Source organism: Malania oleifera, chromosome 12, assembly GCF_029873635.1.
Source record: "Malania oleifera isolate guangnan ecotype guangnan chromosome 12, ASM2987363v1, whole genome shotgun sequence".
Classification (NCBI taxonomy): domain Eukaryota; kingdom Viridiplantae; phylum Streptophyta; class Magnoliopsida; order Santalales; family Ximeniaceae; genus Malania; species Malania oleifera.
In genome coordinates, this window is record NC_080428.1 from 81,160,695 (window position 1) to 81,232,783 (window position 72,089).

The window sequence follows — 72,089 nt, forward strand, 5'->3', positions numbered from 1 at the left end:
TGACACATCCCAAACATCACCGTTCGTCCTTGAGTACTGAGCGATAGATTGTTTACTTAGATTTGCCAACGGTGTTCTGGTGACCGATTTAACATCAACCATGTTAAACCTGTCCAACACCTGATCCACAAAACCACCCTAAGATAACCATAATCTCCATGTAGTTTTGTTCACCCAACCACCCTGAGATAACACCAATCTCCCTACAGCTATGACCACAAAGTCACCCTAAAATAATCCAAATCTCCCAATAACTTTATACTTGCGAATCTCCAACCCAAAAATGCTCTTGGCAGCACCTAACACCTTCATGTCAACTTTCCTTCTTAACAGGGTCCCCGATTGATTTACCTTAGTCAGAACCTTTCTAGCAATCGACATGTCACTCACATAAAACAATAGAATACTTACCCACTTATAGCCTATCTCCCTCCCCCCCCCCCCCCACCTTAGGGAGTTCCACCAACCCCCATCTCTGATTCTTATACAGTAACTCCATCTCCTCCACCATGACACCTATCCACCTATCATTCTCTTGGTCGTGCACTACCTCCTAAAAGGTAGTAGGATCCTTCCTAGTTGTAATGGTTGCATAATACATCATATCATACCTGAGCGGTAGCCTGATTGTGCACCTGAGCCCATTGTGATCTTGCTGGCCTCTCGAGCTTGAACTCCATGCATTATGACCAATGTCATCTCTGCCTTAAGTCCATAACTCTACCTACATCACAATCTCCTTTCTACTCCAATTTATTATGTGATACTACAAGTCTCCTGAGTTAGAACTCCTTGTACTTCTGTCCTAAGTCTTCAACTCCACCTACACAACATGCTCATTATTGCTACTGCACCTTTCTAACACCTTTTTCTCTTCATTTACCTTAGTACACTGTCCCATGATTTTAACACTTAAAACATGTCTCCAACAATCGCCACCCTATTTTCCATTGGATCACCCAGCTTGAACCCATCTTTCTTATATACCGCAAAGATGCATTGTCTAGACATCACACCAAGTCTCGATACCACTTCACTAGAAACATGCATGGTTGGACCTCCAACCTCTCTCAAACCAGAGAAGTCCACTGCATGACTTGTCCAAGCCTCTCTAGTAACTCTCCCATCTAGTGATACCTCTTATGATCAATTAACCGAGAAATATGTCATACTTGTTGGCTTCACCAAGAAGTCCCTTAGAAACCATGCATACACAATGCCCATGTCACAAAATTCCTTGAACACCAGCGTACTCAGCACCAATATCTGACCTGAGGAACTCTCTCTCGGTCGGGTACTCTACCTCAGCCATAAGTTACACCTGGAAATCATCTCCAACTTGTGTCGCATGAGATCCCCCTAAACCTTTCATGATAACATCACAAAATACCCATGTCCAACTCGTGACGTTGCCCTTATCAATCCCAAAACATCCATAACAATGTAATTACGAAAACCCTCTGTTTTGTGTGTGGTAATGTTACACAAAATGGCATTATCTAACTAGCTAAGAACTCCCAACTACAGCTCCACCTACAATTGTGTTACTCGGCAGTAATAGAGATTCCCTGCTATCATCTGTCCCTTCATCACCATCAATACACCATTATACACCATCATCGTCCCGCCTTTGGACTTGTAACTATACCCGTTACAATCCAAAGCACCCAATGATATCACGTTATTCCATAGATAAGGTACATGTCTTACCCCACACAACGTCCTCCCCACACCATCATACATCTTGATCCTGATATCCCCCATTTCGATAATTTTTCAGACTGCACCATTTCCCATCAGAACATAATCAGGAGTCACCAATCTATAAGAGGTGAACCAAGCTTTGTTAGGCATCATGTGAAAAGAACATCTCGAGTCTAGGATTCAAGAACTCGTGAGGCATTTTGAACCTGATGAAATAGAAAGCATCTCATAATCACTGCTCCCTAAGTCTCCTTCTTCCACTACATTCACAGATTTTGATGAACCCTCTTAAGCTTTTGCCTTTCCCTTCTCCTACTCTGGACATTATGATTTTATGTGCCCTAGTTTCCCGCACTTAAAACAGCAAACGTACTTCCTCCTCTTGGACTTAGTTTTATTACCACTCGATCCACTTCAGGACTTGCCTCTCCCACGATCCTGATTACCCTTCGCCATGAGCCTTTCACTATGAAAACCCTCATCGCATGCCTTCTTTCTTTGATGGAAACGCAGCAATGCACTCATGATATCCTCCAACTCCAAGATTTCTTTCCTCCAAGTCAATCTCGTAACCAGATTCTCATATATAAGTGACGTAGGTAAGGAATTCAGTAGCATCAACGCCTTTTCCTCTTCCTCAAACTTCATATTAACATGCCCCATATTATTAATGATGTGACGCCCCGATTTTTATACAATTTTTTTATTAATAATAAATAAATATTCACTCGTCATCAACAACATCCATAAATCGGCCACATCAACCACCCTATTGCTATTCACATGACCCGACCTGCATTGGTTACCGAGTTAAAAGTTATTTCATTATACAACCTAACAGCGGAAGATAGTATATACATATCAGTCAGAATACAATACCCAGAGTGTAACGACCTGCTTAATAAACTGTTTTTTTTTTTTTTTTTTTATATACTATGATAATCTAACATGCTTTGATACCAAATGGGGGTAAACCCAATCATTAACCTAAGCAGCGAGAAGCAGAAATTGCATAGACATAACCATAAGTAAATATATATATATATATATATAACACCATACAATACCAGACAATACCAGAGTACTAACATGTTTCCCAAAATATACACATATATCTATTCCCAGAATACTTTCAACTATGCTGAGATATACAAAATCCTCCACAATACTCACTTTACTGACAGGGCACTACCGAAACCCCTCTATCTACAAGCCTGGTCTGCTCGCCTACCTAGATCACTTGAAAAATTATTCAACACTAGGATGAGCCAACGCTCAGTAAGACGAAATATACGATTATTAGTGTGTGGCAAATGAGTTATAGTATTATGAAAATCTATTTTCATATAAACATGTATAACTGAATATGTAATTACAGTATAAATCATAAAATTCACCCCCTTTCCATGTTGCTTAACATAACAATATTGTAGGTTACTATACACAATAATTCTATTATACATAAGTATGTTCCCTGTTTCTGAAATCTATACATACGTAATAGTAACTGAAAGCTTTCCCTGTGGATAACTGTGTGTCATGATTTAACCCCTCATGATAGGATTGTGCGGCCCGTAGGCGGGATTTACCCTGGCTGGCCAACCAGGAATAAATCACTATACTTTATCGGTCTGATCTGCCCACCTCAACCCATATCTAATGGGGAGCCTGTCCACATCAAGGGCCTAGGTGATCGACCTACTACCACGTATTATCTAAATAGGTGGTTGCACTCATAACATAAGTATCCATAGTGCTCTGCTGTATGGTCCAACAGGATCTGATACTATATAATATATTTCTACATACAACTATCTAATTTACCATGATTCTAAAATAACTATAATAATCATGATACTGCATAAACTGTATTGTAATTCATACGTCATAATACTGAGAATTGTATAATCATAACATTGAAACTACATAATCATAATACTGAAATTCATATAATCATGGTGCTGAAATTCGTATAATCATGGTAGTAGCATTCGTGAAATCATGGTACTGAAATTCGTAAAATCATGGTAGTAAAATTCATATAATCATGGTACTGAAATTCATAAAATATACCCCGTATTATATTCATATTCTCAAGCCACACTATACTTTAATACATAATTTTCATAATTAAATGAACTGTATAATATTTCGAAATTTCTTAGCATAGCATATTTCTCTTACCTGACTACTAAAAAGCCCCTATGGTTTACTGGCCTAACGCCCGCAGGGCCTCCTTCACAACACCCTGAAAACAACATTTGTCAGAACATAATATCAGTATTTATTCGCCTACATCATTTCCTACAACTGTCATAAGGCCAAAAATGGGCTAAAAGGTCTTACCCTGAATTTGGGATGAATTCCAACTTCGTTTTCCTGATGATCCGCTCCAGCAGACTTGTAGAGAACTCCGCCAGGAGCATCGTGGTAGCCTCAGATCTTCAATCAGGTGAGGAACAGGCCCGAAAAAGAAGAGAGAAGTGAGAGAGGGACGTAGAGAGAGAGAGAGAGAGAGAGAGAGAGAGAGGAGAGAGAGAGCGGCATTGAAACTGGATAAAAATTTGGTTTTTAGCTATTTATAGGGCAAGATTCGCCGACGAGACACGTCACTGATTACGCGTCAAAACTGCGTAATTGGGCATCTTAACCCGGGTTTTACGGTTTATATTTTTAATTAAATGTCCAAAATTGTCCAATATTTTAATAAAGTGCCAAAATCATCATTCTTGAACTTTATTGCATTATTTATGAAGTTTTGATAATTTGTTGTCGCAGGAAAAATCTCAGAAACTAAAACCAACACTTGTTCGTATTTTATACATAACTTTTCTGTCCGAGCTCCAATCGAGACGATTCAAATTTATAAAGAAAGAAGAAAGGATTATCTACAACTTTTGTGTTTTGCATTTTGCGAGAAACCAGCTTTAGAAGAGTCAAATTTGGTGATGAACAGAGAACAAAAAAAAATATAAAAAAAATATAATAATTAGGTTATTGATGTAACCCGGCCATGCATGGCTGGGTCGAGTTGTTCCACGCCGGATCCTAGGGCACCCAATTTCCCCTTAAATCCCCTTCTCTTCCTCTCCCTACGCAGGCAGCCCGTGGGGCTCCCCTATTCTCTCCCTATCTCTTCTATTTCTCCGTTGTGTTTTTTTCTCTCTTCTCTCTCTTTCTCTTTTCTTTCCTTGGCTTCTCTCTCGGTTCCTCCCTTGCTCATCCTCTCTTTCCCTCAACTCTCCCTCTTCCTCTGTCTTTCTTCCCTTCTCAGAATTCCCTCTCTGTTTCTCAGTTTTCCAGCAATCATCACAACAGCAGATTTCCAGCCTTCATCTTACTACAGCCCTCTGCAATCCGAGCATACCAATTCCAGCAACAACCTGAGAGTTCACACAGCACACCAGCAGAGCAGCATCTACTGCTAGACCCGAGAACTCCCAGAACAGAGCAGAGCACAGCAGCAGATCCCGAACACTCCAACCAGCAGCTCTACAACTCCATTCTCCGCCCACTCCAGCTTGCAGCAACTCTCCACAGCTCTTTACCAGAAGCAGGTGCATCTACTGCCAGACCCGAGAACTCCCGAGGCCACCACTCCAGCTTCTTTGCAACTCCTGCAACCACCCGAGCAGTCATCCTCCGCACCAGACACAGCCAGCCTCCCCTGCTCTCTTTCTCTTTTATTTTATCTTTTGTTTTCCTTGCTCTCTTTCTCTATCTTATTCTCTCTCTCAACTTTTTTTTATGATTATTTTATTAGTATTAATTGCTTGAGTATTGGATTAAAATGATTTGAATTGTATTAAAGTTTTTTTTTTTAGACTTTGATTGTTGTTTAGAATTTGCTTTTTTATTAAAGTACGTATTTTTTATTGGGGTATTTATTTAGGTTCTTTATTCTTCTTACAATATTTATTTATCTATTTACTTATTTTCTTTTTCTTTGAATTAAGTCTGTGTTAGAATTATTTATCTATTTAATTAGGTGTTTTTCAAGAAAGTTTAATTTTAGATTGTAGTTGTGATTTGAGCTTTCGATTTTTTTTAAAGATCCGATTTTTATTGCGCGCGTGAGTGTTTAATTGAGTTTCCATTGCGCATCTTTGATTCCATGTTCTAGGTTGCCATATTTCATTAACACGTGTTTCAGTGTTTCCATGAGTAGATTAGAGTTTCCGTTTTTGCTCTCAATTTCAGTGCATGCTAGGTTTAGAGTTTTAATTCGTGTGTTATTTAATTTGTCAAAAGTAAAATTGAAACAACCTTGAAAATCCCGAATCTGAACTGAGTTCAGTACATTTTTAATTTCGATTGTAAGAACGTAAATTTTGAGATTAAAACGCATTCCCTGAGGAGATGATCTAGCCCTTGGGCTTAGTATTACACGATAGAACTCCTATACTTGGGATAGCTTCCGAGCTGCTCATTTTTCGAATGAGTCAGTCACTTCATCGATTAATCCTTTAGTAAATTCATCGATGAAACCCTGTATTCGTTGACGAAATTTAGAGTAACCCAAACCGTCTCTCAGTATTTTCTCGTCGACGAAACCCTGTGTTCGTTGACGAAATCCAGAAGACCTTCATCGACGAAACTCTGTGTTCATCGACGAAGTCTACTGCCTCCTTCTGTTCTTGTTTCCATTTTCCACCTTTTTTATTATTAAAATAATATTATTCTTCGGGTCACTACATAGAGTATCAACATACATATCTATAAATATCACCATAACAGACTCAAAAACAACTCAACTCTAAAGGAATTACACCTCCCCTAGTCCAAAAACTCACTCTGTGTGTCAGGGTCCTAGCTCCCTATGATCACGGAGTTCTATCACTTGGTCTATCCCTATTCCCTAAAAAATTTAGATAATTTAGGTGAGACACATCTCAATAAGAAGGAATAAATTATTTACAGTGTGTGGCCATATGAGTTTAGTTATAATATGCTTTACTTTTCAAAACAACATTTCATCTGAGAAAAATATACTGATAAATATATTCTCATAATCATATAGATATACAGCACAAACTTTCATAAGCTTTAAAATCATCTCTCAACTTCAATCATTCCAACACATTTTTACTTGTGAAATTCCTGAGAACAGGGAAGATTACCCACCCATATCTCCTACCGCTTCAACATCTCCCGACGTTAGTGCATAAACTCGTGCTGGAGCAGTATTCCTCTACTATCCACCTCAAGGTGCCTAATAGCCTGCTCTATATGGTCGAGGAGTTGCCGCTACCGCTGGCGGTGCCTGATAGTTCCTCGTGATATGCCTAGGCTGGTGATACTGATAGCAGACAACCTCCCTCGATCGACACTCTTCTAGGTGCCTCCTCAAACATCTAGGACAAGGAGGGGGCATCTATCTGCCCTGTACTACCCGATCTCCTCCTCTCTGTCATCGTCCCCCTCTACTATCATATCTTCTCCACGGCTCTCGACTGGACCCTGCATGAAAATCAGAAGGCACGTGCCTCTTCCTCTGGCTCTGTGCTGCTGCGCCTCTCTATATGCTACTATCAATGACCGCAGCCCTGTCCACTATCTCTGAGAAAGTCTAAATTTGGAAACCTTCCTCTCGTTGCATATTGCTGCACTATCATAGACTCCTGTGTCAAATATAGAAACTTTGATCTTTGCACTCCTAACTATAGCGGGAAAGTACCGCTCAAATAAAATCTCCCTGAAGCGACTCCACATCATCGCTACAAGGTCAAGCCTCTGCTCCTCCAATAGCCTCACTGACCTCCACCAGCGCTTTGCTTCCCCAGTCAATTTAAATGTGACAAATAATACCCTCTGTTAGTCTGTACATGAGATAACGGTCAGTATGTCCTCTATATCCTAAACCCAGTTCTCTGCTACTAGTGGGTCCGCTCCTCCAGCAAAATATGGGGGTTACATACGTGTGAACTACTCGATCGTGCAACTCTGCTCCCCCAAGCTCCTGGCTATCTCAGCCATCACTTGCCGAGTGATGCTACGCAACACTGCGTCAGGGTCTGCACCACCCATACTGGAAGGTCCTACTCCATCACCTCCCACACTCGTGTTACTGTTCCTCGGATCCATCCTGTAAAGGAAGCAAGTAATCTCAGTGTACAATTACCATCACACAACCCATACACTACAATAATTGATAAATTACCCTTCTACGACCATTTATCTTCACATCCTTAATCCCTATTTAGGATTCAGTCCTACAACTCAGAAACAAGACCCAACAATAGTATCCATGGTTTTCCTGAAATCGTCACCCCAGGAAAAACAAAGAAACAACCCCGATACTCCTGTCTCTAAGTCGCAAGATAGAATCCTAAATTCTCAACTCATCCTCTAACAATCACTAACTCACATTTCAATCTACCCATCACCTATTTTCCTCAAAATCCACTCCTATACTCTAGTATTATATTCTGCTGTTTACTAAAGTCTATAGAACCCAATAACCTAGGCTCTGATACCAAACTGTGACGCCCCGATTTTCGTATAAATTTTTTTTATAAATAATAAATAAATATTCACTCGTCATCAACAACATCCATAAATCGACTACCCTATTACCATTCACATGACTCGACCCGAATTGGGTACCGGGTTAAAAGTTATTTCATTATATAACCTAACAGCGAAAGACAATATATACATATCAGTCAAAATACAATACCCATAGTATCAACATACATACATATATATATATATATATATCACAATAATAGACTCAAAAATAACTCAACCCTAGGGGAATTACACCTCTCCTAGTCCAAAAACTCACCCTGTGTGTTAGGATCCCAGCTCCCTATGATCACGGAGTTCTATCACCTGGCTTATTACCATTCCGTGAAAAATTTAGATAATTTGGATGAGACATATCTCAGTAAGAAGGAATAAATTATTTACAATGTGTGGCCATATGAGTTCAATTATAACATGCTTTACTTTTCAAAACAACATTTCATCTGAAAAAAATACACTGATAAATATATTCTTATAATCATATAGACATACAACACAAGCTTTTATAAGCTTTAAAATCATCTCTCAAATTCAATCATTCCAACACATTTTTACTTGTGAAGTTCTTGAGAATAGGGAAGATTACCCACCCATACAGGTAACTTCCCTCTACCCTAACACGTTATGCAATCAGGTATGACCACATCAGATACCTATCAGGACACTCACCTTATGCAGTAAGCCCTCGGGCGAAGAATTTCACTTCGCCTCAGTTATTTATATTATTAACTCACATGGTTCCAATTCTCAATTTTATCCTTCTTTATTTCTCAGTTTCCATTCTTTTTGTCATTTCTCATTTTAGCCAATTTTATCATTCTTTCACTTTCTGTTTCCATTTTACCATCCAGCTCATGAGTATCCTTGGTACCCAATACCAACATTGCGTCTGTAACTCATGGCTACCCTAAGGATCTTTCTTTTCTGTCATGCTTCCCCCTATGGTCAAGGTTGTGCGACCCAAAGGCTGGATCTAACCACGATTGGAAGGCCTGATTAGATCAAATATCATATCACATATCGCATTTATAGTACGACTGGCCGGCCTATAGCCCTGATCCGGACTTAGGGGGTCTGACAACCTTACAAAATGGCATAGTCGATTATCATGTCACACACTCCAAGAGTCCATGTGGTTGCACTACATCACTAGCAACGGTATTGTGCTCAATATCATAACCATCCATCAGGATTCACTACCACATACCCTCAATCATTATGCGGTATTGACATTTCATCAATCATATTTCAGTATATCTCAATTCAGTTCAATATAAATATTCTCATCATTTTCTAAGCACATTTCATCATCTTATAACAATATATATCGTGTTTTACGTATTTCAACATTTCTCAAAATACTCATATTAGTAATTTACAAAATCTCATTTTTCATGCAAATCATTTCTACTCACATATAAATACCACATTCCATTATTTTCCTCTAATCACAACAATAATTCTCATATCAATATTTTCTCAGAAATTACTTATCGTTATATTTTACATTTTTCAATATAAGTCATATATCATATAGTTTTTATCTAATATTCACAATTTAATATTACTCAAATGCCACACAATTTATCTAATATTTATATCATAATCATTTTTAGGCAAAATACCATATGCTCATTTTCATATATTAATTCAAACAGTGATTCTAAAAATACTGTTATAATTTATTCTCCTTACCTGACTTACTGAGAGTCTCGTTGACACCCAAATTCTACGCCCTTGGCGCTCGAAACTCAAATCTTGAAATTTGCATTTTTCCTAGATTAATTAACTCATTTCCCAAAAATAATACCCATCTAACCTTCCCTAGGCTCCATATACCCCCAATCAACATTTAAACTAATATTTGATACCCCCATTTAATTTTCTAAATTATGCATGCGGGTCCTAAAATTACACCCGTGGCGCTCACTTGGGCCCTAAATTCTGAAAATCCTACTTCAACCTCAGATGCTTATTATTCTAACATTTCTAAATCAACCATAATTAATTAAAAATAAGCCCCTTAATAACCCCCATATCCCAAATTTGGAGTTTTGTTTACGACGACCCCACGAGAAATTCACTCCGCTAGACTTGTAGAGAATCATCCCTAGATTCTCGTGGTGGTATCCGATCGTCGATTGGGCTTATAATTTGTAAGAAATTGGAAAAAAGAAGAAGGAGAAATTAGCTTACCTCAGGAGATACACTTACGTCGCTCCTACCACCAATCCGCTCTGGTAAAAATGACGACAGCGGAGAATGGAGTCCAGCGATATCTTTTGATTTCCGATCGGACGAGAATCAACCAAGAAATTTAAGAGAGCGAGAGAGAAAAACGGAGGAGAGATGTGAGAGATTCAGAGAGGAGGGGGGGCGCCTGGTCTTGCGTAGAAGGCATCCTAAAGCTTTGTTTGAAGCTTCAGGATGATGATGATAATAATAATAATAATATTTAATTAATAATAATATATTTTATTATTAAAAATAAAAATAAAAATATATTTTAATTATTATTTTTTTTCTTTTTTTTTTTATAAACTTAATGAAATTAATTAATTTTTTTAATTTAATTTTTTTATTATTTTTTTTTTTGAATCACCCCAATAATCTTGTATAACCCTTTTTGGGGTTATTACAAATGATCTGATTAAATATGTTGATGTGCTGAGTCAAGTCTGAACCATCTGTCATCCAAATACAATAAAGCTTTTTCTTAAGATACAACTTGTTCATCAATGACTTGGACATGTACCAGCGCTCTAGTTTCAACCAAACCACTACCGGCGAGTCCTCATCCATGATGTGATACAACACGTCATCAGCTAGACATAGCATGATAGTGGACACAACTTTTGCTTCCAACTCCTTCCAACTTGCGTCATTCATGATTTCCGACTTCTTCCCGTATAGGCCCTTCACCATCTTTTGCTACAGCAGCAAAGTCCTTCACCTTCCTCTACCACAACCCAAAGTTTCTTGTTCCATCAAATTTTCCAATCTCAAACCTCACAGATGAAATCCCAACCTTTGAGAACCGATAGCTTTGATACCAATTGTTGTGCAAACACACCAACAATTATCGGGGTCTAATACCAATTGTTGTTCCCAAACAATCAGTACTCAGAAACCAATTGTTGGTGCCGAGCATGCGTAGTGGAAGACCTCACACGAACTCACTAAAAAATCAATGGAACAAGCAAGTAAGCACTCGATGATGAATTATACGAACCTAGCAATCACTCAACAATGAGAATCAATGAAAGCAATAACAAAAAAAAAAAATACAAGAATTTATGTGGTTCAGCAATTTACCTACATCCATGGGAGCAGTGGCCATTTTCACTATCACAATGAAGCTTACAAAGCTGTTGAAGCTTACACTAAGCTTAAATCAATCTAAGGTTACATAATAACGATTATGTACTAATTTAATGCGTATAGAAGACTTTTAATTAATCAAAAACACTTCTATAGCGATTCCCCAAAGGAAATGCCTCCAAAACCTACCAATCTACTAATCCCAGATTCGAAAATCCATCACGTCTGTGAGTGAAACCGTCGACGATTTGAAGCCGAGAAGAAAACCCTTTACAGCACTGCCTGAAACCATTGACAGTTTGCCCTCAAGGTTGCACCTTGCACACCTCTCTCTTTGTTCACGATGCTTTTCTCGGTACATGCGTTCCACTCAAAATATGAGCCATATCCCCAATAGGAGTGAAAGTTGCCCACCCATTGATGCACTCCTGGTAATTCACTAAGGTAAACATTCAAGGGGGAATCGAACTCGTGACCTTGGTACAATAGTTATTAGTACCATATTTTGTTTCTAAAAAAATTACAAAAAATAGAATTCTTCTCAAGTATATAGAATTTCAATTCAAGTATTCCTCCTATTTATTGTTCCCACTTTTATTTTATATTGTTCCATCTACTAGTAAAGTTGAGCTTTATTAATTAGCAAGTGAATTTAGATTCTTAGTGAGAAGGAATCCTTGATTACGGATGATGAGAACATATTTAACCTGTCAATTATCATTAAAATAATGTGATAAAATAATATTTTTTTTAAGAAAAATTCAACAAAAAAATTGTGCCATTTCTAACAAACATTAAACAAACTTTCTATTTGATTGTATCAAATTAAAAAGTTATCAAAGTTGGATTATTGAATTATAAATTGATCTACAATTTTTGTTTTTTTCAATCTGATTGATTGTTTTTCAACATTTATGTGAGTGAATTAAGATTTACAATAAGAAAAAACAGATCCTGATGATTGTTGGTAGGAATATATTTAACCTTTCTAATTATTATTAGGTTGATGTAATTAAAGATTTAGAAAAAAAAAAAAAAAAAAACGTTCAATAAACTTATGCCATTTCTAACAAACATCAAACAAACTTTCGAATCAATTGTATAAAATTTCAAGTTATCAGAGTTGGATTACTAAATTAGAAGTTGATCTACAATTTATCTTTTTTGATTAGATTGATTGCACTTCAAAATTTTTGCAACTTCTTAATTCAAATTTGAGTTCTTGATTCTTAATTCCATGGGTTTCAAGTCTTGATTTTGTGAAAATGGAATCATTATTTAAGGAATAAAGGGATAATGATAATTGAGAGAGTGATGTAGATATAATGTTGCTACTTATTTATCTTTAATATATATAAAATTAAGAATGTAACAAATTCACAATAATTAAAAGTAGTTTGGTGAGATCATATAATTTTTAAATTTAAAATTGCACGTGGAGGAAGCATTCAACTTCTAAGTATTTTTCTTATTTTTTGTAATTTAAATTTAAAAGTCTTAACAAATTAATTGAACATAATAATCAAAGTGATTTTGTTAAACAAATATCAAGAAGGCATTAAGGGACCATTTGATATCATGCAAAAAATTATGAGAATGAAAAACTAAAAATGAAAATTTAAAATTGAAAAGCAACAATATATTTGGTTAATGATTTAAAACTAAATAAAATAAATTAAAAACTTGATCGAACAAATACTCATATTTTTCCTTAAAACAAATAACAATTTAAAAAAATATAGCCAAAATGATAGAAGTACAAAACAATATAAATTAATAATATTATTTTATAATTATTTTACTTAATATTTAATAAATTGTCTCAAAAGAAAAATCGTATTGCGTATCACAATTAAAAAGTAGTAAAGAAAATTTTTTAAATAAATTTTATTATTTTAAATTTTTAAAAAACTTATGATACTTTTATTCTAATTATATTTTAAATTCAAATGATTGTTCTCTTTTAATTTTAATATTCTAATTATATTTTAAATTCAAATGATTGTTCTCTTTTAATTTTAATTCAAATTTATATATGAAATGAATGATTTAATCTACAAAACTTAATTCTAGATATTAAAGTATTCTTCTAATAGGTCGTAGGAAATAATCAAAAATTATAAAGTTTATTTTAAAAAATAATTAAAAATTGAACACAAAAATATGAAACTCACAATGTACACAAAAATGTATTTTTATAATCTACATTTTCACAATAAAAAAGTAAAAGAATAAAATATAATAAAAAAAATATCAAATAGACCCTAAAATTTAATTAAAGTGTAAAATGATATATATATATATATATATATATATATATATATATATTGGCTTAAGTCTCATATTTTTAATTTAGAAATTATAGTTAATTTTAATTTTGCATTATAATTTTTATTGAAACGATACCAGCACTTTTTTTCCTTTCATTTTCCGTTTCGATCATTACTTAATAGTTTTATAGAATAAAATTAGCTATAATCTTTGTTATGAATAAAATGAAGCTCATAAATTTTTTATCACATGAATTATTTTCAAATGATAATTTTTTAAGACAAATAGTATATATATATATATATATATATATATATATATAGAAATTATTTTTTTAATTACTAATTAGGAATAGCCATTTATTGATTATTTCATATTAATTATAATATATCAACTTTTGCATTATAATTTTTATTGAAACGATGTCAGCACTTATTTTTCCTTTCATTTTCCATTTCAATCATTACTTAATAGTTTTATAGAATAAAATTAGCTATAATCTTTGTTATTTATGAAATAAAGCTTATAAATTTTTTATCACATAAATTGATGGAAAAAATTTATGTAATTGATCCACCAAATAGGAATTAAGCCTTGACTTGTTATAAATTTTTTAATCATTCTTTTTTATCCAATCACCCTTAAGAAAATGTCTTTTAATTTATAAGTATTTATCACGTGCAGTATTTTAAAATATGTACATATAGTAATTTAATAAATTATGTTTTTATTTTAAGTTTTAAATAAATCTTTATAACTTCGTATTACCTTCTTAATCATCTATTGTCTGCAGTAACTTTTAAAATGTGAGAAATTTTGAAAAAAATCTTTTAATTCTTTATTAATTATGAACTTAAGTTGTCATTTTATTTAAAACATGCCTATTTTTATTTTTATTTTTTGTCTGATTGAAATTCCTTGGTAAGACTACGTTACATACGAGAGATAATTACTTTTCACCTCATATTTCTTCTACTCTTAATTTTCTTATTTTTAAGCATGTATAAAAAATAAATTCAAACATTGATTTTACTTCTTATTTATACGATTCAAATCTAATTCAGTCATGGATCGTACTCGGACAATTAATTATTGTGTAAAGGGATGATCGATATTAACAATACTTTCCACTCACTCTTAATGACAATAATTTATTTCTTGTACTATTGAGTGTGATAACTTTTAAAGTGTGATAAATTTTGAAAAAATCTTTTAATTCGTTATTATCTACTTAATTTTTTCATTTTCTTGAAAACAAGTTTAAAAATGTGATAAAATATGTGATAAAATATAAACAAATATTCTTAATTTTCCATTATCAATATCCTTAAAATAATAATTTTTAAAAAATGTGATTTGTGTGCTCACAACTAATTTTAAGATAAATAATTATGATGATATTAGTTCTATTTCAAATAAAATAAGATATTACTACTAATGACTATTCTTTCTTTTTTTTCTTTTCTGATTGAAATTCCATAGTAAGCGAGAGATAATTTCTTTCCACCTCATATTTCTTCTGCTCTTAATTCTCTTATGTTTAAGCATGTATAAAAAATGAATTCAAACATTGATTTTACTTCTTATTTACACGATTCAAATCTGATTCAGTTATTAAGAGTGAGTGGAAAGTATCGTTAATATCAATCATCCCTTTACAGAATAATTTATTGTCCAAGTACGATCCATGACTGAATCAGATTTGAATTGCATAAATAAGAAGTAAAATCAATGTTTGAATTCATTTTTATACATGCTTAATCGTAAGAGAATTAAGAGCAGAAGAAATATGAGGTGGAAAGTAATTATCTCTCGTATGTAACCTAGTCTTACCGTGGAATTTCAATTAGAAAAAAAAAAAAAAAAAAGAATATTCATTAGTAGTTATATCTTATTTTATTTGAAAAAGAACTAATATCATCATAATTATTTATCTTAAAATTAGTTGTGAGCACACAAATCACATTTTTTAAAAATTATTATTTTAAGGATATTGATAATGGAAAATTAAGAATATTTGTTTAAATTTTATCGCATTTTTAAACTTATCGTTTTCAAGAAAATGAAAAATTAAGTAGATAATAACGAATTAAAAGGATTTTTTCAAAAATTATCACACTTTAAAAGTTACTACTTTTAGGAGATAATAGATGATTAAGAAGATAATACGAAGTTATAAATATTTGTTTAAAATTTAAAATAAAAACATAATTTATTGAATTACTATATGTACATATTTTTTAATATTGTACGTGATAAATAACTTATAAATTAAAAGAATTTTTTTAAAGATGATTAAATAAAAAAATGATTAAAAAATTTATAACAAGTCAAAGCTTAATTCCTATTTGGTGGATCGGTTATGCAAATTTTTTTCCATCAATTTATGTGATGAAAAAAAAATATATATATATATATATATATATATATATATATATATATACTATTTGCCTTTAAAAAATAATCATTTAAAATAATTTATTATATATTTATGTAATATCATTCTATTTCCATTTAATTTCAGCTCGATGAGTATTCTCTGAGAGTATAAATGTAATGGAGAATTGGAAGAAGTATGAATGCTCAACAAAATGTTTCAGGGGAGTCAGGATTGGGTGGCAGCCGGAGGATGCTCGACGCCGAGAGAGTACTCCATGTGGAGTCTGGCCGAGGACCAGGTCTCTGAGGAGGCACTTTTGCTGTTTCCCGCTGGAACGCCGTCCGCCGGCTATCTCCCCGGTAAGTCACCCATGGAGGTGAAGAAACACTACGATGCAGTGTTTCACAATTGGAGCGAGACAAAAGCGGGTCCAGTCCACCTGCCGAGTCACGCGAACGGGCCGTCGCCTGTCCTGGACTCAGGGTTGGTCCCGCCACCGCCGCCGTCGCCGCCGCTGCCCACTCAGATCCCTTTGGAGGTCAGGTCGCCCGTCCTTGAGTCGGGGTCGTCGGTGCCACCGCCCGCTCAGATTCCGGTGGAGACAAAGCCGAAGCACGGCGATCGTAAGCCCAAGAAAATGACTTCCTGGACCGAAGAAGAACACAGGTATTATTATTATTATTATTATTATTATTATTAGAACGGATTCTTTTCAAATATTTCTGGAAACCTATTAATCTGGGATGGGTGCGAGAATGCATGGGGACGTGCATGGATGCACGCTAATATGAGTTTATATAAGTATTTTGACAAATGTTTACGTTACACATAATATTTTAACATTTTAATGTTATAAAGTATTTTAATCACCAAAGTGATTAAATCATTAAGTAAAGTACTTATATGTTTGATGCTAGAATAATATTAAATTATTATAAGATATCAAGAATCACCCAATGGTTGATTAATTGTTCTTATAATATAAGGATAATGTTTTGGTAATATTATTATTATTATTTTATCTATTTATCCAAAGATAATAGATACTTATAAAGAGTGCATATAAAGTTACCAAAGTAATGTTAAAATTAAAAATTTTATTAGGATCAATTCAAAGCTCTTTACATTAGTGTTTTTCCCAAAGAAAAATATTAATATATTTATGCTTGTAATCTTATAAATGTTTCATTCAAAGCATTAAGTATGGTTAATTTTTGCAGTACCTATACCTGGATCGTTACACTTGCATGCTTCATCTGTTCCAATGTTTAATGGGTTGAATTTTGCTGATTAGAGTGAACAAGTTCAATTTCACCTCGGTGTATTGGATCTTGATTTGGCACTCTTAAGTGATCGGCCTATTGCTATTACTGATTTTAGCAGTGCTGAAGAAAGAACCTATTACAATAATTGAGAAATATCAAACAGGTTAAGTTTGATTTTTATGCGAATGAGTGTTGCAAATAACATTAAGACAGTTATTTCCAAAACTAAAAGTGCTAAAGAGTTTTAAAGTTTGTGGGAGAGCATTTCCAAACAGCAGATAAGTCTCTTACTAGGACATTAATGGGTACGTTAACCACCATAAAGTTTGATGGTTCACGTACTATGCATGAGCATGTTGTTGAAATGACAAATATTGCAGCAAAACTTAAGACTTTGGGAATTGATGTGAATAAAAATTTTCTTATTCAGTTCATTTTAAACTCATTACCAACTGAGTATGGATCATTTCAAATGAACTATAACACTATGAAAGATAAATGGAATGTGCATAAGTTGCACAATATGCTAGTCCAAGAGGAAACGCGACTAAACAATAAACGAATTCACTTTATTCATTATGTGAACAATCAAGGAGCTAAAAAAAAAGCAAAGAAGCATGGAAAGGGGAAGGATCTTTAAAGGATAATGAATCCTCTTCTCATATCTAGGAGAAGGTATCAAGTAAGGACAAATGTCGTTTCTGTGGAAAACCTTGACATTACCAGAAATATTGCTTGAAACGGAAAACTTGGTTCGAAAGGAAGGGTAAGCCTAGTGCTTATGTATGTTTCGAATCAAATTTAGCAGAAGTTCCTTATAATAGTAGGTGGATTGATTCTAAATATACAACTCATGTTTCTAATATGATGCAAGGATTTATTACAATCCGGAACATAAATTCAAATAAGAAGTTTATCTTCATGGGGAACAGAATAAAAGTGTCAGTTGAAGCTATCGGGACTTATCGTTTAATCCTAAACACTTGTTATTGTTTGGATTTATATAAGACTTTTTATGTTCCTAGTATTTTTAGGAATTTAGTTTCATTATCTAAATTGGATGTTTCTGGGTACACTTAAAATTCTAATAAAGGTTTTTTCAGTTTATTTAAGGATACATGTATGGTTGGTTGTGGTATGTTTTGTAATGATTATATAAATTAAAACTTGATAATAATTATGCTAAAACTCTTTTAACCTCGCATCATAGTATTGGCACTAAACGAAGTATAGTGAATGAACGGTCTGCTTACTTGTGGCATAAACGGTTAGGTCATATTTCCAAAGAAAGATTGGAAAGATTAGTAAAGAATGAAATACTTTCAGACATGGATTTCACTAACTTTGACAATTGTGTAGATTGTATTAAAGGAAAGCAAACAAGACACACAAAGAAAGGAGCCACAAGGAGCACTCAGCTTCTAGAAATTATACACACTTGATATCTGTGGACCCTTTGACGTAAATATCTTCAGTAATGATAGATATTTCATCACCTTTATCGATGATTTTTCACGTTACGGATATGTCTACTTGCTACATGATAAATCTCAAGCGGTAAACGCTTTGGAGATTTATGTAAATGAAGATTGAAAGGCAATTAGATAGAAAGGTGAAGATTGTTAGATCTGATAGAGAAGGTGAATATTATGGAAGGTATAACGAAATTGGACAACTACCTGGTCCATTTGCTAAATTCCTTGAAAAACGTGGTATTTGTGCTCAATACACAATGTCAAGTACACTAAAACAGAATGGTGTATCAGAAAGGCATAATAGGACTTTGATGGATATGGTTAGGAGCATGATAAGTAGAAATTCTTTACCCAATTCATTGTGGATGTATGCTTTAAAAACTGCCATGTATGTATTAAATTATGTTCCTAGTAAGGCAGTTCCAAAGACACCATTTGAGCTTTGGACTAGCAGGAAACCAAGTTTGCGACACCTGCATGTTTGGGGTTGTCAGACAGAAATTAAAATTTATAATCCACAAGAAAAGAAGCTAGATGCAAGAACAATTAGTGATAATTTCATTGGTTATCCAAAAAATCGAAAGGGTATATATTTTATTGTCTTAATCATGTCACAAGAATAGTTGAATTGGAAATGCTAGGTTCATTGAGAATGATGAAACTAGTGGGAGTATGGTTCCATTAAATGTGGAAATTAAGGAAATTACAACTCCTGCTATTCAAAGTAAACCTATTATACAAAAACCACAAGAGTTTGCGTTAAGGCGATCTCAAAGAGAAAAGAGATTTGCTATCTCGGATGATTATGTGGTTTATCTTCAAGAGTCTGATTTTGACTTAAGAATTGAAGATGATCTAGTTTTGTTTTCACAAGCTATTAGTTGTGATAATTCTGACAAATGGATGGATGCCATGAAAGAAGAGTTAAAGTCTATAGAACAAAATGAAGTCTGGGATCTTGTAGAATTACCAGAAGGTTACAAGAGAGTTTGATGTAAATGGGTTTTTAAAACCAAATGAGACTCTCGTGGTAACCTTGAACGTTGAAAGGCCAGACTTGTTGCTAAAAGCTTTACTCAGAAAGATGATATTGATTATAAAGAGACCTTTTCACCGGTCTCTACGAAAGATTCTTTCAGAATCATTATGGTTTTAGTAGCTCATTACGATTTAGAATTACATCAAATGGATATGAAAACTGTCTTTCTAAATGGGAATTTAGATAAAGATGTTTATATGGGGAAAGAAAATTTAGTGTGTAAACTTAAGAAATCAATATACGGACTTAAACAAGCTTCCTGACAATGGTATCCTAAGTTTAATAATATCATTGGTTCCTCTGGATTTAAAGAAAACACTGTTGATTGGTGTATATATCTGAAGATTAATGGGAGTAAGTTTATATTCCTGATTCTGTATGTTGATGACATTTTACTTACAACTAATGATCTTGGTCTATTACATAAGACTAAAGAATTTCTCTCTAAAAACTTTGAAATGAAAGATATGGGAGAGGCAAAGTATGTGATCGGAATAGAAATATTTCAAGATTGGTCCCAAGGACTGGTTGGTTTGTCTCAAAAAGGTTATATAAATAAAGTTTTAAAGAAATTTAACATAAACAAATGCTCAGTATCACCCATTCCAATTCAAAAAGGAAACAAGTTCAGTCCATGCAATGTCCTAAAAATGATCTAGAAGGGAGGCAAATGAAGGATGTACCTTATGCATCTTGTGTTGGGCGCTTGATGTACGCTCAAACGTGCACAAGGTCTAACATTAGCTTTGCAGTTGGAATGCTCGAAAGATATCAAAGTAATCCAGGAATGATTCACTAGAAGGCTGCAAAGAAAGTTCTAAGATTCTTATAAGGAACGAAAGATTACAAGCTTATGTATCGAAGGTCCAATCATCTTGAGGTGGTTGGATATTCGGATTCTGATTTTGCTGGGTGAGTGGATACAAGAAAGTCCACATTTGACTATGCATACTTGCTAGCCGAAGGAGCAATTTCATGGAAGAGTGCGAAGCAGTCAATAATTGTTGCATCCATTATGGAAGCTGAATTTGTAGCTTGCTTTGGCTATAGTTCAGGCTAATTGGTTGCGGAATTTTATTTCAAGACTTGGAATAGTCGACAGTATCGCCAAGCTACTGAAAATTTATTGTGATAATTCCGCAATTGTCTTCTTCTCTATGAATGATAAGTATTCCAATGGTGCTAAGCGTATGGAATTGAAATACTTTATGGTTAAAGAAGACGTACAGAAACAAAAAGTGTCAATTGAACATATTAGCATCAATTGTATGATAGCAGATCCTTTAACGAAAAGATTGTCGCCCAAAACATTTATTGGTCATGTTGAAAAGATGAGCATTATTGAATCTTAATGTATGTTGTTTCAATTGATATTTGAACTCGATAATGAAAATGTTTCTATTATTTTTGTTTTCCATTTTGTATACATAATTGTTATGGAATAATGATAACAGGATTAAAGTTGGACCTAATGTATGCCTCTCAGCTAAAAAATCATTATATGTAGTGGAACTTGTATTGTAGTGCATGGAAGGAACTATGTTAATAAAGATGATATAGAACCATCATGACTCCTACAAGTTTTCTACATATTAATGATAACTAATGTATGCGCATTATGATCAACTATGTTAAATAATTTCACTTGAGCCAAGTGGGAGAATCTAAGACATAAATAAATTGCTTCAAATAAAATTATCCAACCAAAACCAAGCCTTAGTCCCACTAAGTGGGGTCGGCTATATGAATCATTTTCCGCCAATTTATGCGATCATGGACCATTTCTTTTGATAGATTCAAAGATATTAAATCCTTACTCACTATCTCCTCCCAAGTTACTTTAAGTCTACCACTACCCCTTCTACTGCCCCCCATAATAACTAAGTCACTCTTCCTCACAGGTGCACTATAAGGCCTACGTTGCAAGTGTCCATACCATCTGAGTCATCCTTCCCTTATCTTATCTTCTATAGGAGCTACACCTAACTTACCACGAAAATGTTCATTCATTAATTTATCTTTCAATGTTATACCACTCATTCATCTAAGCATCCTCATCTCGGCAACTTTTACTTTTTGGATATTATGTTTCTTCGTCGCCCAACATTCTGATCCATATAGCATAACTGGTCTTATAGCTGTCCTATAAAACTTCCCTTTCAATTTTAAGGGTATTCTACGATCACATAAAACACTTAAAGAACTTCTCCATTTTACCCAACTTGCTTTAACTCTATGCATTACATCATCTTCAATTTCTTCTTCAGCTTGCATAATAGATCCAAGGTATCGAAATCTACAAGTGCTATTTATTTCTTCATCATCAAGTTTACTTTGTCTCCAATATTCCTCCTATCATTACTAAAATTACATTTCATATATTCTGTTTTATTTCTACTTATCTTAAAGCCTCTAGATTCCAAAGTTTCTCTCCATAATTCTAACTCAGCCTCTACTCCATCCCTAGTTTCGTCAATTAATACAATATCATCTGCAAGCAACATACACCATGGAACCTCCTTTTGAATACTCTTAGTCAATTGGTCCATCACTAAAGCAAAAGGATAAGGACTCAAAGCAAATCCTTAATGTACACCTATGGTAATTGGAAATTCTCTAGTTTCTCCATCTATAGTCTTTACACTAATCATTACTCCATCATACATATCCTTAATGACATCGGTATACCTACAACATACACCCTTTTTTTCTAAAACCCACCATAGAACTTCCCTAGGTATCCTATCATATGCTTTCTCAGGGTCAATAAATATCATATGCAAGTCCCTCTTCTTTTCCCTAAACTTTTCCATTAATCTTCTTAAAAGATAAATAACTTCTGTGGTAGATCTCCAAGGCATAAAGCCAAATTGATTTTCTGATATCTTCGTTTCTAACCTTAATCTTTGTTCAACTACTCTTTCTCATAATTTCATCGTATGACTCATAAGTTTAATTCCACGATAGTTATTATATATACACACACACTATTTGCCTTTAAAAAAATTTAAAAATAATTTATTATATCTTTATATAATATCATTCTATTTCCATTTAATTTCATCTCGATGAGTATATATATATATGTGTGTGTGTGTGTGTGTGTAGAAATTATTACTTTAATTATAATTAGGAATAGCCATTGATTGATTATTTCATATTAATTAAAATATACCAACTTTAGCATTATAATTTTTGTTGAAACGATACTAACTCTTATTTTTCCTTTCATTTTCTATTTCAACCATTACTTAATAATTTTATAGGATAAGATTAACTATAATCTCTATAATTAATAAAATGAAGCTTAAAAAATTTTTATCACATAAATTATTTTTAAATGATAATTTTTAAGGCAAATAGTATACATACATACATATATATATATATATATAGATTTATTATTTTAAGTACTAATTAGGAATAGCCATTTATTGATTATTTCATATTATTTAAAATATATCAACTTTTGCATTATTATTTTTATTGAAATGATACAACAATTATTTTTCCTTTCATTTTCCGTTTCGATCATTACTTATAAGTTTTATAGAATGAAATTAACTATAATCTCTGTTATTAATAAAATTAAAAAAAAAAAAAATACTAGTTATCTCAATCTCTAATGTAATGTCCAAACTTACATTTTTTGTAGAAAAATTTTATTAATTATAAGCAAATGAGAATTATAATTACTTGTCTTTGTAGAAAAAAATTTATTTTATAAAGTAAAATGAAAATAATATAATATTTAAACAAACTTTTATTTTTCTACATTTTTAATAAAAATATTTAAAAACAAAAAATTGATAAGTTAAAATTGACACTTAAGTAACTCATAATTATACGTGCATGTATGAGCACTTTTATATGCATGTGTATGTTTTTCTTTGTTTATTGGAGTCCTGTTCGGATTTTTATCGTGTGTGTGTGTGTTTTTTTTTTTTTTTTTGGTTATTAGATTCGTGTTTGGGTTTTCATGGCCAATGAGATAGAGCGCTCATTATCCTATTTCACATCTCTTCTCCCTACAAAAGATTAAAACCTAGAGTTTCAACATTAAAAAATAAATAAACTAAAGGCTAAAGTCTAATGTTACATGCTTAGATCTGAAAAAGTACAAAATTCAAACTAGGTGTATGTTAAATTGTCAAAATACAACACAAGTTGTGGCAATTTTGTCCTATACACGTCCTAAATACTTAGACGTACAAACCTTAAGGGTCGCTTGGTATCTACAGAATTTCGATACCTTGCCAGCACTAGCTTCGATCTCCAAATCAAAGTGGCTTATGTTGGAGCTCTCATGTGCACTGTAATCTTCATACGAGCAAAGAATATCATCGATCCCAAAATCAAACCCTTTCGCACCAGAATTGGTTCGATCGAAAGATCCAGAAGCCATGGATGGAGCTCAATGAGGTTTCGATCAAACGAGTGGAAGAGAAGAAAATTAATATTAGGGTTTATAGAGATAGGAAACAGAAAGTTCATATAGAGAGAGAGAGAGAGAGAGAGAGAGCTTGTTGAAGAGGAAATGTTCGGTGAAGGTTTTGTGGGTGTGTATATATAGAGAGAAGAATCAATTGTAAAGACAACATTACAAAGAAGAAGATTGTTGAAGAGAAAGTTTAAGGTTTGTGAGAGTTTTTGATTGTGGGATGAAAAATAAATTTGATTATAGTCATAAATTTTAAGTTGCATTTTCTATCTTTGTAAAAAGAAAAAAATTATGTTGAATGGGATGTGAGAAGAGAGTAAATGAGCAAATTAGGAAGAAAGTTTATTTGAATATAATTATTTTTTTTTCTATGCCTTACTGTCAAGCATCATTTGCAAAAAATCTAGAAACTAAAGGCTATCTGGTAAGTAGTTTTAGAAATATAGTAATGATACAATCAAATTTAAAGTTTGTTGAATTTTTGTTAGAAATGACACAATTTTTTTGTTGAATTTTTTAAAAAAACTTATTTTATCACATTATTTTAAAAATAATTGAGAGGTTAAGTATGTTCCCATCACCCGTAATCAGGGATTCCTACTCAGCGAGAATATAAATTCACTCGTTAATTATAAAATTATTTTTAAAAATTTATAAAAAATATCCTATGTCTTTATCTATTATTAAAATGAAATATTTTATCTTACTTCAATATATTTATATTCTTAATAAAGCTCAAATTTACTAGTAGAACAATATAAAATAAATGTGAACAATAAATAGGAAGAATACTTGAATTGAAATTCTATATACTAAAGAAGTATTCTATTTTGTTAAAATTTTCTAGAAACAAAATATGGTACTAATAAATATTGTACCAAGGTCATGAGTTCGATTCCCCCTTGAGAGTTTACCCTAGTGAATTACCATGGGTGCATTAATGGGTGAGCAGCTTTCACCCCTGTTGGGGATGTGGCTCATATTCTGAGTAGAACGCATGTACAGGGGAAAGCACCGTGAAAGTGAGGGACAAAGAGAGAGGTGTGCAGGGTGCAGCCTTGAGGGCAAACCGTCGACGGTTTTCACTCGCGAACATCACTGATTTTCTAATCCTAGATCAGCAGATTGGGATATTTTGGAGGCATTTCCTCTAAGGGGGTCGCTACAGAAATGTTTTAAAATAATTAGAAGTCTTTTGTATGCATTAGATTAGTATATAATCATTATTATATAACCTTAGATTGATTTAAGTTTGGTGCAAGCTTCAAGGGCTTTGTAAGCTTCATTGTGATAATGAAAATAGTCGTTGCTCCTGTGAATGTAGGAAAATTGTCAAACCACATAAATTTTTGTGTTTTTTTATTATTGATTTCATTGATTCTAATTGTTGAGTAATTGCTAGGTTCTTAAGGTTCATCATCGAGTGCTTGCTTGTTTGTTCAATTGATTGTTTAGTGAGTTCGTGTAAGGTATTCTTATGCACACACTCGACACCAACAATTGGTTTCTGATTACTGATTGTTTAGGAACAATAATTGGTATCAAACCCAGGTGATTGTTGGTGTGTTTGCACAACAATTGGTATCAAAGCTATTGGATCTCAATGGGTATGATTTCATCTACGAGGTTCGAGGTTGGTAAGTTCGATGGAATGGGAAACTTCGGGTTGTGGTAGAGGAGGGTGAAAGACTTATTGGTGTAGCAATGGATGGTGAAGGGTCTATACAAAAAGAATCTGAAAAGCATGGACGATGCAAGTTAGAAGGGGCTGAAATCGAAAGTTGTGTCCACTATCAGGCTATGTCTGGCAGATGACTTGTTGTATCACGTCATGGATGAGGACTCGCTGGCAGCGGTTTGGTTGAAACTGGAGTGCCGGTACATATCCAAATCATTGACGAACAAGTTGTATCTTAATCAAAAGTTTTATTAACTTAAGAAGACAGAGGATTCATACTTAACACATTAACACATTTAATCAGATCATTAGTTATCTGGGGAGAGTTGATATGAAGTTCAAGGAAGAGAACAAAGTGTTGATGCTGCTGAATTCCCTACTTAAGACGCTGACTTGGGAGAAAGAAACCTTGGAGTTTGAGGACATCACGAGCGCATTGCTAGGGTTCCATCAAAGAAAGAAGTTAGTAATGAGGGTTGACATGGTGAAGGGCTCGTGGCAAAGGATAATCAAGATCATAGTAGTGGCAAGTCCTAGAGTGGATCGAGTGGTAATATAACTCAATCCAGGAGGAGGAAGAACGTCGCCGTTTTAAGTGCGGGAAACTAGGGCACATAAAATTGGAATGTCTGAAGTGAGAGAAAGGGAAGGCAAAAGCTCAAGAGAGTTCTTCAAAATCTGCGAATGTAGTGGAAGAAAGGGACTCAGGGAGTAGTGGTTGTGAGATGCTTTTTGTTTTATTGGGTTCAGAACGCCTCACGGATTCTTAGATCCTAGACTCGGGATGTTCTTTTCACATGACACCCAACAAAGTCTGATTCACCTCTTACAAATCGATAAGTCTTGATTTCGTTCTAATGGGAAACGGTATAGTCTGCAAATTTGTCGGAATGAGGGATATCAGGATCAAGATGTATGATGGTGTGCTAAGGACATTGTGTGGGGGTAAGGCATGTACCTGATTTACGAAAGAATGTGATATCATTGGGTGCTTTGGATTGTAACGAGTATAATTACAAGTCTAAAGGCTGGACAATGATGGTGTGTGATGGCTTAATGATAATGATGAAGGGATAGAGGATAGCAGGGAATCTCTATGAACTATAGGAAAACATAGTTGTGGGAGGAGCCACACACAAAATGGAGGGCATTCTTATCTACATTGTTATGGATGTTTGGGGACCGGTGAAGGTAGCATCACGGGTTGGACATGGGTACTTCGTGAGGTTATTACGACAAGTCTGGGGGTATCTCATGCGGCACAAGTTGGAGATGTTTACCAGGTGTAACTTGTGGCTAAGGTGGAGTACCAAACCAGGACAAAGTTCCTCAGGTCAAATATTGGTGCTGATTATACTGGTGTTTAAGGAGTTTTGTGAGCAAGGCATGGTGTATGCAGGGCTTGCAAGGGACTTCTTGGTGAAGTCAGCGAGTATGACATGCTTTCATTGATTCTCATTGTTGCTTTCATTGATTCTCATTGTTGAGTGATTTCTAGGTTTGTATAGTTCATTGTCAAGTGTTTTCTTACTTATTCCATTGATTGTTTAATGAGTTCGTGTGAGGTCTTCCACTACCCACGCTTGGCACTGACAATTGGTTTCTGAGTGTTGATTGTTTAGGAACAACAATTGGTATCAAACAAGGGTGATTGTCGGTGTGTTTGCACAATAATTAGTATTAGATCTATTGGTTCTCAATGGCTAAGATTTCATCTGCGAGGTTTGAGATTGGTAAGTTCAATGGAACGGGAAACTTCAGGTTGTGACAGAGGAGGGTGAAGGACTTGCTGGTGTAGCAAGGAATGGTAAAGGGTCTATACAGGAAGAAACCGTGAAGCATGGACGACGCAAGTTGGAAGGAGCTAGAACCGAAAGTTGTGTCCACTATCAGGCTATGTCTATTCGATGACGTGTTGTATCACGTTATGGATGAGGACTCACCAGCAGCGGTTTGGTTGAAACTGGAGCGTCGATACATGTTCTAGTCATTGATGAACAAGTTGTACCTTAAGCAAAGATTTATTGGTGCAATGTCTAGACGGTGCATTTTTTTGGGGTATCAAAAAGGTTGGTTTCAAGCTCTGGGATCCAATGGCAAACAAAGCAATGATCAGTGGAGACATGGTTTTTTGTTGAGAAAGTCATGGTGCAGCATACTCACATGGATGAAGAGAAACATACGCCAGAAAATTGTAGCAGCAATGAGCATGTGATGCAACTGGACTTAGGGACTCAAGGCAGAGATGACATTGTTCATAGCGTAGACACTTCTAGCTCAGGAGACCAACAGTTTCACAGTAAATTGTAACAGAAATGGGCATGTGATGTAGGTGGAGTTACAGAATCAAGGCAAAGATGACATTGTTCATAAAACAAGAAGTAATAGGTCGAGATACTAGCAAGATCACAATGGGCCTAGATGCACTATTAGGCCACCACTCATGTATGAATTCGATGATCTGGTGTCTTATGCATTTATTACTACCAGCAAGGTTCCTACTATTTTTCAATATGTGGTGCACAATAAACGGAAAAATAGATGGATAAGTGCTATGGTGGAGAAGATGGAGTTATATAAGAAAAAGATGTGGGAGTTGTGGAACTTCCAGAAGAGAAGAGGGAGATAGGATGCAAGTGGATGATTTTTCTGTTGTTTTATGTGAATGACGTGTTAATTGCTGGGAAGACTTTGACAAAGGTTAATTAGTTGGAAACTTTTTTGAGAAAAAATTTTGACATAAAGGTTTTGGGTACGGCCAAGAAGATTCTTGGGTTGGAGACTCGCAAACAAGGGGATTAGGGTTATCTCAGGGTAGCTTTGTGGACAGAACTGCATGAAGATTGTGGTTATCTCAATGTGGTTTTGTGGAGAAGGTGTTTGAGACTAGTACACCGTTGGTGAATCAATTTAATTTATCTACCGCTCAGTATCCAAGGAAGGACAATGATGCTCAGGACATGTCAAAGATCCCCTATGCTAGTGCAATGGGGTGTTTCAGTAGGCAATAGAGTGATCTGTCATTTATGAAATTTGTGGATGCAAATTGTGCAGAGGTCTTAGATAACAGGAGGTCTACAACAAGGTATGTGTTTACTTTTGTGGGAAGGGCTATTTGTTGGAAGTTCAGAATACAATCTCAGGTTGCACTATTTACAACTGAGTCAGGGTTTTTGGCAGTAGCCAAAGCTGTCACGGACAAACATTGTTTAGACTTAGTTTTTGTCTCCAGTTGCTAGAAGGGAGGCGGCACCAACCTATACGGATTTTGTCCCAAGTGGAGCAATGAGTTATGCTTTCAATTTTCTCCTAAGAGGCATATATGTGGAGATTGTTGTAACATGTGGCTCATATATTGAGTGGAATGCATGTACAAAGAGAAAACATGGTAGAAAACAGTGAAGCTAGGCTTGCAGGAGGAGTTCCTAATATGCATGTAGTAATGTAATATCCATCGGTTTCTACAATTAAAATAAAACAAAAGATGTGAAGGAAATGATATTTCTCAGCTTACCTCACTAACCCTGGCAGAACTGCTACAAGTATATAATCCAATGGCTCAAATGAAGAAAGAACCTTTGTTGAATTCGTTAAATTAGAAAAGGATTGTTACGAATTGGCAACAGAATACTAACTCTTAATCTACTAATAGTTTCATTGAGTTACTAGGTAAATAATCATTTGATTAGGTGAGCGACTGTGTATGGGCAAGTCTACTTGTCGATTCACGATAGCAACACACAAAAAGTGCACGCAGAATGTATTACATAAAATTAATGTTTGTGCACCAAAAACTAGAACATCTACTTTTGACATTAAATAAAATTTTATGAACACTACTATCAACAGGGAAAGGCTCATTTCAAAGAGTATAGAATTCATTGCTTCCATACGTGAAATATGGAGGCTATCGAGGCTGATATGCAAATGACAGTCATAGGGCTTGAACCCATACCAGATGCCTGCTTACCTCCTCATTCCAACAAGAAAATCTCCCATTAAGCCCCAAAGAATATAACACATTCCTGTTAATATCCTTAACAACACTGCAACCAAAGAAGAGATGCTCCTATTCTCAATCAAGTTGTGATAAATAAGGCAAGGAGAATTGACTTTACCCCATGAGAAGAGCTTATCCGCTGTTCTTAGTCTATAGCAAACAGCCTAGCATATAAAAGAATGCCTATGTATATGCTGCTTGAACCAGAGAACTGTGAACCTCCTAACTTCCAGTTTTTTTCCCTCTCCTGTGATCTCATTCAGAGAGGAAAGAAAAGATGTCATTTGAAATTAAAAGTACAGCTAACCTTATCACCTGCAGCAGAGTAAGGAAGAAAGGATAAGCTTGATGTTAGGGTGTGAAAATGTAATGGGGAAAATGGGGGAGTGAGATACAACTATAATTGTATTCTTCAGGGATTTGGAATGAATATATGAATATCTGTGTTATCGCTTGTATGGTGATTCTCTTGTAGATGAATAATACAAGTAGTTCTGTGGTGTTCTGTTGCCTTGGATTATGATGTCTCTGATTGTTATAGTCTTATTCGGTGTATAAGAATATATTGCTCATGTGAAATCCTATTGTTTCTTGTTTTCCTTGAGTATTGAGACTCACCTGGTGCTTGTGCTTGCAGGCTTGAACGTGTGAGAGTTGGCTGACTTGTCGAGGGAGAGCTCTCAACGAGTGTCACACGGCCCTTACTTGAGTCCCATTTTGGGGGTCCGTGACAGTTGGTATCAGAGCACAGTGTGTGCGAGCACCATGCGTGGGGTTAGGAGAAATAAGTCAGGAAGAGTGAAGCGCATTGAGGCGCTTGAGACAAAACTTGCAACCCTGGAGACAACGTGTGGTGACCTCCAAGGGTTGGTGGCAACATTGATAAAAGAGAAAGGTGGGTCAACAGAGCTTGAGGCCGCCGAAGAAAACCCTAGAGAAAATCTCTATGAGGTATCAAAAGTCGTAGAGAGACTTGAGGAACTTGAAAAATTCATTCCAAGTGTGAAATCCCTGGAGAAACGGCCAAGAGAGCTTGAGGCCTTCCAGAAGAGTATCGAGCAGTTGGAAGCCTTTGAGAGTAGGCTACAACATATTGAGGGCATATTGCCATCTCTTTCGTCCCAACGGGGAGAGCCAATAGAGCTTGAGGCCTCCTTACGGGAGCTAACGGATAATCTTGATTTCCTTACAGAAGATGTTAAAGTGTCCATTACTGCTTTGAAGGGAGATTTGAAGGAGATGGGCAATGTCCAAAGTGCGGTGGTCCAAGTCCAGAGGGATTTACAAGAGATCACTGCGAAAGTGAATGCAGTGGCACAGTTAGCCCGATGGCCAGTTGCACATCCAAATGAGACTTCTCGATGGAAGGTACCGGAACCTAAAAGTTTTGGGGGTACACGAGATGCAAAGGAGCTAGACAATTTCTTCTTTGATATGGAACACTACTTCACGTGCTCCCGAGTGGATTTAGAAGTGGACCGGGTCAATATGGCAACGGTATACCTAGTTGGGGATGCAAAATTGTGGTGGAGAACTAAATGGAATGATATTCAGCACAATAGATGTGTCATTAACACATGGGAGGGGTTGAAACAGGCGTTGAAGGCCCAATTCTATCCAGAAAATGTAGAGTACATAGCAAAGTGCAAAGTAATGGAATTGCAACAGACGGGCTCGTTAAGGAGTTATGTAAGGGAATACCAAGCCTTGATGTTGGACATTTTAGACATGACTGAATCGGATAAACTGATTCATTTTCTTCGGGGTTTGAAGACATAGCCAAGAAATGAAATACGTCGGCAAGGTGCTGGTGATCTCTCTTCTGCCCTCGCTGCTGCTGAACAGTTGGATGATTTTTCAGATACTTCTGGGAAGCGAAATTTCCCTACATCCGCCAATAATGATTCCCGTCCCAACAAAGTGTATAAGCCCACAAATGGGGGAAGGGATAAGGAGACAAATAGTTCTTGGAAAGATAAAAGAGCGCCCATGAATAGGGAGTGGAGGGGCGGACGAACAGGGGGTGGAGAGCGTCGACCGATCTCTTGTTTTCTTTGCAGTGGACCACATCAAGTGGCGGAGTGCCCCGATCGTAAGGCTTTGAATGCTATGAAGGCCCTTCGAGGGGAAACCGAAACCTCGACAGCAATTCCAGAAGAACAACCAAATATGGTGGGAGCCTTGAGATTTTTGGGGGCATTAGAGCGTCAAGTAATTCACAACAAGTCTCAGGAGAAGGGACTAATGTATGTGGATCTACTTTTGAATGGAAAGAAAATCAGGGTCATGATTGATACAGGGGCCACCCATAATTTCATTGCTGATTCTGAAGCTCAACGGTTAGAATTGCAAGTAGATAAAGATGTGGGCAAGATAAAAGCAGTGAATTCTCCAGCATTAACCACGGTGGGGGTGGTACCTAAAGTGGCATGCCAAATGGGATCATGGTCTGGAACAGTTGATTTCACTGTGGCACCCCTTGACGACTTTGATGTGGTATTGGGGATGGATTTTCTTAAAGTGACACGCTCAATGCCAATCCCAGCTGCGGATTGTCTTGTGATAATAGGAAGTGCACCTTGTGCGGTCCCCGCAGCCTACAACAATTTTGATGAGAGGAAGTTGCTCTCAGCCCTCCAATTCAAAAAGGGAGTAAAAAGGGGAGAATCTTCTTTCGTGGTTCTACCAATAGTCTCAGAAGATGCAGAAGTAGGGAAATATCCACTTGAGATTAAGGAAGTTTTAGAAGAGTTCAAGGAGGTGATCCCGGAACAGCTACCCAGGGTTTTACCACCTCGACGACAGATTGACCACGAAATTGAACTTTTGCCAGGAGTAAAGCCGCCAGCACGTGCCCCTTATCGAATGGCGCCGCCTGAGTTAGCTGAACTTAGAAGGCAACTGAATGATCTTATTGCAGCAGGGTTCATCCGGCCTTCAAAAGCACCTTTTGGGGCCCCAGTGTTATTTCAGAAGAAACAAGATGGTAGTTTGCGCTTGTGTATAGATTATCGGGCTCTTAATAAGGTGACCGTGCGCAACAAGTATCCTATTCCACTGATTGCTGATATTGTTGACCAGTTAAGTACAGCTAGATATTTCACGAAACTGGACTTGAGGTCGGGATATCATCAAGTGCGCATTGTTGAAGGAGATGAACCGAAGACCACTTGTGTCACACGGTATGGAGCATTTGAATTCCTTGTCATGCCTTTTGGGCTAACAAATGCACCCGCTACCTTTTGTTCTCTAATGAATCAGGTTTTTCAAGACTACCTTGATCAGTTGGTGGTTGTTTACCTTGATGACATACTGGTTTTCAGCGCATCCTTAGAAGAACATAAAGATCATCTTCGAAAGGTTTTTCAAAAACTCAAAGAAAATCAGTTATATGTAAAAGGGGAGAAGTGTGTTTTCACTCAAAAGCGTATTAAATTCTTGGGACATATCATTGAGGAGGGCCAGATTCGGATGGATTCAGCTAAAGTAAAAACTATCAAGGAGTGGCGAGCACCTACATCCGTTAGAGAACTGCGATCTTTCTTGGGTCTAGCCAACTACTACCGAAAGTTTATAGAGGGGTACTCTAGAAGAGTTGTATTGTTAACGAATTTATTGAGGAAGGGGGTACCATGGGGGTGGTCAGAAGAGTGCCAATCAGCATTTGTTGAATTAAAGGAAAAGATTGTAGGAGATCCTGTGCTAATCTTTCCTGATGTGACAAAACCGTTTGAAGTGCAAGTAGATGCCTCAGACTTTGCATTAGGGGGAGTTCTCTTGCAGGAAGGGCATCCAGTTGCTTTTGAAAGTAGAAAATTGTCGGGTGCCGAACGAAACTATACAGCACAAGAAAAGGAGCTTCTCGCAGTGGTACATTGTCTTCGGGTGTGGAGGCACTATCTTTTGGGGTCCAAATTTGTGGTAAAAACCGATAATGTAGCAGTTACTCATTTTTTGTCACAACCTGGACTAACGTCAAAACAAGCCCGTTGGCAGGAGAAGCTAGCTGAATTTGATTTTGCTTTTGAATATAAAGTGGGGAAGACGAATGAAGTGGTCGACGCTTTAAGTAGAAAAACTGAATTGGCAGCATTGAAAATCATCAGTCATCTATCAACTAGTAGGGTAGCGCTACCTTTGAAGAATCTTATCAAGGAACATTTAAGTACAGACCAGCAGGCGCAGTCACTAAGCAAACTAATAGACGAAGGGAAGACACGACAATTCTGGGTAGAAGATGGACTGATAATGACTAAAGGCAGGAGAGTCTATGTGCCTAAAGCTGGAAACTTGAGGAAAACCTTACTGAAAGAGTGTCATGATACGTTGTGGGCTGGTCATCCAGGATGGCGAAGAACTCATGCTTTGATTACACAGGGGTACTGTTGGCCAAATATGCAAGATGATGTGATGAGTTATACTAAAACGTGTTTGATCTGTCAACAAGACAAGGTAGAAAGAAAGAAGACCTCAGGTTTATTGGAGCCATTGCTAGTTCCTGCTAGGCCATGGGAGAGTGTCTCTTTGGATTTTATTTCCTCGTTGCCAAAAGTAGAGGAGTTTGACACAATTTTGGTGGTGATTGACCGGTTCTCAAAGTATGCAACTTTCGTACCAGTCTCGAAGCCGTGTTCAGCAGAGAAGACAGCTCAGTTATTCTTCAAGCATGTGGTGAAATATTGGGGTGTTCCAGAAAGCTTAATTAGTGATAGGGATGTTAGATTCACGGGGGGATTTTGGGGTGAACTCTTTCGCTTGATGGGTTCAAACCTTAATCTTTCCACGAGCTATCACCCACAGACAGATGGTCAAACTGAACGTTTTAATGGGATGCTGGAAGAATACTTGCGACATTTTGTTCACTCCAATCAGAAGAATTGGGTTACTTTACTAGACACGGCACAATTCTGTTTTAACTCTATGAAATCTTCTGCAACTAATAAAAGCCCTTTTGAGATTGTGACAGGTCAACAACCGACTCTTCCACACACTCTGGATGGTCCATACAAAGGAAATTGCCCAAAAGCCTACCAATTCAAGAAAAATTGGTTGCAAAACATCGAAGTCACCCGAGCTCAGTTAGAAAAAGCATCCAAGCGCATAAAGAAATGGGCTGACAAAGGGAGACGACCACAACAATTTGAAGCTGGAGATCTGGTTCTTGTAAAGTGCCACCGGAGACATTTCACTTTCTTCGTGGCAAGGATAAAAGGCTGTTACGTCGTTACGAAGGTCCAATCAGAGTAATCGAAAAGGTGGGACATGCATCTTATCGGCTTGAGCAACCCGAGTGGATGAAAAGCCACAGACGTCCAGTTCATCCCGTGTTTCATGTAAGCAATTTAAAGTCATTCCACACAGATGAAGCAGATCCGCACCGACAAAAATTAAGGAGATCAACAATTTCCAGAAGGCATCCTGTCACCAAAGAAGTCCAGGAGATCATTGCAGACAGAGTCGTCAATCTAGAAGGTCAACAACAACAATTTCTGGTTCAGTGGTTAGGACTGGGGGAAGAAGAGAATAATTGGGAAACAGCAGACAACCTTCAGCATGCCATACAGAAGATTGAAGATTTCAGAAATTCGTAGTCAACGACATCTACATCGACATCAGAAGAGTGAGAAGGCCGTCTACAACACATCGACGAGGACGTCGATAAATTGAGTGGGGGAGGATGTTAGGGTGTGACAATGTAATGGGGAAAATGGGGGAGTAAGATACTACTATAATTGTATTCTTCAGGGATTTGGAATGAATATATGAATATCTGTGTTATCGCTTGTATGGTGATTCTCTTGTAGATGAATAATACAAGTAGTTCTTTTCATTGTGGTGTTCTGTTGCCTTGGATTATGATCTCTGATTGTTATAGTCTTATTCGGTGTATAAGAATATATTGCTCATGTGAAATCCTATTGTTTCTTGTTTTCCTTGAGTATTGAGACTCACCTAGTGCTCGTGCTTGCAGGCTTGAACGTGTTAGAGTTGGCTGACTTGTCGAGGGAGAGCTCTCAACGAGTGCCACACGGCCCTTACTTGAGTCCCATTTTGGGGGTCCGTGACACTTACCTTAACAACAGCAACATTGCAAGAAAGCCTCCTTAGCCAAGTCCATGAATTTCCGGAAATGATATCAATACCTTTGCAGAATCAGCAAGACCAATTTCAAAAAATGAGATCCACAGTGATCATATAAAGGCTACGAGGATGCCAATTATTATAAAACAAAATGGACTCTTTGCGATTGCCAAAATGATTTTTAAAGCAGGTACAAGAAATTGGTCTAGATTTCAAAATCCTTCTCCAATTCCAGTACATTTGTTTGGAGGTTTAATGACCCATATGCTCCTGCCCCTCAGGTTATAAGCATGGACTCAGTTAACCCAAAGAACGAACTCAGAAACATGGATATTCCACAGCATGCTCAAGGCTAAAACCTGGCTCTAATCTGCAATGAGCTTTGGACCCAAACCACACTGCAAGGACTTGCATCCTCTTGTATTCCAGTCATTACCCTTCCAAAGAAAATCTTCAAAGAATTGCTTGAGGCCTTTTAATCAATGCCTGCAGAAGAAATAAGTTAAAAATCTTAACACAATATCCTTGTATACTTGGAGTACAGATTGAATAGGAACCAGCTAGCATATAAAAGGCAGGGGAGAGACCAGCTATGGATCTTTGAGCAAATTCTTTCAACAAAGAGACCACAGTCAAATTTACAAGAACTTTTGGATCTGGACTCCTCTTCTTTAACGGGCTGGAAGGAAGGCTTGACTTCGAACTCACAATGATTAGGACCAAAGAATGATACAAGGTTGCAAAGCATAATATCAAGCTTACTCATCCTAGAATCCAGCTTTTCCAAGGCCAATTCAAACATCAAAATTTTTAGTTATTATTTTATTATTCGATATTTATACCTTTGCTCTTTGGCCTGTACAGGCTAGTCTGGTTCAAGCTGATCAGATTTGAATGAACCAAATTGTCAATTTGACTGAACTAGTTTGGTCTAACTCAGTTGATATGGGCATAATAAAAACCTCTTTGTGAAGAGGGTTTCTATAGGCTTCTACAAATGGAGAGAGGAGGGACAGAGGCGCAGCTAGGTTTTGTTTGCATATCTGAGTTGCTGGCGGCCTAAAAGGAATGTTTGTCAGCAATGGTGTGGCTTCTTTGATAAAAGCTTCAAAAATCTGATTGAAATAGGCTTTTGATGAACTGGGAGTGTAGCTGCTTCATTGAGCAGCAATGACATGACAATAATCAGAGCAGAGATTCTGAAAAGTCCTGCAACAACAACATTGGCCCATGAAATCATTGTTGAAATTCCAACGAGGGCAGTATAACCTTGAAGATGATTCGGTAGATGTTGAAGAATTTGGTTGATGGCATAAGGACCTTAAAGCTGATCTGAGATGGTTACAACCTCAGACTTCTTTTTTGGGTTCAAACTTGGTTGGGGTTCGGATGATTAGGGTTGATTGATGATGAAATATGAGCTTCAAGGCCTGTGATGAAAATGTTTGGAATTTTTTTATGAATTTGGGGCAATCTCATAGGTTATCATTTTTAGGATTTTTCCTATTTTTGTAGCATTTTATAGTAGGATTTTGTGCTAATAATGTAGTCAATTACCTAGGGTCTTTATCTAGGCTTTCTATGACTTTAAGATTTTACAATTATGTGCTGTTTTAATTTTGAGGCATCTGATACAATGATACTACGTTTCATCAATTAGGATGTGATATTAATTCCTAGATATTGTTTACTTATTTAGTATTGGAAGAAAGCCTATATAAAGGATTGACGAATAACCATGAGGGAGAGATTGGGATGCTGAGCATTCAGCCCAATTGAGTTCTGTCTTCATTTTTATGTTTATTATCCTATCGTTTCCTCTATTTTCCAGCATCCCTCTCTTGTGCCAATCGGGTCCTGCATCAAATCTCCATAAAACTAATAACATAGGTGCCCTCTTATATGCCTACAATGCTAGGAAGATACAGAAACTAATTAAGAAATCTAAATAAACTAAAATCCTAGTTTCCTAACAATAATAATAATACCCTAGAATCTTGCTTCCCAACTAATTTAATACTATATTTGGAGCAATTGGGGAACTTCAGGTTATGGTCGAGTGTACTGCCATCAAACCAGGAATAAGTTGAACAAAGCGCCCCTCACATGCATGTGTTTGGCGCAAGGGGGAGAGAAGGGTGATTCTCCAGCATAGTATCATTCTCCCTCTGTTCTGATCATGACCTAATTGCCATTTTTAACCTCCTGGCGCCGAGCAGGCATAATTTAGGTAAATACAAGATCGGGTTCCCTTGCAGGTATCCATTTTTAAAATACTCCAGTCCATACCCTATTTCAAATTCTACAAAAAACAATTCTTCTTAGGGTACCACAGCCAACTCCAGCTTGGATAGACTTCCCTGAATTTTGTTAAAAAGTGCATAAGACTCGAGAAGCCAGGCCCTTGAGGAACAAACTAAAAGTTTGACCTCCCCGCATCATCCCATTCAGATACCAAGTAAAGATTCCTGAGCTCGGGTCTTCTAAACATTTTGAAGGAAAGGCAATTCTAGCTTTGGCCACGGAAAAAATAGCCTATCACCGTGCCATAAACGCAAACTCGCGCCTAAAACAACCCAAGCCCCAATGAAGCACTACACCAGAGCAAGAAAACCCATCACCGATCTAATTCAGTGACAAAGATTAGCGCATTAAAACAGCAAAACTACAGAATTGGCAACGCAAGAAGAGCTAACCAGCGAAACCCACTTCGATCTATGAAATGTAATGATAGAAAATAGGACATGAAAAAACGATATACTTACAATATGAATGACAGGAGGGATATGACAATAGCTATGGAATCGCTGGGGCAGCCTCCTTCCACGACACAACGGGCCATTGCATTTGCAGCCTTGGTCCCAATCTACCTAACCAGAGCGTCAATTGATCTTTGTAATCCGTGGTTACGGTCCACAGAAGGATTCTGCCAGTAGAACTGTGTTTGACAAACGAGGGCGATTCGCAAATTTCTAGGGCATGCGGATGCCAACCCGTTTCGAGAAATTTCATTCATCCCCCAAAAGCAAACAATTTTCCTGCAAGGAGTAAATTTGGCTGAAAATTGAATGCACAGCTAAGAGCGAACCCAGTTTCCATGCTTGATAAATTGAGAAAGTGAAACAATGTGGCAATCCATTTGACACGTAAGAATGAAATGCAATGAAGTAGAATTAAATTCGTCGCTCACTACGCTATTTCATTCCAATGGCTTTACATAATACTATAATAGTTTAAAACCAAATCTAATGAAATACTCGTATCTAATCAAATCTGATGTTAAAAAATTGAAACTGAAGACGTAATTAAAGCTGTAATAGATGAAATTCATTAAGAAATTGCGTTGGATTATGCCAAATGTGCGATTGAATAGGTTCCTAAAAACCTCTTTTTTTTTTCTTTTTTTTTTTATGAAACCACCATTAACACCCTTAAATAGAAACCACTAAAATTACAATTAAAACCCCTGCATAAATGCCCTAAAATTATCAGTAACCTCCATAAGCTCAATAATGCGCCCATAAATGTATGGAGGGTTTATCATTATTGTTGGTATTATTACATTTAAATGTAACACAAACCATAGCAATTGATTTATGTCTCAAAGTCTTCTCCAACGCGTCAGCCCTTGTCTCAAGATTTAATCTTAAAAGTGTTTCAAAGAAAATTCCATGATTACGACATTTATATCATTAGATGACTAAATATAAATCATTTAATCATAAGCAATGTGGGATTCCCTTTTTTAAAAAACTGGCAACCTTTTTAAAATTTTGCAAAACCTAAATGGTAATTGTAAATTCATCCTATTTTTATTGGAAAATAATAAAAACACTATAGCTTCAAACAAGAAATTAAAATTTCCTCTCTTCTATCCACATTAATAAATTAACAGAAATAATTTTAAAATTAATTAGGGTTTATTTAGTTGTCGAAAACAATTTTTTTTTTTCATTTTCAAACAAATTATAAAAATGTCATTTTATTTTTAATTTGGGTCCAACTCGACTAGTTTTTTTTTTTTTTTTCAGTTACAAGTTAGTTCATTAATTTTATTTGCTCCGAAAAGACCATTTAAATATTATAATTAACCAAATCAATCATTTCATAAGAAATTTTACTAAAAAATAGATAATTAAAATCATAAAATTAAGTAATTTTTTTTCTTGTACAGTTCAATTCATCAATTTAAATTCAATGCAAAACAAAAATAAAAAATAAAAATCACTAAGTATCCAAATATACTTCATTAACTTTTTTTTTTTGCATTAAATTAAAAAAGATAGATTCAACTGTAAAAGAAAAAAAGTTGTAATAATTAATATTGGAGTTTAAATTAGTAGACTAATTTGTAACTAACAAAAATACATATTGTATTTAATAAATTTTAACACTTTTAATTTTGCAAAATTTGTATTAACATTTTAAAAACAAATCTTTGTTTTCATGATTTTCCATAAAAATATGTTTAAAGAACTAATAAACAAGCCGATATTTTGGTAATTCTGTATGAAAAAGATATTAAAAATGAAAAGCAAAAATTGCCTCCCATGCTAAAACAATTTCTTTGTCTCCCTTAGAGGTGGCATGTAATTCTCATATATATATATACATATACATATTAAGACTATTAAGCACTACGTTTGTGAACATAAATCATCTTGAATTTGTTTTTAGGTTTATTTAAACTAGTCAAATCTAAAAGTGTCCTTGCATGCATAGAGTATCACTCCAATCATTCCAACACTAATTACACAAAATAAAAGTATGCCAAATATGATGCCTACCAACTAATACAGTGTGCCAAAAGCTTTATAGTTTTTGGAACAAAACAAATCTATAATATTTACATAGGATTGGGAAAAAATGGCCTCTATTTAGGCAAATGTTTATCATTCATCCATTATACATTAACCTATAACACAAAATTGGGGAGGCCTGGATTCTCTGAATCCCTAAAATGTGATTACAGAGAATAAATATAGGGCAGCTAAAATCAATAACGCAATGTTAGGCACAATCAGCGAAGGAAAAAATGGTACAAAGAAGATGAAACCTATCTATGGTACAATTTGCAGATGAGGAATGTTGGTTGTGGGAGTGTTCAAGAGGGTAGATCATAATGAGCTTCATCACAAAAGGGTGCCCAATAGCCATACATGCAAGATAAGCCAATATACAATGAGGCCTAGCCTTGCCCTTGGACGACTCATAAGAACTCGACCGCCAGATACCCTGCAAATATTGAAGGACTTAAAATTCTCAAATAAGAATCTAGTGCATAAAATCGTAGATCCATAAATTAGCATTGTCGGTATTATTTCAGTTCCTTGCATAGAATGATCTTGGCATTCAAAATAAACTCCCAGATGCTGAAGATGGAGGAGAAAGGGGAAAAGGAAGAGGAAAAGGAAAAGGAAAAGGAAAAGAAAAGAGCAGGTGACCTAAGATGTCATTCATTCAACAGTGATGCACCTTGTCTGTGAGTAATGTCTACTACAGACAGAAAAGAGTAAAAAATCTAGCTCAAACCTATCAAGTACAATCTTCCAAGGATACGGTTTTAGACATAAGCAAACTAAAATGTAGAAAGTGGAAACGGATAAAAACATAGACCTGCTAAGTCTAATCTTCCTAGGATGAAGTTTTAGACATGAACAAGCTAAAGTATAGAAACAGATAAAATCAGAGCATGCAGACTTGAAGCACAGTTTTGGATGTACCAAATTCCATCAATTCGATCTGCAATCGTCTTTCCTTGCCTGGGAATGAGACCTGATGTATTAAGCGACTTGAATACATGACCTGCAAAGAAACAGCTTAAATAAGTTGCCCATGCCTTGAAACTGGATGCTTAAAAAGTTTAAATTATTAAAACACGCAAACCTTTATCCTCATCAGTTTCCTCATGGTTAATTAAACGATCAGATTCGGGATCAATATTAAGTGCAAGGTGATCGCTTGAACCCTTTCGCATGGTTCTCACATGAGCAGCAGAGGGAACAGGAGATATTGCCTTCTTTCCAACTGATCCCTGAAGAAGCATTAGAAAGAAATGACTTTTTGCTTAATTTCTCATTGCAAAAAAGAGAATTGATGATTGTTGGAAGAGCAGAATACAGGAAGGCGCATTTATACTAACATATCATGAAAATTAGATTTTCAAAAGAATAATTCTACTAGCATGAAACTTAGTGTCAATTCCTAATACCCTTATTTCAGTTTAACTCCTACTAACCTTTTCTTTAGGAAAAAGGCATGTTCGTTAACGAGAACAGTCAATTCAGCCTCCACTCTCCAGATCAAATGAAATGCATTTACAGACAGTGAAAGTGGCATGCCACTAAACATTTATCTAGTCTATTTTTGAGAAACAGAAAAACATCTAGCACATCATATCTAGAGCACTTAAATATAAGTGAGATCTCCATGGAGGTTTCAACCACAGGCATCAGCAAAAATATCTTGCTTCTGTATAACCAACTTAAATATGGTCTCTACTGTGTACCACTCAAAACCAAAGATTCAACCATCTAAATATAACATGCTCACCGATGTGCACAACATTCAGTTAGCACAAGTGGGGAGTGCCAAGACATGAAAGAGAGAGTAGATAGCATTTCAGAAGCATACTGCATAAAAAAATATATCAATAATATTTATTTTTCTAAACCATGAAATGCTCAAGCATGGTGACAAATATGCTGCCCATTGATAAACTCTACACACAACACACCCACAGAAACAATGTGTATATATGAGTTTAAACACTACTTAACTATACATTCATAAAACACATTGACAACATAAACACATCACTTTCCAATAAAAGAAGTTTGCAACAAATCTAGGAACAAATTATAATGGGAAAAAAATATTTACCAAATCTTCAACTTCAGCTATCTCTGACCCAGAAGGCATTGAAGGAGCCTCATAGATGCTCCTTTCCTGGACAGAGCCTGGTAGTAGAGCCCTCTCTTGCATAGAATCTTCAAGCAACTTGACCTTCGTTGACAATTCATCCACAAGCTTTTGGCTCTCAAACAATTTCACACCAAGCTCCTGGACTTCAGATTTAGAATTTTCAGATTCCAAAGTTATGGCTGTAACCAGCTTTTCTAACACTGCAAGCAGTTCTGTTGCATGATCACAATCCCGGTCTCCAACTGAATCATTACCTCCCAACTTCTGAATAATTTTTTCTAAACCCAGGGCCAGTTCAAACAATTTGCTCTTCAACTTTTCCATCTCTTGCTCATCTCTTTTGTTTATTTCAGCTTCCTCCTTCAGATGCTTAATTTCAGAAAGCTGTGTTGTGAGGTTCGAATGCAACTCATCCTTGTCACGGGATAATAACTTGATCTGGTGCTGCAATTCAGGAATGCTATCAATTATGTAAAACAGCTTCTTTAAATTAGCTGAATTATGAAGCTCCTGATCTCCTGCTTCTAACTCTAGAAAAGGGACTGCTATTCCATTTGTCTTGTCAAAGAGCAGTTTCATTTCAGATGCTGACAGTAAATGGGATTCTTCCTCTGAAACAACAAATAAGAACAAAGAAGTCAGCATAAGACAACAGACCAAATTGGTTCGACAGAAACATGCCCCAGTCAAGATCAACCAGGCTACGGCCCAACCCCTTCAGCAGTGACTTGGGATTTGCTGCAAGCCCTGAAAGCAGGGCTCACAGTCCAGGGTCTTGCCTGTCTAGGCCCCTTTTGGTATTGGCTTCCCAGCACACGGGCTCCTAAGTCCTATGGTTATGCCCAAGAAGTTTTTCCAGAAGCAGGACACCCCCTAGAACCATCTATATACATGTGTGTGTGTCTGTGTGTGTGTGCGCGCGCGCGCGCGCATGCAAATGGGGGCATGTGCATGCACATGGTTACGTGCGTGTGCATGTATGTATAGTCTGAACACCACCTCAAACTATATATATGTGTTTGTGTGTGTGTGTGCGCATTAAGAATAAACCAACGAATTACCCTGCTGTTTTGCCAATACAGTATTGTACAATAATGAAAGTTCTGCTTCTCTTTCTTTCATCACATCCTCTCTGGCCTGACAATCCTGTAGTTTATGCTCCATCTCAATACGCAAGTCTTGTAACACTTTGACCTCAGACTCCAACTTGGAAATCCTGTCTTGGTTTAGATCACTTTCTTCCAAAGCCTTCTCAGAAGTTCTCTGAGTCTCTTGCAACTTATTCTTCAGATCTTCAATGGTTGCATCTGACACATTTTTAATGTTTATAAACTGCATATTCAGAGCTCGAGACTTTTTGGCAGCAAATAACAACTTCTCCACCATCTCAACATATTGGCTGTCATTAAGCATTTCCTGATGCTCTACTGCATCTCCACCAACATCACTCTTCTCTGCAAACAACCCACGGTTCACTGTTACCAATTCAGGGTCAAATTCACACTGCAATTTCTGAGTTGCATTAGAACAACCAGACAATAACATCGCAATATCATTCTCTAAATTGGCAATCATATTCTCCTGTTCCTGTTTATAAATTTCCATATTCTTCACTTTCTGCTTCAAGGATTCCAAGTGCTCAAGCATAACAATTACTTCATGCTTTGTTGCCTGTAATTCTCCCAGCAGAGATGCAATAAAATCATCCATAAAAGTAGAGAAGCCTTCAAACTTGTCAATAAGAGTTTTGTTTCTCAAATGGAACCCTTCCACTGTCTTTATAAGACATGATGAGATGTTGTCACCATCTGCCACATCCAAGTTTCCATCATCTATTTCCACACTCATAATATTTTCAGGGCTCTCCGAGATAAGTTTTGCTGCGTAGGAATCTACCTGAGGATGAGAGAGAGAGAGATAATTAGAGAAATTTCATATAAAGATTAGTGAAGAATTATAAAAATCACTAACTTTACGCTTGCATATGCATAAACATTTCCGTGCCAAGGCTCAACAGGAAGATTTGCAAAATTACCTCAGCAAAATGATGATTTTCCAGCAATCCTGACCCCGTATGAACTAACTGATTCCTTATGTTTCTAAGGAGGAGGTCCATGTCTTTCAAGCTGTTAATTTTTTCCTCAAAGGTTCTTCTCAGTAAGGACAACAAAGTCTCATCTTTCATAAGCATTTGAAGGCTGTTAAGGTGGGAAAAGAGCTCCTGAGACCTGCTTTCTACATTGCCACGTGTTCCAGCCAACTCTTCCATGCATGCATTCAACTTAGAGTTTAGGGTTAAAATCTCCTGTTCGGCAATATTTTTTTCACCAACAAGAACAGAAATATTATTTTCTGCCTTCAGTGATACCTCTTCTAGTGATTTTATATTTTCTTGGGCATCTGCCAACTTGCCAGCATGTGAACTAGCTTCCTCTTTCAGCTTCTTTAGCTCATCCTCCAAGCTTGTTCTACCAACTTGCACATCATTCTTTTCTTCAGCAAGCAAAGCTACATTGGTCTTCACTTGAGAAAGTTCATCTTCTAGAGATTTTATATGCTTGTATGCCTCTGTTAGCTTACTGGTCTGAATAGCAATGTCCTCTTTCACTTTCTCAAGCTCTGTCTCTGCAGCAGCTCTACCAGCCTGAGCATCTTCTTTCTCACGGCTAAGCTCACAAATATTATTTTCTGCCTGTGATAACATGTCCTCAAGTGACTTTTTAGTCGAACAAGCCTCAGAAAATTTGCTACTTTGGGAATTAGCTTCCTCTATTGCTTTCTGTAACTGCTGCTCAATATATGCCTTACCAACCTCTAGTTCCCTTCTTCCTTCTACAAGTTGAGAAACATTGCTCTCTGAAATTGTCAATGTATCTTCCAGTGATTTAATAGCCATCTTAGCTTCTGTCAACTTTCCAGCCAGAGTATCAGCTTCTTCTTTTAGTCTCCCTAACTCCTCCTCTGCATGTGTCTTTGCAAATTGACATTCATTTAAGTACCCAGCAAGCCATTTCACTTTTTCTTCAGGCACTTCAAAAACCGAATCAACTGGAAGAATGATACTATCAATGGACTTAATCACCCTTTGTAGCCTGTCATTGCCATCCACTAAGAACTGCTCAAGCTGACTGTTTTGATCTTTCATGGCAACAAGTTCAGCCTCCAACTTGGAGATGCGCTCTAGATCAGTCGACAATCTACTAACATGGTCCCTGCATTCAACAAGTGCAGATTCATTCTGCTGTAACTTAAGCCTTAACTTCTCGATTTCAGTTTTCTTTTCATCCAGAAGAATTTTCATGTTTTCTCGTTCTTGAACAAGCCCCTTCCCTTTCTTAACGGCCATGGACAATTTCTCCCTCAACAAAGCAGATTTTTCCTCCGACCGTTCAAGGTCTTTCAGCAAAGAGCTTCTCCCTTCTTTCAGTGCCTGAAGTTCTTGAGATACTACTTTTAACTCATTTGAAATATGATTCACCTCTGATCTCTGCAGAAGCTCTTCTTCTAATATTTGCTCACATAAATTCAACTCTTGATCCCTTACGTACAAGAGACATTGGATTCTTTCATATGTTTCTACATCAATGTGGGAAATTTTGAAAGCGGCAATACTTTGCTCCTTGATCTCCCTAAAGCATCCCTCTACGAGCACAGCCATGTCAAAAGAAGCTTGATAAACCTCTTCTTGATTGTCTATTGTAATCCCAGAAGCCTCAAGCAACATCTTCACAGTTTGATCCTTCTCAAATGACACTTGGCGCTCTTTTTTAACCATCTCTTCATATTTGCATGTTAGATCATCCAACTCCATCTGAAGATAAGCCTTTTCTTGTATTTCTGCCGAAAGTGCAGCAGTTATGCGGTCAATCTCATTATATGCTGCTTCCCTCATTCTAGAACTTTCATCTTTCAACCTACTCAATTCACTAGTGGTCCCATAAAATGATTCCCCAAGCCAACTGATTTTGGATCCCAAATCAGATGATGAAACATTTTCTGGCAAATCAATCAAAGATAAGGCATCTCTCAGTTTCTGGAACTCTGAGGACACACCAGCTAGTTCATTTCTCGCATCAACAAGCCATCTAAGTTTCCCCATGCTATCTTCTAACTGAAGTCCCTCAGGTACAGAGGTTTGCGAGAGGATTTCTTCAAATTTCTCAAGAATCACATCCCTTTGAGAAAGTGATCCCTGCAGTGAAGCAACCAAATTATTACTTTCAATCAACTCCACCTTACTTAGTTCAGCAACCTCCAGTGCGCTCGATTTTTCTTGCAATTCAATCACACATTTTTCAAGCTCACTTGTTTTATCAGCAAGAGACTGCCTCAATGAATCCCTCTGCTGAACCAATGCCTTTCCTTTTGTCACTGCCAAGTTAAGCTTTTCTTTTACATTAGCATATTTATTCTTTTCCTGATCAAGCTCAGTCCTTATTTTCCCAAGTTGTACATTCGCCACCTCTGCTATTTCTTTGCTCTTCTCAAGTTGTTCAAGTAATAGTTTATTTTCACTTTCTAGATGGCTTAGTTTTTCAACCAGATCTACTTCCTTTTGTCTGAGCTCTGATGACTCAGAAAGAAACTGCATATAGTTCTCAATTAACACGGAAGATTTCTTCTCAATATGAGACATTTTACCAGCTATAGACTCATCCGCCAATTCTTCTTGATCAATTACCATGGCAAGAGAAGCTAATATCCTGTTTGCAACAAAATGAATATGCTGGTCCTTTTCAACCTGAATTTCCAAGGATTTGTTTAGAGATTGGGACCATGTCTCTTGAGCTGAATTCAAATAAGAAGCAACAACATCATGTGATACTGAAAGTTCAGTAACCTTTGCACTAAGATCTTCAATCTCTTGATTCTTCATGAAAAGAATAGCATGGAGCTCCCTTATTGTGCCATCAGTTTGTGAACGTTCGGATAAAGCACTTCTAAGAAACTCTGAACACTCATCTATCATCCCATCCAATGGTTTGTCAGATATCCAAGTCATTTCCCCACTATCTCCAACTTCGGCCTTCTGGAGTTGATCAACCAATCTGCCATCACTTTCGACAAGCAATGAATGGTGATCAGTTAGAGCCTTGAGCTGCAGGTGAAGCTTGGCAACTTCTTTCATGAACACCTCTCGTTCTTTCTGCACCACAAATTCAATTGATATCATAGCAATACAAATCTGTAATCAGAACAAAATATCTTAATGGGTAGATACTCAACCTCGCATTCCTGCGCAATACTTTCTTTCTCACCAACAGCCTGCTCCAGCATAACCCGGAAATGTTCCACCTCATCCATTAATTCACGAACCTGCATTTCACTATCAAAATTCCGAAAGGCAGTTTCCTGCACAAATTTATTTTTTTCATCCAATCGCTCGTCGGACTCACTAACTACCAATGTTTTCCTAGTATCATTATACTTCCCATCATAAACAGTCAATTCTTCTGGGGCATCAACAAACATGTCCTCTTTTCCAGCATCTTCTGTTACTTTCGCATCATTTGAGTCACCAACCCCATCATCATGACCAACATGATCAATTTTCAGAGTCAAAGAACTTGGTACCTGAATAGCCAGAAGAGGAAAAAAGAGAAAAAAAAAAAAATGATGATGGTTCTTTTAATGAAGAGAAAAGAAAGTGATAGAACTTTCCCTCCATTTTGTTTGGCTAACCAGCAGCTGAAAAGAAAGGAGAGAAATTTCTCTCCTATATTGTTTAAATAGATAAAGCCAAAAAAAAAAAAAACTTAATTTACAAGACTGACCTTTCATTTGGCTTCCTTTATTTTTTCAGTTTTATGCTTGATTGGATACTTTTGGTATTCTGAAAAATTATTATAAAAGTAATCTCTTGTTCTCCAAACATTGGAGAAATTCAAAAGGGGGTTACAACGGGTTTTAGTCTCCCTCCACTGCTCTCCATTTGCTTCATTTCTTTTATAACGTATGCAAAATTAGTACAGTTATTGGACTGAAATTGCAACTGTTTAGTGATGACATAATTTAGTGGGCAACTGGGCATTTAATTCTAAGAAAAATTTACAGCTGATTAACTCCATGTCGAACTTAAATTTCAGAGCAGCGATATCCGAGAATCAGTACCTGATTAACCCCATCATCTGCATCGACCAAATCGACCTCTGCAGATGATCTATCTAGCGGGGCTTCTCTCCCATCAGCACTATCATTTCCCCAATCGGATTCCCGATAAGCGTCGATTGATGGCTCGGAATCAGCGAAGCCGCTCGATTCTTCTTCATCTGGGGCAGGTAACTGGCCGTCCGAATCGGCTCTAGAGCCCTCCAAGGCCTGCTCAGAATCATGATTCTCGGACATTTCTATCTCGCATAACCGACGCAGGTGGTGATTGCGTTGTCAACGAGCTCAGATCTGCAATCAAACAGTACTCACATTCCAGAATCACAAAACCGCCCAAACACACGCTGAATCAAGCAAATGCCAACCAAATTACAAACCCAACCGAAACCCTAGAAATCTACTCCGGAAGATTAGGGAGCGCGAAACGGATATACCTGGCGAGCGAAGAAGGCCTCGAATTTCTTCGAAGATTCGACAGCGATCGATGCGAGATGAATCGGGAATTGTTCAATCGAAGGAGACGACGATTTTGCGAGGACAGGAACCTAGAATTTCGCTCTCTCCCTCTTGCTTGGGTTGCTGCCCTATGTGGGTGAGCGCCACTGAGCCTAGGCGTTGCGAGTTGGGAGCGAGGGAAGCGAAACCGGCGTCGTCTGCATGTCTAATAACTCGAAACGGCGACGTTTTAGGACTGTCGACGGTCTGCTGTTTCAGTTAGAACACGAAAACCCATGCATGTCTGACGATTCGGATTTCGTGAACGAGGGAGGAGATGTTGGCGTTCTTCACGGCTGTTACCTTTGATGCCTCTCTTTAAAACGACGTCATTTGTTTTTTGTAAATAAAAAAGTTTTAAAACTGAAAATGTCGAAAATTATTTATGGGGAACTGTTATTACTCTATTTTAATTTTAAAATTTGATGGTTACAAATATTATATTAATATTGTTCTAGATATGGATCTCATCCAAATATGTATATATATATTAAAGAAAATGTGGTAAATAAATTCATCATATTTTGTTAATAAATACTCATTTGTAATAAATTAATTGGATAAGCAAGGATATAATTATTTTGATCCCAAACCTGCATAACCTTTACTAACTAGCTAGTTAGTTTGAAACTAAATCGAAGTAAATATAGGAAATAAATGTAAGTTAAAAATAAAAGTGTAGATCACTTTATAATTAATACAATGAATTAATACTTAATATTAATTTCTAGATTTACTTTATGATAAAAGAAATTAGGAATTTAAGAATTTTATTATTTTTATGCAAATTAGAAGTGAATTTTTTGAAATCTTATTTAAACCCGTTAATAAAATAGTACAATAATTATCACATACTAGCCCTAATCTACGAGGCGTAGTTATTTTTGTTTTAGCTTATTGGAGTAAAGTCTACAAATTATATGAGACCCATAGTGAAGCAATTTTTTTGTAATAAATATATAAATGTTTTTTAAAAATTATGAAAAATAGTTTCATACATTAATTATAATATACTTTTTTCACATATTGGAATAAGAGAAATGAGAGTTTGAATTTTATATCTTGTCATGTAATGTGCATATTAAAAGAAAATTCATACAACTGGTAGCTTATATGAGAATCATATAATTACAAAAAAAAAAGAATCTTTTACTTAGGTCTATTTAATTGTGTAAATTGGTTTTATTTTTATTTTAAGATTTAAAGAATTGGAAAATTGTCAACTTATTTTTTTAGTTTTTTTTTTCAAGATTTCCATTAAAAATGTAGAAAATAGAATATCCATTTTATTGTTAAAAATAATTTTCACTTTTATTTCTAAATTTTCCTGTTTAATTGTGAAAAATATTTTCCATTTTTTACTTCTAAATTTTCAAACAATTACATTAATAACACATCATTATTCAAATTTTCAAATTTAGATAAGAAACAAAATATATAAAATTTAATGAAAAATAATTTTAAAATTTTTTATAATAAAGTATAAAATTAGAAAAAAAAAATGGTATTTTTGTACTTGTTATGGAAAATTAAAGATAAAAAAATAAACTACTTTTAATAAGTAAAAAGTACCAAAACTTTTTGGTATTCTTAAAAAGTATATTTCCATTAGTATTTTTTTTAAGTTTTAATAAAATTTTAATTATTCAAAAATTTTAATAAAATTTGATAGTACACAAATGTTTTGTAGCACGAGCAATAGATAAAAAAACAAGAGATAAAATATTTTAAGATGATGAAACCTCACATTACTCGTGTATTCATGAACATTTTGTTCTAAGCTATTTTTGGAAGTTAATTAATCGTTTGAAATACTTTTTCTTGCACATTAGTGATAAATTTGCATGATCAAGGTTTTTTTTTTTTTTAATTAAAGGAAAGCCGCACCTCCAATTATTTACTTTCTTTTTTATTGTCCTTCGTAAACAATCATATGAAAGTGAAATCTTTGAGTTTTTCCTTCCTTCTTCTAATGTTTTCTAAATTTTAAACATGCCATTAAAGTTTGAGAATTTGTTAGATTTTAGCCATCTTATATTTGAACAAATTAAATAATATCATACCACTTGCGAGAAATCTTGATTTTGGATTTGTATTGAATTTGGTTAAGATGTGATATCAAGTTGTACTAAAATTTATCTAAACCCATCTAAATCCAAATCCAAATCCAAATTTATGGTCTGATATTCATACTCTCAAATGTAGCATTTGCTAAATATGAATCATCCACATATTCTTTAACAATTTTAGATATAGAAAAGAAAAGGAAAGGAAAGAGAGAGACAAATTTCAGCATCACAAAATCCTTTTTAAAAAAAAGCAATGTCATGTTTGGTTTGCGAAATGAAATAAGGTGAGAATTCTAACAGAAAATATGACAAAGTCAAAGTTATAAATTCAGTCCATTCCATTGCTGCGAACGTAATCTAAGTTGCGATTTTGGGTTCGAAAGGTGACAATCCTCTGGGGCAATAAAAGCTAGGAATAACCCCAAAGTAACTGCAAAAAAGGAAAGGCAAATTTTGAATGTACAAAATTTACTGGAAGAGTCAAAACTCCATGTACAAGGGGGTAGACCCTAAAATCAGGGCCTAGTCTGCAAATGTTCTGCTATTGTCCATGGATTAAAATATTTGGAAGGTCTTCTCAAAATAGGCTAACACAGAGTCAATGCATGCAGCTTCAATTCCTCCGCATCAGGACATTTGGGTCTGCAGCCTAGAAGCAAGGAGAACCCACACATTACCTGACTCAACAAATGCTCCTGAAGGAAGATGAGATTGTATAAATGCCTCTTATCTTGTTGACAAAACAAGCTTCAGCATTCTCACAAAAATGGCAGTGTCCAAATCCTACTCCCTCCCTCTTGCCACCTTCATCCTATTCTTAAGCCTCTCCTCTTCCTCTGCACACAACAAGCCCCATATCCATAGACCTTACCATGCACATTTTAGCTGCCAAGGCAGCTTCTCCAAGGTCTACGCCTTTGGAGACTCGTACACCGACACTGGAAATGCTTTGCGGATGGGCGGTCTTAAGTCCTTAATTGGTGGCTTCTTGTCTCACACCCCCTTTGGCTCTTCTGTCTTCAATCCGCAGAAGGGCAGGTTGTGTGATGGTCGCCTAGTTGTTGATTTCCTCTGCGAAGCTCTCTCCCTTCCCCAGTTGCCCCCTTACAAGGAGTTTTCAGGGAATTTCTCATCCGGTGTGAACTTTGCAATAGCTGGATCAACGTGTCTTGCAGCCGAGTTCTTCATTAAGAAGCAGATAGCTCACAGTCTAATGTGGAAAGGGGTACCAGAAAGCTACAGCACCCAAATAAACTGGTATGATAAATTCCTCCTGGGTATGGATTGCAAGGGAAAGGATGAGAGATCATGCAGGGCTGAGATGAATAATGCACTCTTCTGGATAGGTGCGATGGGCGTGAATGACTATGCTCGTATTCTCGGATCTGCCATTTCCACTCGATGGCTCACAGACAAGTCTGTTGGCAATGTCTGTGACCTTGTACAGGTATGCCCTGAAGGAGAAAATAAAAAACCGCATACTATTACTCTACAAAAATCAATGAAAATAGCGTTTCAGTTTCCCTCACTCTATAATGTTATGCAACATCAATATCAAATATCAAATTCAAAAGGTCATTCAATGTAAGTTCAGCCTCCTAGTAGTGAGTTCTCTAATGTTCTAGTCTGTTTGGCTGGGGAGAAATAAGGAGAAAAAAGAGGGAATAAATGTGAGAGAGAGAGAGAGAGAGGAGAGAGAAACTACAGTGCTCATTCTCTTTCTCATCTCTTTCTTTTCTCCTCGGTTTCAGACAGCTCCCAAAACTAGCCCTTTTTTCTCGTTTCTTTCTCTGCCTTCCTTTGGTCATCTAAGTAAACCACCCCCCCCCCCCCCAATGCTGCACACAGGCCCTTGCTTCTAACCAGACAGAATGAAAAGGTCTCATGCTAATATAATGGATATTGTGAAACAGGCATTGCTGGAGAAGGGGGCAAAGTACATGGTTGTTCAGGGGCTACCGCCGATTGGATGCCTGCCATCATGCTTGCAGCTATCTCCTTCCCATGATCGTGATAACCTGGGGTGCGCTTCAGGTATCAACTCTGCAATAAAGACTCACAATGAACTCCTCCAAAGGAAGCTGGCGGCATTCCAGAAGCAATATCCTGGCTGTAGCATAATCTATGCTGATTACTGGAATGCATATCGCGCAATACTGATGAATGCAACCAAATACAATTTTGATGAGCCCTTCAAGACATGTTGTGGAGCAGGTGGCGGACCATTCAACTGTGATTTGAACTTAATGTGCGGTGCGCTAGGCACGTCCACCTGCAGTGACCCCAGCAAGCACATGGTCTGGGACGGGATACACCTCACAGAGGCCATGTATAAGCACTTGACAGATTTATTCCTCTACAAGGGCTACTGTAAACCATCATTTGAAGAGCTGATTAGGAAGAAGAAACGCATGATGTAGGCAATCCATGTCTATCTACTGTCACTTAGTTAGATATTGCGCTCTGAATGTGGCTGCATTCAAGGAGCAGCATAATAAGTTGTCTCAAGATAATGTTTACTTATATTTTGTTTTTTGTTTTTCTTATTGTTGTCAATCAAGCTAATTTAATAAAAATGACTAGTTTCTTTGCCCTTTAAATTACAATTACTCACATGAATGGCACCAAGTGGGGTGTGGGGAACGAAATATTCACTGCCATTTCCTGCAAAGAGAATTTGAGAGGCAGTTTCACCAAAAATATTCATTCTACAGCAATCAACAATAAAATTCCAGAAAATTCTCTTGCAGAAGGCACATAACATTGGGTTTTATGTCTACAGTGGAGAACTGAACAGTCTTAAATTTGGTGCATCATGCATAATCTTAATTTTCTGTAACAATTTTGTGAATCTGTTTGACCCTTGTTTGAATCGAGCCCAATTATTTTAATTAAATTCCATGCTCCTCATTACTCTCATGTTGGACTGCATTGCAAGGTCAGAAAGAAACTTTTAGAGTGGAAGAAAAATATAAAGCATAGTGTAATGGTCTTGGGTCCAACTCCAGTGAGGCATTGTCGGCTTTGGCCCATTGGCCTCACGGATTCGTCCTATAAAAAGCACTTCACTTGGTTAGAGTCCAAACCCTTGTAAGTCCAAGATCTCCCTAGTACACATCCGATGTGGGACCGTAACAAGCTCTCCCATCTAATTTATGACATCCTCATCAATGTAATTTATCTAATACACATCCGATGTGACAGATCCTCTCCTCCGATCTCTGACGTTCTCATCAAAGTGGCTTACACCTCTGTGTTGGATCCACTAACATGATAGTACTCTCAGGGCGGATCCACTCACATGATAGTATCCCAAGGGAGACTCCGATACCAAATATGACGGTCTTGGGCCCAACTCTGATGAGGTATTGTCTGCTTTGGTCCACCGACCTCACGAGTTTGTCCTATAAAAGGCGCCTCACTTAATTGGAGCCCAAACCCTCCTTATAAGTTCAAAATCTCCCTAGTAAACATCCGATGTGGTACTATGACACATAGCCATAAGTGTTTTCTGCTTAAACCACACACTTATAACCTTCTCACATAAATACCTTCAAATAAACAAATATAGGGTTTCTCAAAACTAAATGAATGATGTAAAAAATACCATATTGGAATATGACTTTGTAGGTGGGATCAATATGGGCTACTCAACAAATTGAGTTTAACCAGAGTGTTGAAGGTCAGGTTGACATCAGTAGTACAAACCATGTTAGTAGGTCATCAACTTCAATACAGGTGAATATAAGAATCAATTTTCAATACTTTTCTCATGGCTTTCAGGGTTCCATTCTTTAATACAGAATAACTCGGTCACTTCAAGCCTTAATTTGACATTCCACATACAAATGACTGGGTGTAGCATCTGAAAGTTGTTGCGAGGCTATTTTGTCTGGGGAAGCTAGGATGTCTGTTCTTTTTTCTACACAAGCTAGCACGCTGTTTCATCAATCTAAAATGACTTCAACAACAACAGGAAGCATGCCTATAAAGGAACAATTTAAAGACATTGTCTTCTATTTTTCAATATCTTGATCTTTCAGCACTTATTGAAGACTTCCATTTGAGATTTGAGCCATCTAATTATGAATAATCTAAAATCGCCAGCAGTACCTCAACACTTCATATTTGGACGGTGAACATCCAAAATTGAATTATTAAATTTTCTTCATAGTTAGAAATGTAAACATTCTAACTAGAATATGCAGGATTGCCAGTTATATGAAATATTGATGTAGACAATACTGCATCAAATTACATATAAAGGAAGCTCTTTAAAAAGTCGTCCAAGATAAAGCATTGCCTAAAGAAAGAAGGAACTCTGACAGATGGGGAGATGCCATCTCCTTGTTCTCATGGTAAAACTTCTAGATCATCTTAGAATCTGTGTTACTTCAAATACAGCATACGAGAGAGCAGGCACCCATTCAGAAACTAAAAACTAGAAGTATCCAAGTTTGCAGGAGAGAAACCATTAACTTGATAAGATTAAAGAACATCCGCGATCCAATTGGGAGAACCAAGATGAAGAAAGCTAAAATCATAATAATATAACACAGATTGTTCCCATTGGTATTCAGTAACATTTCAATCATTCCGGAAAGGAACTCAGATTTATGTGCTATTTCTTGCATTTTCATTGAGTGAACATTGCAGAGGACTCAAAATTACAGTAACAAGAACCCTAATATTAATTATGAGGGTATCTTACATTGAATTTTCTAAACTCCTCACAAGTCAATTTTGTGAGTGGTAATTTTGAGTAACAACCTAAGACTACTTACAATTGGAGGTCGGCTTTTCTACCTGTACACCATTCTTTGTTTACTTCAAATCAAATTAAGTATTCATAATACACTAGGAAAAGTGCATCTGGGGAATCCTTCGGCAAGCTGTTGATATAGATGTAAAAGTGCAATAAGTCTTCCTTGGAAACAGTTTCAGCATCAACCACCTCATTGTTACAGGTGAGAACCCACAAGTCTTCTGAATTGACTCTCTTCAAGGTACCACGACAAAAAGGGCAGGACTCTGACCTTGTGTTCCTATAAGTTGGAAAGAGAACCTAAGTGTGAACTATTGCCACTCTTCAATAAGAGGAATGTGCGATGAATGCATAAAAATTTGTTAGATGAAAGAATCGAAAGACGCGAGGGATGAAATTACCAATCACGGTAGCAATTTATGCACATGGCATGGCAGCAATTAGGCAAGACAACTTTAGCACAAGGCTCCAAGCAAATCCCACATTCATCTTCCCTCTCCAAATCAACATTAGGAGTTCCGCTATCTCTTCCCACCCTCTTCTTGCTAAGAATCATCATGTCATGGTTCCCATCCTTTGCATCATCCAGCTCCATCAAGTCACCGTGGAGCCGCCGAAGGGACGGCAATATAACAGCTGCAATGTGGGTTTTTTGTCAAAGCAAACATAAGTCAAAACTAATCCATAAAACCCAATAAAGCTTCATATTATTGGGAAAATTTACGAACCATAGAAATCTCGAATGGTAGCCTTCCTCACATGTGTTGATATATTCGGTCTCCCATCTGTGTACACCTGCAATAAAATGAGAAAGCAGCTATCAATTACACACAAATAAACACAAAATCCTTACACCCTCATTTAGGATTAATGCTTATGACTGAATTGAAGAAGAACATAACTTCTCCAAACCAACCTGGTAGACTAGTATGTGGAAGAGGTTTAGATATCTGGGGTGAAGGCAAGTGCAGGAACAATCCAGCCACTGCAGCAAAAACAGAAAGAGGGGTGCCATGTGATTGTAAACCAACTTCATTTGAAGACGGGCACCGCCCTTGGAACTTGGTATCGCAGCAGCTCTGAAAACCCAGAATTCATTTTGGAAAAAATAAAAATCTAGTTTAAAATCAATTCCAGCAGCATCTACCTTCAAATGTCAATTTCATCCGCAGGACTAAACCTAGTATACACATGGGAAAAGAAATCCAAATAAAACCCCATCAAAATACTAGACCAGAAAACATATTCCTTTTCTCGATAGTGATTATTTCAATCACACCATCAAATGAAAAGCCCAGATGATTTTTTTTTTTTTTTTAATACATATTCCTAGAGTACCCCCAGCACAGAAAAGTCTAAAAATCAAAAGCTAAAAAACATACAACGCTCGAATTCAAAACACGCTTTTTGCTTGATAGTGATTATCTGAATCAAGCACACGGTGACATGCCGATTGAAGGCTTCAGAATACGAAAAGTTAAACTGCAGAATAATAACCATAACTCCCAAATAAATACTAATATTCCAATAAACCAAAATTTCAAGAGCAACCCTCATAGCATAAATGATACAAAAACAGAACAAAGAGATTGGGGGTAGCAAGAAAGAACTCACAGGGCATTGGCGTGCAGTATATCAGCTTCCAAGACTTTCAGAGAGTCCTGGTACGAAGACTTAGCTCCCCCATAATACATCATCATCTCCATCTCCCTTCCTCTATGAGGGTGAGCTGCGATGGCCACTGGGTTTGGCCCTGCGCGCTAATAAAACTCCACAGAGCAGAAGTTATGGCAACAGAAGGAAAAGTACGAAATGGGAAGAAGAAGAAGAAGAAAAAGATGAGGAAGAAGAAAGAAACGAAGAAGCCACTTTTTCCCCTTGCTTTTCCTTCCTGTATGTATTTTTCTTGGCGTGGATTTGAGGACGAACCCCCTTTTGGTTTTGGTCAGAATCAGAAACGCAATAAAAAAATGAAAAGAAAAGTGGAAATGAATTGTAATTTTTATTTTTAATAATTATTCCATGAGGTAAGTACGAATTTTATAATGCATTGACTAATGAGATAAGATGCCGTCAATTAATTTTGTTCCTATCGGATTTCTTGCTGTTGCAGTTGGGTTTCTTTGAATGCGCTTAAATTATTATCCAATTCTTTTATTATTTTTATTTTTAAAGCTTAGTCATCAATGATGGGCAACTGTGATGTGTCATGATTTGTCTCACTAATTTTGTATGATGGCCCATTATTTCTGTTTTCTTTTATTATTAAAAATATTATTATAATATTAAAAAATAGGTAACGAAATATAATACTCTGCCATCCCGATCGAATAGATTGTTAGATTACCATTTGAGTTTAAAAGAACTAAAATTTATACTTTAAACTTCTAACAAATTAAAAAATAATTTTAAAATTTTTAATTTTAATTTTTGCAACAATAGACTTTAGTCTTACTAAGTGAATGCGGTTATATGAATTCCTTTTCGATAATGTAATTAATTCAGAGTGTTTTTCTATATTAGATTCAGGGTTAAGTCTATTAAATCATTCATCGATATCTCTTTACTAGTTATTTTAGGTTTATCACTATGCCTGTTTATAGTAGAAATAATAATTAATTTATTTTTTTTATAGATGCTCTTTTAGGCTTGCATTTTTTTAAAAAAATATATAAAAGTTTTGGAAAAAAAGAAAAAAGAATCATATTTTTAATAATTTATTTCACAAAAAAATATTATAAAATCAATATTTTTAATTTTATATATCTATCTTCATTACTGCCATTTAACACCCACCGGATCGAACGGCTGAGAAGTGATTTGATCATGGAGGTAGGGACAACAGGAGCCGTTGATATGGTGGACGATGCGTGTCAGATGGACAAGTGGCGTGGGAGTTAGGTTTCTGGTGCAAAGGGAGCAGCCCCTCATTGAAGAGAGAGATGGATAAATAAATAATTTTGGATGGGTGGGTTGAAAACACAGGAGGGTTATTATATTTATTTATTCATTTATTAAGGGTGGGGAGGGAGACGTGTTGAATTAGCCTAATTTTAATTGAATTATAATCATCATTGCACTCATCATAATCATTATTTATGGTTACTTCACCACCTTCATTTCTCTCTTCTTTTTTTTGAATTCTTTTATTTACCGAGGCCAAGCTAAATATCGGGGTAACTCAAATAGAAATTTTATACTTATGCATTCTATCATTTTATAGTTTATATTAGAATTCAAGAAGATATTTGGTGTCTAATTAAGTTGTAGTATGTTTTTACTATAAAATATTTTTTTATGAAGTAAAACATGAACACCAAATAGGAGAAAGAGTGGAGCGCTGAAAATGATTAAAAATTTCACTTTTTAGATATTTATATGCCAGATTCGTCGACGAGACACGTCACCTCATCGACGAGTCTTTCTTTAAATTCGTCGACAAGTCCCTATATTCGTCGATGAAATTCAAGCTGCTCTATACCCCCCTCTCGGTATTTTCTCGTCGACGAAGCCCTATATTCGTCGACAAAATCCTTAAAGCATTCGTCGACGAAACCCTGTGTTCGTCGACGAAGCTTGGCAGCCTCCCTTCTATTTCTGTTTCCATTTTTTCCTCTCTCTTTATTATCTAAATTCCATTTTTATTCGAGTTGTCACATTCTCCCCTCCTTATAAAATTTTGTCCTCGAAATTTACTATTCACATAATTCATCATCCCCTATTAGGTAAAATGGTCTACTTGTTTTATTACTTACCCTCACTTATGGCGGAGGAATACCGTGGTTACAACTCAGGTTCTGGGAGATTACATATATCAAAAGAAAATTCCTCCCAAAAACTAAAATATCTCACGCTATCTAAACATTACATGTACCTGTACAAAAACATTACATATTTTACTTACATTTCTAATTACATTTAAGCTTCTAGGAATAGTTGCGGATATTTTTGTCTGATCTGTTCCTCGAGCTCCTAAGAAGCCTCTTCTATTACATGATTCCTCCACAAAACCTTTACCAGAGGAATCTTCTTACTACGTAGTTCCTGCTCTCTCCTATCCAGAATTTGCACTGGTACCTCCTCATAGGCTAGTGAGTCACTGAACTCCAACTCACCATAACTGATAATATGAGAAGAATCTATGACGTATTTTCTCAACATCGATACATGGAATACATCGTGAATTCTGGATAATGAAGGTGGTAAAGTTAACCTATAGGCCACCGGTCCCACTTTCTCTAAAATCTCAAACGGACCGATGAACTTAGGGCTAAGTTTACCCTTCCTACCAAATCTCATAACTCCTTTCAGTGGAGCTATCTTCAAAAATACGTGATCACTCACGTCAAACTCTAAATTCCTGCGGCTATTGTCGGCATAACTCTTCTGTCGGCTCTGAGTTGCACTGATCCTGTCCCTGATAAGCCGAACTTTATCACTCGCTTGTTGCACAAGCTTTGGCCCTATTACTCGTCGCTCGCCCACTTCATCCCAAAACAAAGGAGATCGACATCTCCTACCGTATAGTGCCTCGAATGGTGTCATGCCTATGCTGGATTGGTAACTGTTATTATACGCAAACTCTACCAGCGGCATGAACTGAGTCCAACTACCTCCAAAGTCCAATACGCACGCTCGGAGAATGTAACACCCCGACCCCGAGGGGCCTGGGATATTAACTTTTTACTACTGATTTACAGCGGAAGCAAATAAACTCGATTTTTATTAAACCAGAGCGCTAATTATTCATGTTACAATCATTTATTTCAAAAGAAGAAAATTACACAAACGTAAATATCTGAAATCATACTATATTTCTAATTAATCTTTATTTTTTTCTAATCCCCACCCGCATGCTTGCTAAGCCTGCTTGCTAAGCCTGATTTCCGACATGTCCTTCAGAGTTATCTGAAATAAAATATGATTGGGGTGAGACGACGCTCAGTAAGTAAATAAGATTATTATTAGTGTGTGGTCAAAATGAGCTTTTAAAGAATTTCGTAAAATAATATTTAATACTATAATTTCAAGACTGCTTTTAGAATAAACATAACTTTAAAGATTTCTGCATAAAACTTTTGTCATCAATTTCAACAGTAAATTTTTACAATCATATACTATAACTGCTAAATTAAACTTTTAACTTTAAAACTGTAAAAATATTTAATGATAAACATATACTTTTCCTTATACGTGTTCCTTAGATCGTCATTTAAGTACCAAAATGATCCTTTTCACGTAAACTTACACTTTTCCTTCAAATCATCAGTAACTTTGTACACGTAATTAAATGTGTATAAACATATATTATAAAAACCCACCCTTAGGCCTGTTTGCCGTAAGTCATGTTTACCCCCATGACTGGGTTGTGCGGTCCGAAGACTGGACTTAGCTGGCTGGCCGACCAAACTAAATCAACGTACGTAAACTTTAAGTGAGATTTTCCTTATTAAGTCCTGGACTTAAACCAGGTGTGCACTCAGGAGAAATCCACTAACATAAATAACCACTCTGTAAACAGTGTGGGTGCACTCTGATCCGTATAAACTTTAAGCTGCGGTACCGAGCATCTGTAACTTTGAACTTTCGTTGCCATAAGGGGTTTGAAAATCATCTTATTATAATTTATGCAATTTAAAATAATATCGTGAAAATCTCATCTTTACTCATATTTACATAAAAAAAATGTAACGTAGAAATAAACTCATGCCACACAATTTTTGTGTTAAAAATATATATAATTTTATTTTTGAATAGAAAGAAATGCTGAAAATTTACCCGAGGGGATTGGAACATTTCTTAACCCAAAAATAGATGCAAGTATATTAAAGATAGAACTGGTATAATTAAATATGCGTAAAAATAAACTCATGGAAATTTTGTGGAACTAAGTAACATAATTAAAATTTTCGTACAAAATAAGCTCGGGTATGAATTTAAAATAAAAAGAAACTAACATAATCAAAATTTACTTACCTTCTTCTTTTACTGTGTGCTACGAACACAATAATTATCTTTAAGAAATGAGATCGGAAAAAGTGGGTGATTGAGAATTTATTCAAAAATTATCTCTCCACCACAAATTCTTTCACTCACTAATCCTTCTCTTCCTTGGAAAATTGTTGTGAAAAATGAAGGTTGAGAGCTCCCTATTTATAGGAAAATTTTGGGGAAGAAATAGAATTTATAAAAATGTGGGGAGATGGGTGAAATTATTTTTTTTTTTAAATTAAAGAATGGGCAAGGGATGGGCAAGGTATGGGTTGAGTATGGGATGGGGATGGAGGCCATGTGGGAGTGCTTGCCACCATTCCCACTAAATAAATTTTTAATTAACTACTTACCTAATTAATTAATCAATTAGTTAATTAATTATTTTATTATTTTATTATTTTTCTTAATCATTATTGTCATTATTATTATCATTGTTATTACTTATAAACTATTTTAAGTATTTATTTATTTTATTATTTATTTTTGAACAAGAATTAAATTTAAATTTTAAAAACTCATGTGGGCCCCACATGGTCTTGTGGGCCCCACACAACTTCGAGACCCGAATGGATCCTACGTAACTCGAATAACTCTTATAACGATTTATGCATCCTACATATCTTTGATACTTGTTAAAACCTCCATACGGCTTCGGGACTTATGTGGGCCCCACACAATCTTGTGGGCCCCGCATAGGATACCTATATTATTATTATTTTATCATATATCTCTACAAATTATATCAGTTAAAACATTATTTTATGTACTTATTTACGTATATAAACAGTGTCTTGTGGCTCCGGGACTCATGTGGACCCCACATAGTATTGTGGGCCCCACATATGATACCTATATTATTATTATCTTATTATGTATTTCGACAAATTATGTCTGTCAAAACACTATTTTATGTATATATACTTATTTACGTGTACAGATAGTGTCTATCCTGTTTATCCTATGAAATTCCATTTTGACCAGGCCGACCTCCAGGGAGCGACTGAGCCGCAATGGTCTCTGAGCACTCGCTAAGACAAGGTCTTTCTTAGGCATCAAATATGGAATCAAGGATCCTACAGAAAAATACTTATATATTGATATTAACTAAATGACCATTTTTATTATTTTATTATTATTGTACTTTAATCATATATATATATATATATATTTTTTTTTTTGGGTCATCACAGAGAATATCCTCTAATATCTGTATCATCCTCTCAGTCTGTCCATCTAACTGCAGATGGAATGTCGTGCTAAATGATAACTGAGACCCCAGAGTCTCCTGCAAGCTCCTCCAAAATCGTGACGTAAATCGCGGGTCTCGATTTGACAAAATAGATACAAGCACCCTATGAGAACGAACTATCTCCTGAATGTAAATCTCCGCTAAACGGCTAAGGGAGTAGCTGATCTTGATAAGGAGAAAATGGGCGGACTTGGTCAATCGATCTACTATCACCCAAATCGCATTCTGGCAATGTGATGTCAACGGCAACCCTGAAACGAAATCCATAGATATATGATCCCACTTCCACTCTGGAATAAATAGCGGCTGCAACTGACCTGCTGGCCTCTGGTGCTCAGCTTTTACCTACTGGTACGTTAAGCACTGGGCTACATACTCAGCGATCTCTCTCTTCACGCCACTCCATCAAAACGACTCTCGCAGATCCCTATACATCTTCGTACTACCGGGATGAACCATATACAAGGATCTGTGAGCCTCCTCTAAAATCATCCTCCTAATGTTAGCATCAGTAGGAACACATAATCTGGATCGGAACCGTAAAGCTCCGTCATCTGATATGCCGAATTCCTCTCCCTAACCACTCTGCACTCTGTCCATCACCTCTACTAACTTTGGATCTTCCTTCTGGGCAGCTTTAATTCTTTCCTGCAGAGTAGGCTGTACCACTAGACTGGCGATACATACTGGAGTAATACTCTCTATCAATTCAATGTCAAGTCTCTCCAGATCCATCATGATAGGACGCTGGATCTCCATAACTGCTAATGCTGATACTCCAGACTTCCTGCTCAGTACATCAGCTACCACGTTTGCTTTCCTTGGGTGATAACTGATGGTACAATCAAAATCCTTTATCAGCTCCAATCACCTTCTATGTCTCATATTCAATTCCTTCTGGGTGAAGAAATACTTTAAACTCTTGTGATCGGAGAAAATCTCTCATTGCTCGTCATACAGGTAATGTCTCCAAATTTTCAGTGCGTGTACCACTGCAGCCAACTCAAGATCGTGGGTAGGGTAGTTCTTTTCGTACTCCTTCAACTGTCTAGACGCATACGCCACTACCTTGCCATGTTGCAACAACACACAGTCAAGTCCCTTCAAGGACGCATCATTGTAGATAGTATACCCCTCGCCCCTATATGGGATGATCAATACTAGCGCTGTGACTAATCTCCGCTTCAACTCCGAAAAATTCTACTCACAGCTGTCGTCCCACTTAAATCTGGCATTCTTCTTCATCAGTCGTGTCAGAGGCCCTGATAAAGCTGAGAACCCCTCAATGAAACGACGATAATAACTGGCTAACCCCAAGAAACTCCTAATCTCCTGGACGTTCCTCGGTCTAGCCTAATTCACTACCGCCTCAATCTTACTGGGATCTACAGAAGATCCATCTCCTGAGATGACATGCCCCAAAAACACAACTTTCTCGAGCCAGAAATCACATTTACTGAACTTGGCATACAACTTCTTCTCCCTAAACATCTGTAAAACCCGCCTCAAATGTATCTCATGCTCCTCATAGCTCCTCGAATAGACCAATACATCATCAATAAAAACAACCACGAACTGGTCTAGGTATTGGTGAAAGACTTTATTCATCAAATCCATAAAATACCGCAGGAGCATTCGTCAGACCAAACGGCATAACAAGAAACTCGGAATGCCCGTACCTGGTCCTAAAGGCTGTCTTCGAGACGTCTACTGCTTTCACTTTCACCTGATGGTAGCCGGATCTGAGGTCAATTTTCGAATACACCCATATACCCTGGAGCTAGTCAAACAAGTCATCTATATGGGGTAGAGGATATTTATTCTTGATAGTCACTTTATTAATCTCTTTGTAGTCTATACACATCCTCATGGTCCCGTCTTTCTTCTTCACAAATAAAACTGGAGCTCCCCACGGAAATACACTGGGTCGTATGAAGCCTTTATCTAGCAAATCCTGCAACTGATCTTTTAGTTCGGCCAATTCTATCGGCGCCATTCGCTACGATGCTTTAGAAATAGGAGCTGTACCTGGAAGTAGATCAATGGAAAAATCTATTCACGATCAGGCGGCAAACCTGGTAAATCATCTGGAAACACGTCTGTAAATTCTTTCACCACGGGCGTATTGATAAGTTTCAATTCATTTTCTGACATTTCTTTCACAAAACCCACAAATCCCAGACAGCCATTCTAAAGCAGTCTCCTCGCCTGAACAGCTGAGACCATCTGAGGTAAGGATTGCACTCGTGATCCTGTAAATCTAAATTTTGGTTTCTCTAGAGGTCTGAATATCATTTCTCTAGCACGGCAGTCTATAATAGCAGAATTAGCCGCTAGCCAATCCATGTCGAAAATAATGTCAAACCCATGCATATCTAATACCACCAAATCAGCAGATAAAATCTTCCCCTGAACATCAACTGGACAACCACTGAGTACCCTACTACATCTCACCGCTGACCTGGTCGGTGTAGCCACTAATAACTCGACATCTATTGATTGCTTTTCCGCCCCACATAACTTAACACACTCCAAGGACACAAACGAATATGTGGCACCAGAATCAAAAAGTGCAATAACTTTAAATGAAAACATACTAACAGTACCTGTCACCACATCGCTGGCCGCCTCAGCGTCACCCAGCGTCAAAGCGAAAACTCTGGCTGGGGCCGTATTCCTCTACTGGCCTCCTTGTGGTGCCTGGTAACCTCCTCGTGCAGGTCTAGGAGTAGGAGTCGTACCTGTCTGTGTTGGACACTCCCTCATCATATGACTTGGCTCCTCACACCTGTAGCAGACACCTTGCCCGGCACGACACTCCCCTAGGTGTCTCTTCCCACAAGATGGGCAAGCTGGAGATGGCTGTGCACCTTGGAAGCCATAGTGCCCGGTCTCCTACCTCCGGTCCCTGTAATAGCCACCTCTCTTCCAAGCAACACGGCAGACTCCCTGCTGGGAACCAGAAGGTGTGGATCTCTTCTTCTGTCTCTGTTCCTCAGCTTCCAACCAATCACCAATCTCCACTATAGTGGCTCGGTCCACCAGCTTGGTGAAGTCCTGCAACTTCAATATCGATACCTGCTTGTATATTTCTCTCCTCGGGCCTCTTTCAAACTGCCATACCTTCTTCACTTCATCTGGAATGATGTACGGGGCGAAACGAGATAGCTCAATGAACCTCACCGCGTACCGCTGTACTGACAGCCGTCCCTGCTTCAGATTTAAGAACTCTACAATCTTAGCCTCCCTAGAAGAGGCTGAAAAATATCTATCGAATAATATCTCTTTAAACCGCTCTCATATCATCTCCATAGGAACAGTTCTCTGTTGCTCTAATAATCTCATTGCTCCCCAGTCAGTCTATAAGTGGCAAACAACACTTTCTGCTCCTCTGAACACTGCAGCACTGTAAATATCTTCTCCATCTCCTGCATCCAGTTTTTAGCAACTGCATGATCTGTCCCTCTTGAGAAAGCTGGAGGACTCATCTTAATAAACTTCTTTATCGAACTAGCGTGGCCTATTCATGGACCACCTTGTTCCCTCAAACTCCTGACAATTTCTGTCATAACCTGCAGTGCTACGCTGCGTAAAACGGCATCTGAATCACTACCCGCAGTGCCTGTGGGTCCAACACCCTCACTCCCACTAGCGTGAGCACTATTGCCACGAAGGTCCATCCTGAAAAACAGGTAACTTAACTCAAAAGCCCTTCACTATACATGTCACTCAACTCATATAGTATATTTTTCCTAATTAACTCGTCACTCCTGATCTCAATTCAAGGTTCAATCCTGCAACCTAGATACCCGACCCGACGATAGTTTACAATAACTTTCCTGAAATCATCACCCCAGAAAAATCATACAAACCACCATGGAAGTCATGCATCTAGACTACATAACTAAACCTCAAATCCCCTTATCCTATACTTTGGTATTATTACTGCTGCACTCTATAGTCTACAGAACCTAGTATCCTAGGCTCTGATACCAAATGTAGCAACCCTCAATTTCTTAATATAAAATATCACATAATAGATAAAATGGTCAACCCAAACCCGTAGGTAACGGGGATACCTGTCAATCACAGCGGAAGCCTAAGCAGCAGTAAAATAAAATCTCAATCATTCAACCATGAAACATAATACCAGAGTTATTTACAATCCCAAAATATTGTATTTATTTACAATCTTTCAAAAAGTCAAAAATGACACTAGGACCTTACAACAAAATCTCCTAGTCCTAGTTCAACGCTTACCCTTATAGTAGGGAAGCTCCTCTCACTCAATGGTGGCCTTGACCCGCCAGTTTCTCTGGGTTTCTTGAAAAGTTAATTAAGTTCGGGGGTGAGACACTTCTCAGTAAGGGAAAATAAATTAAATAGAGTTGTGTGGCAACATGAACATTTAATGCAATTATACATATACAGTACATTTCGTGTATCAGTAAACATTCACCATAAAGTACTACATTCTCATGTATTACCCCCCATGACAGGTTGTGCAGCGCGAAGGCGGGACCCAACAATGGCTAACCGACCACTGCCGAGTCAAATATGTCTGTAAGTACGATGGGCCCGCCACACCCTGGTCCGGACTGTCAGGTGGACGTCCACACTCTACTGAAAGCCACATTGACTATCCATCTCCCATTTCCTCGTGGGATGGTTAGCACTAATTTGACGTAGATATCTGATCTACACATATAGCTATGGTACCGAGCTCCTGAACCGAACTAAACTAACATCCGGATTCTGATAACATATAGTACATAATTTCATAAATAGAGCCTTGTGCCAAACATTTTATAAATACGGTCTCATGCCAAAATCATACATACGGCCTCGTGCCGTAATCATAGTAAATAATGGCCTTGTGCCAAAAATCGTAAATACGGCCTCGCGCCGATAACATAAATACGACCTCATGCCGATATCATAAAATACATGGCCTCACACCAATATCGTTTCAGGTATTTACATTTATAAAATAACTCATTTACCATATATTCGTCAAACTCAATATAACATAACTCGTCTTTTCAAAATACCTGAAAATATACTTTACTCGTAAAATCATTCATATCATGATTCACTTTACATAAAATAATGTTCATGCCACACATATGCCGTTTAAAGTCATACTTCATATTCTAAAATCATCATTTCTAGCATCTCATACATACATATACATTTTAATCATAATAGCAGTATTTTCCAAACATACATTTCATATGAGATAATCAAATATAGCATATGTTTTCCTAAAAGTAAATGTGCTCATAATTAATAAGAACTTGCATGGAAAATAACTGCTTTAGTTTATTCCCTTACCTGACTACTGAGAAAACCCCCAAAATATCCTAGGCTAACCCCCGTATGATTTCCTGATCAATACCCTGAAACTCAAAACTCCCAGTATTAAATATCAGTATTTTCATGCGTACATCAATTTCTATAACTACCATAAATTCTAATTGGGCTTAAAAAGCCTTACCTCAACTTAGGGATGATTTCCAACTCGCTTTCCCCAACAATCTGCTCCGGAAAACTCATAGAGAACTACGTCAGGAGCGTCATGGTAGCTTTGGATCGTCGATCCGGCAACTGGTGGGGCCGAAATCGAAGAGAGAAGGGAGAGGATTTGTAGAGAGAGAGAGAGAGAGGAGAGAGAATGGAGCGCTGAAAATGATTAAAAATCCTGATTTTTAGATATTTATACTTCCAGATTCGTCGACGAGTCTTTCTTTAAATTCGTCGATGAGTCCCTGTATTTGTCAACGAAATTCAGGTTGCTCCATACCTCCCTCTCAGTATTTTCTCATCGACGAAGCCCAGTGTTCGTCGACGAAATCGTTAAAGCATTTGTCGATGAAACCCTGTGTTCATCGACGAAGCTTGGCAACCTCCCTTCTGTTTCTGTTTCCATTTTTTCCTCTCTCTTTATTATCTAAATTCCATTTTTATTCGGGTTGTCACATAACTTTTTATTCAAATTCATACAAATTCAAATCTAAGAGATGAAATGAGTGCTCCCAAACATACCTCACTAAATTTACATTTATTTAAAAAAAAATTTACCCACAAAATTCCCATACCTCAACTTTTTTATCATCTCCCTACAAACCTTAAATTTAGTACTATAGAACACCCATATACATACGATATGTACCACAACTAGTCTATTTTCTATATGTGCGTCTACTTAGAAAACCTAGACCTTGTGTTTAAGATCATATATTTTCGAAGTTGGGATTTGAATTTTTATGGACTTAAACAAAATATAATATAAATTTATATTAACCCTATATTTGGAGAGGTCTTGGATTTAGATAAGATATAATACAAAATTGTATTAAAAATTGTTTAAGTCTACCCAAATCCAAATTCAAAGTCTAAAATTCATACTCCCATATGCAACATAAATTTGTTCTAAATTCATTTAAATTCAAATTCAAGGAGAAATACTAAAAATATAAAATGATAAATTTACAAATAAAAAATAAAAAAAATAAATCACGATTCACAAATAGGCTAAGACACGGATATCTCGTTCTCTTTAAGGAGATTCAAACCCTCTGCAGTTTATTGGCTTAACCCACGAACCAGTGCAGCAGATTTCCTCAAGACTTGTCTTCCTTATGATACAACAGTCCAATCTGAATCATATGACTCTCTCCAATTCTGCACAAACAGAGGAGTCCAATGTGGATCTTTCTTTGCTTGTCAAACTCTTTAGAATCAAGATAAGAATTATATGATGAGAATGAAAAGAATAAATTGGTGTATTGTGCTAATACGTCAAGGGTCTATTTATAGCACAAAATGACCCTTCATTCTCCATGTACTTAATAAATATGATGTATACATTAAGTAGATACAACCCTAAATTCAAGGTACATTCTTCTAACTAACCTTGTGCATTTAAGCGATATATGAATAAATGACCATAACCCAATCCAAGATACATCTTCATTTTTCTAAGATAAAATAATAATATACATCTTCTTTTCTAAGATAAAATAATAATATTAAAATAATATTAAAATACACTAACAATTCCCCCCTTATTTTAACAAACAAAGATAAACAATTATGCATGATGAAGGTATGCTCTGCATTGAACCTTCACTTAGCAAATAATAATCTTTACTCCATAGTCAGTAGTGGTCTCAGACTTGAACTATAACTATTTAAGGGAAATAAAGTATTACTGCTCACACATAACCATGCAGGTGTTGACATGAGCTTTAATAGCCAGCACATTTCGGCCTTGTGCTAATCCCGGTTTCATGAGCATATTTGAGAATAAACCCAATTCTCATAGAAAGCGGCCCCACTCTCATGCTCACATAGATGAAATCTACCAAGGGTACTCCTGTAACTCTAACACCCCACTCATAAGAGATACATATTATCATTAAGAGTTTTAAAACTCAACCTCCTCCGTTACAGGATACACCATATGGATGAGTCCAAAAATAATAGTGCATTTATTACGACCACCATATGATTCGTTCTTCCCATTGAACCCAATTACAGGATCTCTGGTCCTTGGGTTGGGTATCCTCATACATGGTTCATGATTATACAGGCTTTAATCTCATCCCCCTCGATGTATTCTAGACCCTTTCTCTTGCTAAGGCCTTAGTTAATGGATCTGCAAGATTTTTTAGAAGATTTTATATAACTCACTTTAATGATGTCACTACTCACACATGATCTTACAGTACTGCGTTTTCTTCTTATTGGTCTAAATTTACCATTATAATAACGGTTGTTCACTCTACCAATTGCAGCAGTACTATCACAGTTAATTAGGATAGGTGGTATTGGAAATGGGATTTCATACAACATATCTCTTAACCAACTTGCTTCTTCACTAGCTGATGCTAAAGCAATAAGCTCAGCTTCCATAGTTGAGTTAGCAATTATTGTTTGTTTTTTAGATTTCTAGCAAATAACACCACCACCTAAAGTAAAAATATAACCTGTGGTAGAGAGAGAATCACTTGACAAAGTATTCCAATCAACATCACAAAAACCTTCAAGTACAACAGGATACTTAGTAAAAGATAAGCCATAATTTTTGTGGTACCAACTAAATATTTCATTACACGTTCAAGAACATTCCAATGTTCTCTTCCCGGCTTGCTCAAAAATCTACTAAGTATTCCTATTGCATATGTAATGTCAGGTTTAGTTAAATCAGTTGCATATCTCAGGCTACCAATAATGCTATTATAATCCTCTTGATTAACCACTTCATTCTCATTCTTAACGGGAAATAAGTGATTATTTG

The 72,089-nt window shown here is 36.5% G+C and overlaps 3 protein-coding genes and 1 long non-coding RNA gene across 4 annotated transcripts; 1 reads left to right on the forward strand and 3 right to left on the reverse strand.

The window, feature by feature from the left end:
- Positions 1-36,340: 36,340 nt before the first annotated feature.
- Positions 36,341-39,312, reverse strand: LOC131144673 (uncharacterized). Its single transcript, XR_009133869.1, has 2 exons — positions 38,949-39,312; positions 36,341-36,669 (listed from the first exon to the last, which is right to left on the reverse strand). It is a non-coding gene; the product is annotated as an uncharacterized LOC131144673 (long non-coding RNA).
- Positions 39,313-41,001: 1,689 nt separating this feature from the next.
- LOC131144674 (trans-Golgi network-localized SYP41-interacting protein 1) lies at positions 41,002-50,004 on the reverse strand. Its single transcript, XM_058093455.1, has 9 exons — positions 49,650-50,004; positions 49,219-49,506; positions 48,334-48,681; positions 45,143-48,253; positions 44,169-45,003; positions 43,066-43,718; positions 42,070-42,217; positions 41,907-41,988; positions 41,002-41,418 (listed from the first exon to the last, which is right to left on the reverse strand). Exons 2-9 carry the CDS (start codon positions 49,450-49,452, stop codon positions 41,316-41,318), a joined length of 5,514 nt encoding a protein of 1,837 aa, XP_057949438.1. The 5' UTR covers positions 49,453-49,506; positions 49,650-50,004; the 3' UTR covers positions 41,002-41,315.
- Positions 50,005-52,092: 2,088 nt separating this feature from the next.
- LOC131144031 (GDSL esterase/lipase At5g45910-like) lies at positions 52,093-54,199 on the forward strand. Its single transcript, XM_058092376.1, has 3 exons — positions 52,093-53,363; positions 53,531-53,582; positions 53,693-54,199. Exons 1-3 carry the CDS (start codon positions 52,546-52,548, stop codon positions 54,197-54,199), a joined length of 1,377 nt encoding a protein of 458 aa, XP_057948359.1. The 5' UTR covers positions 52,093-52,545.
- A 2,177-nt stretch (positions 54,200-56,376) lies between these two features.
- On the reverse strand, positions 56,377-58,557 carry LOC131144675 (E3 ubiquitin-protein ligase AIRP2-like). Its single transcript, XM_058093456.1, has 5 exons — positions 58,159-58,557; positions 57,461-57,623; positions 57,273-57,339; positions 56,946-57,180; positions 56,377-56,824 (listed from the first exon to the last, which is right to left on the reverse strand). The coding sequence occupies exons 1-5, from the start codon at positions 58,248-58,250 to the stop codon at positions 56,614-56,616; spliced, it is 768 nt and encodes a 255-aa protein (XP_057949439.1). The 5' UTR covers positions 58,251-58,557; the 3' UTR covers positions 56,377-56,613.
- Positions 58,558-72,089: the final 13,532 nt, after the last annotated feature.

Excerpts from the sequence above, each read along its gene's own strand:
- LOC131144674 (XM_058093455.1), bottom strand. The coding sequence starts at position 49,452 with ATGTCCGAGAATCATGATTCTGAGCAGGCCTTGGAGGGCTCTAGAGCC. Across the intron at positions 45,004-45,142 it reads AAAATCATCATTTTGCTGAG|GTAGATTCCTACGCAGCAAA; the intron begins GTAATTTTGCAA and ends TCTCATCCTCAG. Across the intron at positions 43,719-44,168 it reads TGTATTGGCAAAACAGCAGG|AGGAAGAATCCCATTTACTG; the intron begins GTAATTCGTTGG and ends TTGTTGTTTCAG.
- LOC131144031 (XM_058092376.1), top strand. The coding sequence starts at position 52,546 with ATGGCAGTGTCCAAATCCTACTCCCTCCCTCTTGCCACCTTCATCCTA. Across the intron at positions 53,364-53,530 it reads AATTCAAAAGGTCATTCAAT|ACAGCTCCCAAAACTAGCCC; the intron begins GTAAGTTCAGCC and ends CCTCGGTTTCAG. Across the intron at positions 53,583-53,692 it reads TCTTTCTCTGCCTTCCTTTG|GCATTGCTGGAGAAGGGGGC; the intron begins GTCATCTAAGTA and ends ATTGTGAAACAG.
- LOC131144675 (XM_058093456.1), bottom strand. The coding sequence starts at position 58,250 with ATGGAGATGATGATGTATTATGGGGGAGCTAAGTCTTCGTACCAGGAC. Across the intron at positions 57,340-57,460 it reads TCCACATACTAGTCTACCAG|GTGTACACAGATGGGAGACC; the intron begins GTTGGTTTGGAG and ends ATTTTATTGCAG. Across the intron at positions 56,825-56,945 it reads ATAAATTGCTACCGTGATTG|GAACACAAGGTCAGAGTCCT; the intron begins GTAATTTCATCC and ends TCCAACTTATAG.